This window comes from Strix uralensis, chromosome 15 (assembly GCF_047716275.1).
Source record: "Strix uralensis isolate ZFMK-TIS-50842 chromosome 15, bStrUra1, whole genome shotgun sequence".
Lineage (NCBI taxonomy): Eukaryota > Metazoa > Chordata > Aves > Strigiformes > Strigidae > Strix > Strix uralensis.
This window is the reverse complement of record NC_133986.1, coordinates 9587187-9648942: the sequence shown is the minus strand read 5'-3', so window position 1 is coordinate 9648942 and position 61756 is coordinate 9587187. Positions and strand designations below refer to the sequence as shown.

The 61756-nt window shown below is 42.6% G+C and overlaps 1 protein-coding gene across 3 annotated transcripts; it reads right to left on the bottom strand.

Moving 5' to 3' along the window:
- Positions 1-3820: 3820 nt before the first annotated feature.
- Positions 3821-23656, bottom strand: CCND1 (cyclin D1). Of its 3 annotated transcripts, none has more exons than XM_074885094.1 (7): positions 23145-23656; positions 22014-23040; positions 21199-21581; positions 19184-19399; positions 18362-18521; positions 12718-12866; positions 3821-7250 (listed from the first exon to the last, which is right to left on the bottom strand). In XM_074885094.1, exons 3-7 carry the CDS (start codon positions 21394-21396, stop codon positions 7095-7097), a joined length of 879 nt encoding a protein of 292 aa, XP_074741195.1. In that variant the 5' UTR covers positions 21397-21581; positions 22014-23040; positions 23145-23656; the 3' UTR covers positions 3821-7094. The 3 variants fall into 3 exon arrangements, with proteins under 3 accessions (XP_074741195.1, XP_074741196.1, XP_074741194.1); XM_074885095.1 differs by having other exon boundaries at positions 22928-23040; XM_074885093.1 differs by having other exon boundaries at positions 21199-23040.
- Between the last annotated feature and the right edge of the window lie 38100 nt (positions 23657-61756).

Genomic DNA, 61756 nt, shown 5'->3' with positions numbered 1-61756 from the left:
GACAAGTGTCACCGGGCAGTCAGGTGGGATGGATGAAATAACAAAACCACCCAACTCGGCAACATATAATCTAAAACTTATTTACTTAGCAGGTTGGGAATAGTGAGTGGATAGCAATTTCCATTCTGTTATGCACATGCTACATGCACAGATCAAAGGCCTAGACCTTTAGCACGTGAACCCTGGAGAAGAGGACTCTGCTTCAACCAGTCGACGCATCAGGTCCTGGCTTGGAGCTTGGCCTGTGCACGTAGCGATTCCTCCTTTGGTTCAGATCTCTTGATTATATTAGATAATCTGTACCTGGAGCTCTCTCCAACCCCCAGGGGTTACCCTCTTAACCAGTTACTGCTTTATGTATTTGCCAGCACAAGCACTCCCAGGCCATTCTCTCTGATTTTTTTTCCATGTCTAAGGCCAGTTACTGGTGGGGAGGAAGTTCTTACCGCCCTCTGGTTACCCACCCCAAATGTGTTACCAAGTGTGAATTTAGCAACAGTTGCCTAATGAAGTTCTGATTTTGCTTCTTTGTTTTCCAGTTCATGCCAGATTAGTCAGAGCTGAGCAGATGTAGTCAAGGTCTCATTTGACTGGGCAGTCTTTGGCTTTCAGGTAGGCTTCACCTCTCGACAGACATGTTAGCAGGGAGGATTGTACTGTGTATGTCCATTAGCATATATTTTTAATATAATGGGAAAATAATTTTCTACTGCAGTCTTCATGTCTGGACAGACTGGTATTCTTGTTTTGAGATGGATTGCTATGTAGGGTTTTTTTCATCTGAAATTTCATCAAGGATGTTTTTATAAATAATATAAGCCATAATTAAAATTGAGAGATGAAATCCACACAGATGGATTATTTTTTTCCCTTCTGTGTAAGAGGGAAGACCTCTAGCAGCCACTAAACACAGCCTCCCCTGTCCAGAGAGGCAACTTGAGACAAGTAAAAAGCTGTTGTTGCATTGGTCTGTGTATGGTAGTGACTGCTCCTTAAGCTTGGGGCTATTCTGTGAAGGAATTGATGCTCTGAAGGCCACATTAAAAACAGCTTCAGGAGTTCAGTAGAGGTGGTGGTGTGTACTCCAGGAGCAGATCTGTTGCCAGCACACTGCGGGTGGTGCTCCTGCATCAGCAGGGCCCACGCAGAGCGAAGATGCCGCCTGTGTGCCTTATTCCCAATTTGCTGTGAGCACAGAGTCTTTCTGCCAGTTCCCTCTTCAGGTAAAAGCCCTCAGGAAAATGATGGCTGTGAATACTTAGTGATCTCCCTGAAATAGGAGACTTTTCAATACATAGTCTTCACACAGGCAAAAAGTAGGACAGATCTAAGTAGTGTTCTGCAGATGCTAATAAGATCATCAATAAATTATTTCCGTCTTCGCTCTTAAATGTCTATTGCATTAAAGAAACAAAAGGGTAACTTCTGCCTTGATCCTAAGTTTCTACTCCTTGACTCTAAAGAACAAAATCAGAAGTCTGGCAAGCTTCACGTTTTCAGTGTAATCCAGTGGACTAATTTGCAATCCCTTTTTCATCATTTGATTGGAATACTGTGTGGAACTCGGTCAAAAGCCAGATGGGAATCTATGTTTGCCATGCCAGTGCAATTGCTATTATCAATTATATTTGTAGGATTGTAAAAATACCATGTTTGTCTGAGGAGATACATTTCCCATAAAATGATGCTGTCAGGAATTCATTAAAATGCCATCATTTATAGCTTTACTGCCTTTGTCCTGTTGTAGCTTTTCAGTGACGTTGCCAGGAATCTTTATTAGAGTATCTAGCCTACATGCCTGGGTCATTCCTATGACTCCTTTGAAATAATAGTTCCAAGCTTCACTTTCTCCTTTATCTTCTAGAATTTTCTATCACTTAAAATGCTAGATACACTTGAATGTAAGTGGATGCTGAGTTTTTACATTTAATAGATCTTGTTTATTCTTTAATAAAGAGTATGTGAATTTAAGTGTTCATAAAAGGTCCAAGCTTGTTAATCCATCTGAATTCAGTAATGGAACTGAGCAGGTTTTCTGGAGGTTTTTGGAGGTTTTTCTGTGTACACGTCTCAATCTGATGTAAGAAAATGCAGTATTTTTCCCTTTAATAAGCTACAGCATAGCCTAGCTGAACATGCATATTTTTTACAGCCTATAGTAAATTGTTTTTCTTGCTACATTCTTGTCTTTCTGCCCTTTGCAATGTGAGTAATACTGGCATAGTTCACCCAACATTCAAATTTAGTAGTCTGCATTTAGTGATGATGTTTGAGAGAAGGAAAATATAAATAACAGAGCTGACTCTGTGGGCTTAAACCTACTAGTTTATAGAACAGATAGGAAATGCAAAACCCACTTATCATGTTCAACAAAATGCATGTTTAAATTACTTGCTGAATCATTATTTTTTTATCAGCAAAAAGGTTTTTGTCCCAAATCAAGATTTCCTAAGTATGTCTTCACTCAATTTTCAAACATTTAAAATCAGAAGGGTTAGCCATCTGATACAAAAGTGAGCCTTTTTTCCCCCCTTTGTCTTCTTTAAAATATGCTGAAATTTTGCAGAAAACTGGTAAAAGATCTGTGTGGAAAAAATGAGTAGTTTTTGACTGAGTCCAGTTTAAGCTTTGGCTTGATCTGTATTTAAAGTCACTGTGAATCTAGTTCAGATCTCCTTTCACTGCTATACAAATCTTCCTCGGTGGCCTACCAGCGTAACTTGACCATGTTGAGGAGCTACTCATTTCTAATGGAAAACATTACAGATCACGCTATGTACTGATATTACTTTACCTGAGCTGCAATTTTACAGTAGGCCACACAGTTCAGGTTTCTGTCTGAAATGGCTGGGAAACTGTCAAGCTAATACAAGCTCATACTGGGATTCTTCTGATGCAGATGGTTACTCATCTATTGGTAACAAAGTAAGACAAACTTACTTTGCACTAGACTATGATTAACATGTTAGGGCTTATCTTAAGAGTTTCATGTTTCATTTCCTTTGCTGTACTTACTGCATAGAATCAGCTGTAATGTGATGTTTAGTCAATGGGAAACTCGGGAGGCAGACACTAGATTTCTAATTTGTGACAGGAGAGACAAGCACTTGACATTTTACGCGAATTTTTTTTTTTAAGGCAGAAATATTTTCATAGGGTAAACAGTCACATATATAGGTTAGAAGCTTAACCATCTCCACTAAAAATAAGCTGTTTCTGCTGTGTTCAGCTCTGGTAATTAATGGTGTGCATCCCCAGTTTGGAACACAGGTTATAATTTTTATCATTTTACTTTATAATCATATCTAATTTTTGTCCTAGGTTCATTCTTTTTTACGTATTTTTAGTAGGCTTTTACATTTTTCAGGTTTATTCCTTATCTTACTGATATAATAGTAAGATGCGAGAGCTGTGTATGAGGGGAAGGGATGGAAAAGGTGGCAGATTAACTATCTTCTTTAAAGGTATTGTAGGACACAAAACCTTGCACTGATAAATAAATACAAACAAGCTTTCTGTACCATCCAGCACCTACTTTATTTACCTTTTTTTGACAAGAACCACCAAACGGCATTTTACTGAGTATTACCTTAGATGTTTTGCTTCTTTAAAAATACACATTACTGTGACAGGCCCTCACCTACCATTGCTAAAAATACCTATGGTTTCCTAAAATAACAAAAGGTTTTCAGAATTGCAACCATTAAAAGCATGGAGAGTCAAAACCAGAAAATGTCATGTGGTTTACTTACTCCATCAGGTAGTTACCGCCATTCAGCATTCATGAAGGCAATTAAAAAACCAACACAACAAGCAGACATTGGGTTTTACCAATTTTATTTCTAGACTTTAGGTTTTTTTGCTGGAAACTTGTCTGTTACAGGTCTGTTGGTGAAAATGTGCATTTCAGACCAGTGATGCCAATAAGTACAATATAAAAATGTACAAATCTGAATTGCTTGCTTACTACAGATTGTTATAATAATGTGACAAATAAAGCATCTCTGTTGGCACATGAACCCACTTATCTGGATTTGGCCTTTTAGTACATACAATATTTTAAAGAAATTTGCAGTACACACTGCCACTCAGTGTAACACATAATATAACCAACAAGCACTAACTCAATAATCATGTTTGGTTCAGAGACACAGAGATGCCACAAACAGAAGTGTTTTATGAGGTAAGCAGTAAGAAATGTTCCTGAAATTTGGACAGAATGTATCCAGTCCTCCTGGGTCCTGCGACTGCTAGTAGCATTGCAATGCTTTATTTATGCACTATGTAGGATCTCAACTGCATTTGCCTCAAAATGAGTTCTAATTCTGTTTTGGTTTAGCAGCATACAGGCAACAGCTAGATTATTCTTCAGCATACAACTCTGTTAGCTGGCTTATTTATGAGATTTACAGGCTTTTTAAATTAGCATTATGCTATAATTAAAAAAAAAAAAAACACAAAACAAACAAAAAAACCCAAAACAAAAAACCTAGTATATCATAACAGATTAAACACACAAAATACTTAGAGTTCCAGAAGATAACCTATCATACCAAGTGATGTGTCCCAGCTGATGGGAAACCACATCAGGTGGCATACAAAAGTTATATTATAATGCACCTTTCATATATCAATGTGGCTAATAACACAGCTTAAAACTACTATGATAATAAACCCCAGATCAGACAAAGAATCCAGCTTTATAAAATGCATAACAAAAAAACTGACATTACTTGATCTTCTGAAATGTCTGCTGTTTTTAAATTAATGCAACCTAGTTGCAAATCGCGAGACCCATTCAGAATAACGTTCGATGCATTTCCATTTGCAGTAGAACTATGAGGCACTGTGTACGAACATTAAAACCTGGTCTAGACACGGTTAACTGAAGTATGAGGTATTGTGAAACAGGAACCTTTTTGGAATAGAGCAGTAATCACATTAAGTAAAAATTGATCACATAAAAATCTACAAAAAAATGATGTCAATAATATAATTTTCTATGAGAAAATTAAAACCTATAACATGGCAGTATATGACATTGTATAACAAAAAAAAAAAAACTGATCCACAAAATAGCAGCAAAACACAATGACAAAGATACAGAAAAGCAATGTTAATTTTTTTTTCAAACCATGCTGGGAATTTATCCATAGCAGCTCAATAAAAATGGAGCATCCACTCCTTTTCTTTACTCTTTTTCTTTTTTTTTTTTTAATTTTAAAATTTTTTTCTTTTTTCTTTTTTTTGTTGTTTTTTTGTTGTTTTGTTTTTTTACAATCAACACCTTAGCGGCAGTTTTCTCACATACATTTCACCATCACATTCTCCTCGAGCATCAACTTCAACAGCTATGTCCACGTCCCTTCAGCTACTTTCTAAAATAATAATAAAAAGATACATAGCCAAGATGTGCAAATTTTCTATTTGTAGCTAAATAAAAAAATGGGGCATATACTGGAATAAGAACTTCTTTCAAGTAATCCAATTTTCATATCTATTAACTATGGCGTTTTTTTCATGGTTAGACTGCTTTTGAAAATGTATAGGAAGGGGCCAAATAGACTGCTTTGTTTTGGGTTTGTTCTTTGAAGCGTGTCCTTTTTTCTGTAATAAGCTGTGTTAAAACTGCAACATCAAGGGTAGAAAGATTTTTTTTTTAAAAAGGGGCGATTGCATTATTTTACAAATCATACTGGCCTTACGAACATCCTCTGCAATAAATATTCTTTTTAGCCTTAACTATAAATTATATATTTTAGTGTTTAAAAACCTTCAGTTGTAAAACATCTAGCGACAATCCTTAAACTATGCATCCTATATGTGAACCTTTAAGGCCCCTAATTTATAAAGATGAGTTGGCACCAAAGGATTCTAAACTTCAACTTTTCTATAGAAAAGGATAGGAAGATATCCTGGCAATTTGTGAATGCAATTTCTCTCACTGGAACACAACCTTCGGAAAAAAAAAAAAATCACCTCTCCTCTAACACCATAGTTAAATGCACTTGCTTTGCAATTCCAAGTTTGCGAACAAGCACTTAATATATTTCCAAACCATTCCATTAAAAAAAAATTCCCACACAATAAAAGAATGTATTTCCTATATCTAATGGACTGAAAGTGCTTTGAATGGAATGGTTTTAGAATATTACAAACAAACAAAAAAAAAAAAAAAAAGACTGAACTGTGGATTGAACCTGACCATAATTAGGCTGAATATCTGTGGGGTCAGACCAGCATTTTTACACAGGTAACTACAAAAATATGAAGATTACAAAAATATAATATATTATGTCACTATTTCGGTTTCTCTTTATAATAGAGTATCGTATGAGTAGTACATTGGCCTTTCCCAACAATGCTAAGCTGAAACCCTACAAATGCCTTATGCACAGGCAATCCACAGGCACAAAAAAAGATTAACATATAATAATGCTGCATCCTAACATACACTAACTTATGGGTTACGTTAACCATTTATAAGGTGAAGAGGATAAAAAAAACCTAAGGAAATAAAATAAACATTTACAGATGAATTATAAAGTGACTAAATGCATAAGCAAGCAAGATACAGAAAAGCCTAGAACTGCGTTAAAGCTATGCTTTTTAAAGAAAAAAAAAGAATATTTCATTTACTATCTAAAAAAAAAAACCCTCTTCTACTTTAAAAATGGTTGGTTGGTTTGTTTTATATGTAAGAAATCAAATCTAATACCTCCCCTGGAGACATTTTGTGTGTTAATGCCTATTTTTACAACATACAGACAAGAACACTTTAATATAAAAACTAGTTGATTATTATTGTATAAAATCCTCTATTTTTGTAGCACAAACCCCTGGGGGTAATGCAAATACTATTTTTTTCTTTTTTTAAGACAGTTTTTGGGGTATTTTTTTGTTTATTTGTTTGTTTGAAGTCACAGATGGAAGGGAGACAGAGCAAGAAAAAATATAACAAGACTGGTTTTCCCTTCTGGTATAAAAATGTCCTGGAGAAAAGGGTTTCTGGGGGGGAGATCCTGATGCTGATTCCTTCTCAGATGCCCTTTCTTTGCTTTTCTCGCCAAGCAAACCCATTAGAAGAAGTCCTCTTAAATGTTCACATCTCGCACATCAGTAGGTGTGCAGGAAAGGTCTGCTTCATCCTCTACAGTCTTTGTTTCTGAAGATATGTTGTGCTGCTGTGCCTGACGTAGACTGGATTCAAGGAGGGATTCAATCTGTTCTTGGCAGGCTCGTAAACAATCCTAGAGAAGATTAAATGGAAGGAGAAAAAGACCCAGAGTCCTTTAGAAAACCAGTAAGATCACAGACCAAATACCATTTCTTGAAAAAGCAAGAGAAACATAATCAGGTTATTTGGGAGGGCAGCAGACTGAAAGGAGTGTGTGAAGAGCAGGAGAAACACTAAATGGTGAAAGGATTGGACAAGCTACCCCACTTCCTGCAGGATGCTAGTCTGGATCCAGACTTCAGCAGGTAACTCTTGCCATCTTCTATTTAATGGCCTAGGTGAGCATCTCCGTGCATGGTCCTCTGGACAAGCCGTGACTGACGTTTTATTACTAGTCTCAGCCCATAGGTCTACAACTGAATGTGATGGACACTCCACTACAATTTGGAGACATGTAGTAACTAATCTGGGCGGGAACTTGACACAGTAAGATGCTGTAGCTTGCACTACTACTTTTCTGCCTGTGCTGTTAACACTGTTAACTCAGCAGGTCTGTAAAAGTCCATTCATACTATCTTTTACCTCACTGTACTCTATACCTTTTGAAAAAAATAGGAACAGTCTGACTGGACAGCAGTGTGAATCAATCAAAAGTAAATGAGTGGAGGTGCAAAGACATGAAACTGGGCTGGAGTCAGAGCTGGTCCATGATTTACCACAGAAATGCTTCAGCAGTACAGCCTACTAGAAGTGATGGTCATAAACAGTGATTTTCCCAAGCTCAGTTCCAATAATATGAAGTTCTTACTTAGATCGAAGTGCCATGTATATATTTAGATATCCATGCCCAAAGTTGCCTGCCAACTGCTGCTATGTGCAGCAGTGGGCAGCTTAAGAGATAACTCATTTCTAACTCAGAAAACATCTGAACAGAAGAATGTACCCGGCTATGACCCCAAAATGGAGAGATCTTTCAGAACCACCACTACACACCTTCATAACCACGCATTACAAAGTGCTGCCAAGCTTTTAGTTTGCTACTGCATTCACCTTGAAATCTCAGTCAGGGTGAGATCTCTTTCCCTTGCTTCAGAAGCATTTTCTCAGAGCTGAATGCACACACAGTCCTAATGAGTGTTCAGGAGGGTGCAAGGGCCTCGCTGCTTGCACGGACTTTGGTGTGAATTAAAAGCATAAAGCACCAAGTAGGATCTTGTCTGTGGTGGGGGAAGGTAACTTCCCCCAGGCATTAAACCATACCATGACTAGATATATCCAATTCCACTTAATCAATCCACAGCAATTAGAATTGGAGAAGGCCTGTTAGCTCAACCTGTCCAACTTTCTGCAAGTTATGGTTGTGTTCTTCAGAGCCACATACATCCATTGCAGTGACACAGAAATGGTGCCTTAAATGGGCAAAACAATCACAGGACATTTCGCCAAAATTCTTCCAGTGTGCTGTTTACTCATATCTTTATAACAAACGTCGTAAGCTTTTTCCCCAACATATTTAACTCTGTGTATTAAGGACTTTGAAGTTTCCTTTCAGTATTGCCTTTTCTGATTTAACCTATGACATGTGTTAGCCCTTGCGGTGAACCCAGTCTTCCATGATAAATTGCCGTCAAAAGTGTTAGGATGTGCATGACTGAGAATGAATGTTGTTTTCCTGAGAGGGTGACCTGCCTGCTGTTTTCTTTATTTCCCAGTTTCAATTCTGCCTTCATTCAGAAGCTTCTTGTGTGATCTACCAGCTTTTCACTGATTCCACTACCACAAGAATCTCCTCTGCCACCAATAAGGGCACATGGCATTTGGGGTAAAATAAGATTAGAAACCCAAGCAAACAATTCTCTGCAAGTCCTTTCTGAGAGAGAGGGAGGTTAATCCTACCTCTAAGCAGATCAGACCATCAGTTACAGCTCACTGAAAACACATAACCTATGACCTTTTCTGGTTTAAACCCTAGTGTAATATTTCCTCTTGACAGAGACACACAGCGTTTTAAATGACAAAAAGAAACGCCTCATATCCTAAAGTCATCATGCCTTTGGCTCCTACATACCTCTGGCCTTCACAATAAGATCTCTATGAAGTCCTTTCACCCCTTCTCAAGCTATGACGGATCCATCCTGACTGAGAGGCTTCTATTTGTATGTCCTGTACCACGTACCTCAGTCACACTTGGAATTAGATGTATGAAAGAGTAGTACGTGAATACAGGTTTAGGTATTTTTGGTTTTACAAATCCAGGCACTTTTGAGGATAATTCTGTTTTAACAGGGTAGCATGTTCAGTGTTCTAAACTGAAAGCCAATTTATTTTCAGAGCAAAATGGCTTTTTGGTGGGGCTGGGGGAGTGGATTTTTTGGTGGGGGTTTAGTGTTGTTTTTTTAATCCTAACCATTTGCGTATAGCATGTTTGAGCTCTGAAAACTAAAACCATTCAAAAGAATTTCTATAAATACCTATTCTTCTCCCTCCAGAGTCCAGTCATGAATAATTACATAGGACTATATAATTTAAAGGTAATTTTTGATCACAGAATATTTTTTTTCCTGTGAGATTCTCCAAGTACAGCATGTTGTAACTATATTTTTTATAACATGATCTTTACAATGTATTACAAACAGACTGTGTCTTAAGCTACAGTTAATTAACATTTTTTTAATGTTTTAGGCATTTTTGTTCATTTCTTATTCAGATGATTATTAGATGAATAGTTTGTCTGCAGGAATGTATTAGAGCTAGCAAAAGTAACTGCAAAATATAAAATTCACTGAGAACAACCTCACCAAAGGTTTTTTCATTCTCAACACTGAAAAGCAAATACAAAACTTGTGCATTACTCCAGTAACTTCTCCCAACAACTTTTCTGCTTCACTACCCAAATTTTCAATGCCCACAGTTTGTTCAAGGTCATAAACCCTTCCTGGATTAATTAAGCTCCTCAGTGAAAAAAAAAAAAAAAAAAAAAAAGACTTGCTAGTTTAACTGATGTGGTCAAATACCTTTAACACACACAGTAGACATGATCAGACTCCAGGGTCAGATACTAAAGGAAACAAACAACAACAAAAAAGAAACTGCTTGGAAATCCTTTGTTACTGCCTGACCCGTTCTGGATAACAAGCACATGTCTGAAGGTGCCTCTGAGTAGGGGCAGGCAGGAGACGAATTCCAATGTACTAACAGACAGCATGGAAACCCAATCTAATCTAGTTTAGTGAATTTCTGGCCTGGAAATGAATGTCAGGTAAAATTCAATCTGTTTGGATGATGGGGTCAAGAATAGAATGATGGAAGACAGCCCAAGACTTCTAATTGTGATTATCTGACTTCTAATTACCCCTGATCAAAGGCAAAATGGGAAATTGGACTCCTACCAACGTAAACATGAACCATAAAGGAATTCCAATCAGGTGATATTCATTTTACTTTAGATTCAGCTTCCTTTGAGACTAAAGGTAAAAAAGTGTAATTATATAACCTGAAATCCAACAGACCAGTTGCTCTAGCTAATAGATAATCAGGGAGAATGTTAGCCATGTTATGATGCATGCTCTTAATATTTCAAGACAATCCAATATAAAGTGTATTCAATTGTGCAGTCTGACAGGGGGAACCATCACTGTGGAGTAACAAACTTCATATAAGATAACAGGAATAGCATTCGAAACCATGATTTACATAGGCACATCTTATGGGGAATTCTCTATGCAGGGGATTATGCTATCTATGAAACCAAGCAATTTTCTCTACTCAAAGCAACAGTAATGGACGATGCTGTTCCCTTATTCCATTACAAACACAACAGGATACGTATACATACATAGAATTTTATGATGCTTATTTTCTGTAGCAACCTATACCAAAACCTTACTTCTAACTCTAGCTGCTCTAACACATATATTTAGCAATGAAAGCTGGAGTGTTACTTCCTTTTAAAGCTGTTAATTTCAGTTTGGGTCATACAGAATGTGGCCTTTCAATGACTCTGCACAGTACAAAATAAACAACAATTCTCTTTCTTGCTAAAACTACTTTCTTTTCTTTTAAAAGAGCGCTGTCATCAATTAAGTCAAGTCACATAAGGACATACGGTTGTTCTCCAAGATGTGAGAGAATCTACTTTAATGTTCTGTATCAGGAATGATTAAATAATGTTTGAATCAGATACTGTCAGAACATATAGAGAGCCTAGTATTTTTCCTCAGTACCTGCTTCAAATATCTTGCACTGGATAGTGGCCAACCATACACCAAAATATCTACACTGTTTACAAACTGACTAAAAGCATTACACATACATACCAAACTGAGCAGCATTTTACTTCAGCATTTGAAGTTCTTACAGTATTTAACATTTCAGCCCTGGATGCATATTACTTTAGCTGCAGTAATATAAATGGCAAAAATAACGTGCGCAATACTGAGGCGTTGTTAAGGTGATCAAAATAATAAGCTATCATATTTGTCAGGAATTGTTTCACATGGTCTATCAAAAGTAAAATACTTTTGTGAATAATTAATTATGATGCATTCATCTTTCCAGACATCACTCAATCCTGTCAACAAAGTCCAATTATACAAACCTAGTTTTGCAGTGTCTGGACTAGTACAGTTCTCTATGTATTTAAATTATTTACATGTAAAATAATTTAACAGCATCTCAAAGATTATGCTGCTAACCACAGAGTTGTCTTTATTTGACTCATTGTCCAGAGCTTGGAGACCTCACAAGAACCTTTTTAAAGCATCTATTTATTGGTCTTCCACATTGTTACAAAACAAAGCTCAACTCTGCCCCAACTTCACACACCATTATGACATGGATCATTGACTTTAGGTCTTCCTTGTAGGCTCCCTTCCTGGCCCATTCACTCATGAAAGGTTTATTGCTCACTAGTTACTGATGTGCATCTCCTGGAAGCTGCAGGGCAAAATGGGAGTCCTGTGAGGACCATCTACCTTGTCAGAAAGTCGTGGGACGAGCATTTGTTCCGAAAAGGAATTCAATACCAGCTACTGTGCAGGTCTAGCACGTAATAAACCAAATTAGATCATTAGAACTCTTTTAAGAAGGGCTTTTTCACACCACTTGGCACAATAAAAGGCCTCAAGAATGGTCAAAGATAAGGTCAGAGATACCACTAGGTCTCAGTAACTATTTCCTCGTCTTATTTTCAAAGTTTTGTTTTACATAGACTCCCGGTTTAAATACCTACAACCAAACACAGCCTCTGCTATGTCCTAAATCGATGCAGTTTCCTTTGCTTTGTCAGATACGCCTCTCTAACAAACATTAGAGCTGAATGTGGCATTCCTATCAGTGAACTGCAGCAGCAGTAATCACAGATTATTAATGGATATAATGACAACTAAATAACTGGGACGGACACAAGAGAACACGTTCAAAAACCCCACTCTGAGGTTTGACTTTTATCAAGATTTACTGTCAGATTAGCTACTATGCAGTAAGCAGGCATTCATTCTTAAACTCTAAGGCAGGAGATCAACCGAGAGAGAGTCACTTACCGGATCACATTTGATAACTTGTGATAGGAAATGTGTGAGGCATTGATAGGAGAGGAAAGTGTTAGTGTTCCCCAGATGCAGGCCTTGCACAGCTGCTACCACACTGCCAGCTGCAATCATGGAAGGTGGGTTTGAAATAAATTTAATATCTGTATGAAGAAAGGAGAGAAAAAAAAAAAAAAAAAAAAGACTGAAACGATTGCTTTAGGAGAAGCCTGCCCATACACATACACTCTTCTACCAGCATGGATTCAGCTGCCAACTATTGCATCTGAAAAGGTAGGGAAAATCGTGAGCAGAAAGGTGCCTCCTGCTCCACACTGTTACAGGTCCAAACCTGTAAAGACTTATCCATGAGCAACTGTACTTCAGTGAGTAGCCCTTCCTAGCACTAAGCCTGGGAGACCATTCATCACTTTGAGGTATTTTTATCATAAGCAGGGCCCCCCATTCTTCAAATGTTAAAATACTTGCCACTGTGAATAATAAATAATAAAGTGAATAATGCCACTGGGGTCAATGGCACTATACATCTGAGAAAACCTGTTCGCATTCTTAAGCGTTTCGCATGGTCAGATCCTAGGTGCACTCTAATAAGGAGTCCTCAGGCCCTTTAAAGCAGAAACCTTTGCACTGACATTCAAAGGAATATAGCTTTAATGAACAACAACATCAACAAAAAGAAAGAAAGAGAAAGACTGCTTAACCCTGTCAGGAGGCAGATAAATCCATATTTAAATTAAGGTTTCATCTTAAAAATGCTTTGTCTCAACCTAGTCTCTTGTCAGTGGCTGCCATCCATCCTGGCAACAGGGATTTAATGTAAATGTGGCATAACTAAGTGACGGGGGTCCCAAGAATTGGCGGACAATCAGTTACATTCTGATGTGACACCATGCTGACAAGAGGCTGGGCCCCCTTCCAGACTGCATTGCTGTAGGTCTCTCCACAAAGCCACTCCCATGATTCCTTAAGGGGCTATCTCTGCCATTTAGCATGTTTTTGGTTTGTTTTTTGTTTTGTTTTGTTGGGGTTTTTTAATAAGAATAATCCACATTTTAATGCCAAGACTCTTTCTGCTGAACAGGAATGTGTTTGATCCGTGGCAGTGTACACCTTGGAGGAGAGTCAGAAACAAAGGAAGTAAGTGGCACAAGTAAATGTCTAATTTTGTGAGGAAGAAAGGGAAATGCCACATTATACACAAGAACCTGAGATACATTCCTTCAGCTTTTATCAGAATACAACTTCCTCTGGGTTGAAAAAATATAAACCATCTGTCAAACCCTTGAATGAAATCAAAGGAATGGACAGCTTAGAGGGCTCAGTGGAACAGTTTAAGTATTAAATCATGCATCTCCTTTATTATGATAAAATAACTTTTGTGTAAATGTTTTACCAGTGAAACTAAAGACTTTGGGACTCTATGAAAGTCCCCTCTCTGAATCTATTCATATACCTCTGACACTCCATTGTGGCCCTGACCAATACCCACCTTCAAAGGGGCATTTCGCCCAGCGTTCTATGAACCTTCAAAATTAAACTGATACGATGAATTGTGGCCAAACTTTTGTGATGCACTGCCAGTGAAAAGGCAAGCGTGATCTAAAGTCATCTCATTTATGTTACTGTGCTTAAAATAAATATAGTTTATCCCCTTTTCCTAATCCGCCCATTTCCAGGCGGATAGAAGTACACCCACCCTCTGGCAAGCTTCTGTCACTCCCCAAAATCAAAGTAGTCCAGACTGCTTACTGACACTATACACATGCCCAGGCCAGTCCCCTAACTGAAATACTGATACACAGTTGCAGGTAGACTTCAGAAACAAGGGATTTCAGTAGGCAAGCATGAATTCCACCAAGATTGGGTTGCTCAGAGGGGTACGGTGGCAGCACGTTCGCGCCACTATTTACTGAGCCCCACAAACAAAACATGACCAAAATGTGTCAGTGTAATGAGTCTGATCTGACAGGATCACGTTTGGGATTAATATTTGCGTTCTTCTTTTAAATGGCGCAGTAAACAAGAACATGAATTCATAGTCACACCCTCATTCTTTCCAAGGTGGAAAAGTGATAATGAAGTTTAAATGACCAGTTTGTGTCTGTCCCTATAACCACTCCAGACAAGCAGCATGGACTGCCTTTTTGTTGCAACTCAACAAGGAATTATTTGTGGCAGAGGCCACTAATTTCAGCATATTAATCAGGGGGCCCCTCTCGCCTGTAATTGGATGCCCCCAAGTGAAGAGTGTGGCATCATTGTCAGCCTCCATCGCCTCATCTTGCGCTATTGAGCGCTCAGGAACAAGGGGGCTTCGGTGAGATGAATTAGACCTGACACAGCCACAATGGGGTAGGGGGCCCCATCAATTGAAGCACACATCCCCAGTAGCCTATCTGAGACTTCATCCAAAAAGAATAAACAACTTCAGCGTTGTTAAAAAGAGAGAGAGAGAGAGAGAGAGGAGGGGGAGGAGAGAGAAGAATGCCAGCCACCCTGAAGGGAGGACAAAGCAGGCATATAGGCGCTGCAGTGCTTTAAAAAAAATTCCTAACAAGGCGAGTCACCCCTTTTCCTTTTTAAATGGAGCAGCAATTCCATCCGTCTGGAGAGCTGGGGGCTATGAATGAAAATCTTTTCATTGAGGCAAATCAAAACTGCGAACATAAATCACTTGCTGCAAGATGCAACAGGTTCCAACTGGTCACATACCTTGAGACTACCAATTTTATAAAGGCCAGAGAATAGGAGAATTGTAACACGCTTGTTTCAAAGGGGGATCTTTCTTTCTCCATCGGAGAGGAGGAAAGCAACAATAGTAATAACAATAATAATAATATAAAAGGAGCCTGGTATGTTTTGATAACCAGAGGAACATAATGAAATGCTGAAGCTCCAATATTTGTTGCTATTCATTGTTATGCTTGTATAGAGCTGCAGTTCTCCCTCAACACTGGTCTTAACTTGGGCCAAAAGAGGCCTGCTTCCTTTTGAGCTCTCCCTGCCTTGCTCGGCCATGCCAAAGCCCCATTCATTAAGCTCAATTATGTGTTAACTTCAAACAACCCCTGGTAATTTTTTTTTTTTTTTTGCTTTTTCTCCCCAACCTACCACAGCACAAAGACATCCTTTGGTGAAAATGGATTTTTCAAAACTAAACCAAATCAAACAAATCCACTGCTACTAGCCAGACAACTGAAGAGGGAGCTTAGAAGGAATTCCCCTCAACTTCACCTTGCAGCGTAACCCTCTCTTTCTGGAGCAAACACATACACACTCATCTACAAACACTTCCACAGCCTTCACCTTGTTAAGCCAACTGGCGGAGACTTTATTTTCTAAGCAAGCATTATTTTGCCATCTCTTCTTAGGAGACCCTCCTTTACAGTAGAGGACACGGGCTGTACTTCAAGCAAAAGATATACTGCACTTGCCCCTGAGGCCACTTAAGCGAGTGTCAGTGTTTCCAGTGGACTTTGGATTGGGCCCCACAGCATCCAGGCAGCACAACGCGTTTGCAGTCCATCTAGGTTCATTTTGGCAAGGGGAAGTACAACACAACCCAGCAACAGCAAAGCAAAGTCCAGATGCTGCTTAAGCCACATGTGATCTTCACTAGCCAACAAAGAAGTCATGAGGAAAGTGAGAGGTAGAGAAAATCCTGACATCCAAAAATAACAATAAAAATACAGAGCCTAGTGGCAGCCTTCCTGAGCACTCTTTCCCCAGGCAATATTCCCAACTTCAGTAGGGAGCTGAAGAGGGCCCCAATTCTGGTGAGCTCAGCACTGGTTTTTTTAAAAGCTACGTAAAACTCCCAGAACATGGTTCTCATTTACTGATCCATTCTCCAGCTGTGGTGTGTAGCAGCGTTAAAGGCTCTGGATGTGCTTCCTAAAAGAAACATAACAACACCGACAGTAGATCAAAGTACTGGACTCTTAGCAAGTCTCCAACCTTTGAACTACTCTTGTTTTCATCCCTCTCATTGCCAACACAACAACCTAGGTTAAACATCCCCATATCCAAAGGGGAGGCCGGGTAGCTGTTCTTTTTAGCTAACAGTGGAGGAAGCTTCAAAGTTAGCAAATCACGCATTCGGAGTCGCAGCAGCCTTATCTGGTAGAATCCGGCATGGAGAGTTATGTCTGATTTTCCCAAAATGTTGCTGCAGGTAGTTTGAAGGCTGTTTGAAGGTTGTAGCGCTCCGAACACCGAGCATTATTCCAGGCAATCTAACTTACGAACTGCCCATTATGCTGATGTTAGGCCCAAGATGAAGAGCAATGCCAGTGTTTATAAATTTTATGGCTTGGTCATTCTATCTTTAGGCCTTGCAGTAGGACTAATTCTGTGAAATAAGATTTTTCTTCTGAGTGCCTGCAATCTCTCTTCAATCTTTTTATACCAAATCCATCTCTGGAAGATAAACTACACAACATTAATTTGTGCCATTGACCACACACATCCCACCAAGGTTTTCAAGTGTGGATACCTCAAGTACAAATGCGGGCTAGATCTCTTTATTTAGCACAACTGCTACTGAATATTAACGTTTACTAAAGCACTGTATCTCCTTTACACTAAGTTTTTATCAGTGTGAACAGAATGTCTGGCATTCCTCTTTACGTGCTACTGCAAAAGAACATTTGCTTTGGCTGCTTTTTCTTCCTTATTCTTTTGCCATTCCTTATTCTTTTGCCATTCCTGGACTGATCTCGCCATACTAAAAGAAAACGCGCTGAACACGTTTTGTTTAAACACAGTATCTTCCCTCTAGAACTTCTGTCCCTGCTCCTCCACTCTGTCCTGCGGGAACAGTTAAGATTACTGGAGAACAGAGAGTCTTCTAAAACTTTTTTTCCTTCCCACGTGTTAGGGTTCAGTGGGTAAAGCCGGTACATGTACAAATGCATACACACAGTCCACACGCAAACATGGAACTTCAAAGAACCAGCGCGCACGCACGCACGGTGCCCTTGAAACCAAAGATCAGGCCTCTGCAAACCTGGCCTAGCGAACAGTCGGTGTCTTTGGAGGCTGGCCCTGCACATGGCTTCAGCACAGCACGTGGTCCGAAGGGTGCAGATGGCAGCAGCTCGGTCCTGTGCCAGGAAAGCCTCTGTGCCGCGTGGCCCTCCTTCAATCCACCAGCCACCAAGGAGGGGGGGAAGAGGCAACTTGAAGAGGGAAGTTTTAAAACCCCCACGCAGAGCTATTCACAAGCAAAATCTCCCTCCGCCTTTAAAAACAGTCTTAAGAATGAATCCACACGGGGAGGGATTCCCCGTACGGGCAGTAAGCCTTTTGCAGCCCCTGCATAAAACCAGACATACAGAGGTGAAGAAATCGTACCACGCTGAGCTGCGACTCCACGGCTAAGCTACAAAGAGGGGGGTGCTTCTCCCTCCCTGACAACACTGCCTTCTCGACTCGGAAGCAAAACATCTTCTGAAAAAAAACTTACCTCTGCAAAGTAATCCACCTTCTGCAAACAAGGGGCAATAATCGGGGCTTAAACTACCTCCCCACAGCTCTGCGAGCTCACTTTAGACCACAGCTACGGGAAGCTTTACAAGCCAGGGGGTAGGTGCGTGTTGGGGAGCAACACGCTTTGCTTAACGTGCAGGGCTCATACCTGTAGCGCACAGAGCCACAAAAGTCTGAGCATGTTTACGGATGATCTGCTTGGTGTCCTCTGCCAGAGGCATTTTAGTAAGGAAATGTTCAATGAAATCGTGGGGGGTCATTGCAGCCAGATTCCATTTCAGCTTATTCACCAGAAGCAGCTCCATTTGCTGCAAAGACAAGAGGGAGGGAAGGGGGAAGAAGAGAAGAGGAAGGAGAAGAGGGGAAAATGTGGTTAGCTCCGCTCACACGCGGTCGGACCAGCACTAGCCGCAGCTGGGCGAGTCTGTTCTCCGGCCGAGCCCGCTCCCTGGATTGGCGGAGGGGGGCTGGCGGTGCTCCCGCGGCGGGGCCCCGGCGCAGGCGGGGGGCGAGGACAGGGCCCGGGGGATGCGGGCAGGGCTCCGGGGGCGAGGGCAGGGCGCCGTGGGGAGCGGGCAGGGCCCGGGGGGCACCGGGGGGGCACCGGGCCGCCCCCCGCCGCGAAGCGCCCGCCGCCGCAGCCCCCCGCGGGGCCGCCAGGGGGCGCCCGCGCCGCGCCCAGCCACGCTGAGGCGGCGGGTCCGGCCGGGGCAGCCGCGGGCCGCGGCCGGGGGAGCGGGGACAGGCCCCGGGACAGGCCCCCCGCCGGCCACAGCTCCGCTGCCCGGGACACAGCTCCTGCGGCCGCGGGGAGCGGGTCCCGCCCGCCGCCGGCACCCCCGCTGGTGGGGAGGCAGCCCCCTCCCCGCCTGTCCCCCGGCTTCCCAATCGGCGTTTTAGTTTGGGGTTTTTTTTGTTTTGTTTGTGTTTGTTTTTTTTTTTTTCCTGAGGTGATTAAACGTGAAATTACCAGTAATTCGTCGGGTCTAATGGAGTTATCTGTATAAATGCACAGTTTTTCTGCGGTCAGAGGAATAGTTTCCTTCATTTTTGAAGCCACAAACATGCAGGTAGCTCCGAGCAATTGCAATCGGCTTTTCTTGAGGGGTTCAAACGACAAAAATCTGTCCAAATAATTCATAGCCAAGGGGAAAACTTCCTCTTCGCACTTCTGCTCCTCGCAAACCTGGAAGAAGGAGAGAGATCGTTGAACAATAATTTAATATAGGCGAAAGCTAGGCTTGTCCTGCCGCCCTCGCCTTCCCTCCCCCCTCACCCCCCAGGCTTTGCAGGGCAAGGTTGAAGGAGACGAGGGGGAAAATGCATTTGGGGGAAACGGATAAATAAGGGAAAAACAGACGCATCAAAGAAAATGAAAGAGAAAGTCACGAGTGACAAAGTGGGGAGAAATGTGGTGGTAGAAATCCGTAGGCGATTCATGGTAAAAGGGGGGGGGGGGGGGGGGGGAAGAATCGAAGAGGAGGTCTGTCCCCATCTTTCCAGCCCCTAGAAGAAATTTTTAAAAGGAAAGAAAAAAGCGGATGAAAATGCAAGCGCCCGTGTCTGGGAATGGGGTGCAGAGCCGGGCTTGCCCTGGGATTTATTTATTTCGCTTTTATTTTTTCATCTAATTCGCCGTTGTGCTGCCGATTCCCCTCTCTGGTCGAGACACAAAGGTGGCGTCCAGCCTCATTTCCCCAGACGTCATCTTTTCAAAAAATATTTAAAAATATTTAAAAAATTCTTGGAGCTCTCAAAAAAGGTTGAAAATGAAGCGGCGGGGGTCCTTTACCAAGCCCCGTGCCGATGGTCCTGCTGGGGGGCTCCGGGGAGACCCCCCGAAGTGAAATTCACCGCCTCCCTCTCTCGCCCTGAGCCCAGCCGGGCGCGACATTTCCCAGAGCAAGGCAGGGCGCTGCGCTTTCAAAAATTAATTAAAAATAGATCGCGGGCGCCCAGGGCTTCCGAAAAGGCATGAAAATGTAGCCCAGCTCCTGGGGCTCCCGCTGGGAGCCCCCCCAGACGTGTCCCGCCAGGGGACGAGGCCCTTTCCAACTCGCTTTTCCCAGGCGACCTTGCAGATCGCCGCCGCAGCACAAGCATGCCTTTGAGGGGTGACCACAGCTCCAGCCTCTCTTCGCGCTGAACAAAGAAACTTTCACCCTGCAACTCCCCCAAGAAATGCCGGAGCCCCTCCGGCCGGTCCCCCTGCCCGCAGCCCCAGCGGGGTCCCCCGGCCCCCGACTTTCTTCCCCCGGCCCCCTTCCCCCGCTTCCCCCCCGCAACACACACCCTTGGCTTGCTCCCCGGGACTTTCTTAATTTTTCTCCCGATTAATAAACACTTTTGCTTTGCAAATAAAAGAACAAAGATGGCGCATAATACTGGCACGGGCAGCTACTTGCATACGTGTACAAGGATATTAATTTAAAATAAAATCCTTAGGAAAAATTAACTGGCAGGGGTTCCCGGCGGCCCCGCACGGCGCTGCCGGGGGCTCGTCAGCCGGGGCCGCTCCTCGGCGGGGCGGCGGACCGGGGGTACGGCCGGGCGGCTCGTCCCCGCGCTCCCCGCGCCGGTACCGCCTTGCCCCGACGGCCGGAAAAGGTGCCGGGGCACCCCCCGACCCCGCGGGCCGGGGAAGGGGGGGGGGGGGGGGGGGGGGAAGAGGCGGCGTGGAGCGAGGAAAGGGGGGGGGGGGGGGGGGGGGTCGTCCGCCGCCCCTCCGCGGCGGGACCTGCCTGCTGCAGCGGGGATAAAGAAGCAGCAATAACGGCGGCGGCGACCGTAACCCCGTCCCGCGTCCCCTCGTTCCACGCGGGTGTCTGCGAAGCCAGAGCAACGTGTGCCGCGCCGGGGGACTTATTTCGGGGGGGGTTGGGGGGGGGGGGGGGCCGGGAGCTGCAGGAGATGGGGGTGCAGCTCTCCGGTTTAATTCATTTGGGTGCCGAAGCTTGCAAAGAAAATCCCCCGCATGATACAAACCTCCAACATCCAAGTGGCAACTATTTTCCTCATATATGGCAAGATTTCTTTCTGCACGCACTTGAAGTAGGAGACGGAGGGCGAGCAGGTCTCCTCCGCCTTCAGCATTGTCTGCAGCACCCTGTCATTGAGGAGGTTGGCATCTAGGTAGGCTCGTCGGATGGTCTCCACCTCGCAGCACAGCAGCTGATGTTCCATGTCTGCCTCCGTCGTCTCGAGTCAGTTTTCTGCAGCAGGACTGAGTCAGTCGCTCGCTCGCTCTCTCTCTTCCCCTTCCAGGAGTCCCTTGGATGCTGCTTCTGCTACTGCCGCTACAGCCCTCTGGAGGCTGCAAAACTTTCTAACTTCCAACAAAACTCTCCTGTATAGTCCCTGTGACGTTACTGTTGTTAAGCAGAGATCAAAGCACGAGAGAGAATGAGAAAGAGAGAGAGAGAGAGCCAAAAGCAAGGGGCAGAGCCCTAAAGCCATCCCATAGGCTTCAAGTCCTTCCCCTTTGCTTAGCTTATAGAGAGCAGGGTTTTAATGCAAATGCAAATGAGACAAGGGCTTGCTTTCTTCAAGGGCAAGGGAGAGGTGGGGGAAACCCAAATTGTCTCTTCAGTGTATCATGCATAATTTTAAAAATGGAGCGAGTTCTGCAGTGGGAGCCAAATGATGAATGGGGCTAGGCCACACACAGACACGCAGGGATATAAATACAAGGAGACTGGGTTGGTATTATTTTACTGGGGGCGCCGGGGAGGGGGAGCAGGGCAGTACCAGTGTGTCGGTGTTCGTTATCAATTATTATTATTGCCGTCACCAACGCGTACCTGCAATAGCTGTCGTTCAAAAAGGCGCGCTCCCAACCTGAACTCCCGGTCTTTGTAGTTGATCCCAAGGGAAAAGCTTTCTCCCATTTACTCAGCGCTATTTTTTCCCAGCCTAGATGGTTTTGCTGCACACCAGAATTTTAAATGATTTGGGGTCTCCCCCTCATCTACCAAGACGGTGCTTTTTCTTCTCTTCCTTTTTTTTTTTTTTTTTTTTCTTTTTTTAACGTCTTTCCTTTCACTTTAAAGGTTTTACCCTCCAAAGGGGCGCAGAGGTGGCAGGGGACAAGGCGATAGCTAATCCGAGCCGCAGTCAGCAGTCAGCGGCGGTGCACGCCGGGCAGGCCGCACTCGGCACCCCACCCCCACCGCGCACAGCCACCCAGAAAAAATATCCCAGCAGAGCAGCAAAATGGTGGCCAGAGCTTCCTCTAGCACCTACAGGGAGATGAACTGGGGGAGGGAGGGAGGGAGGTGCCGGCAGCTGCCAGAGCCTGCCGGGGCCTCATCCGACACGCCACGCCACCAGGACAGCCTGTCCACGCGTGACGTGCAACCGCGGGGCCCCACCGTAAATAACTCCCATTCCCCAGCTGAACTGCCTGTACCTGAAAACACTTCGCTTTGCTTTGTCTCTAATAAAAGAGTCTCTTTTCAACCCCTCACTTTTCGAGGGGCTGATAGGGGGGCTTGGGGCCTGGTGGAGAGTATTGAAGGTGAAGCCAATGCACTGTTGCATGGGAGACATGACTTGTCCTGCACCGACGTGGAGTGGGGGAGAAGTGTGAAGGCCATAAATTGGGGTTCACACTGCCTTCTGCCTGCCCGCCCCTCAAAACCTGAGCATTCCAATTAACCTCGGCCTCGGTGCTTTCGCATCACCCGGGTGCAGCGCCGAGAGCAGGAACACCTACCGGTGGCACGGCGCTGGCGGCAGCATCGCGGGGCAGCAGAAGGGTCTCCTGGCCGTGGAGGACACATTGTGGTGGACATGTCGTGGTGTCACAGAGCATCTCTCCTGCATGACCTGCGGGGAAAGCAGTGCCAAAGATCACAGGGCATGGTTGTTGCTCTGTTGTGTGTTTACGTAATCTCTTTGCATGGAATATCTGCCCATCTTCCCTAGTTTACCTATTTGCTTGACCGCTTGTCTCCATTTTGTCTTCGCCCATTAGGAGGATGTCGGAGGCCCCGAGGATCTCGGTTCCTCTCACGTGCCGCAGCCCGTGGGGCAAATCTGGACGGTTTCTCAGCGAGGAAGCTGTCCCCTGCCTACGTCACTCCACCGGGCTATTGTGCTTCATACGCGGGACACACACTTCTGTTTTCACAACTTCAGTTGGCCGGGGAGGTTTTAATTTTTAATGAAGAAACACGCCACGACCCTGCACTCCCAGACTGGAATTCGGCCTGCCTGTGATGCAGAACTGGGGGGGATCCTGTTTGACTTCCCTGCACCCCCGCACCTCGCCAGGGAGTGGATGGTTTGGGGGTGCAGGGAGAGCCCTTGGGGGAGCCGGGCCCAGCCTGTGCCGGCTCTTTGCCTCCAAACATTTGTTCCTGGCCACGTCGCCCGGGTCGCCCAGCCCTGCCCAGCAGCACCGACTCCTGCTCCCAGCCCCACGCCTCCGCCATCCTCGTTCTCCCGCTTGGGGTGGGCTTGGAGGTTTTTTGGGGGCGTTCGCCCCCCGCCCCCTTTCAGCACGAGGCCGGTGTTTCATTCATAAGAGCTCCCCGGCGGGGCGCGGGGCTCCCCGGCGGGCGGTGCCGGCGCTGGCCCGGGGCCCGGGGGAGCCCCCGCGGGGCGGCGCGGCCGCAGGAAGCGGCCATTAGCGCGAGCCAATGGGGGCGCCGGGCTGTTACCAGGCGGATCGGGCAGATCTCGGCGCGGGGCTCGCCCGGTCCCGCCGAGACAAAAGGGGACTGGTCACAACTGACAGAGCCGCCGCCACCGGGACAGGGCCCCCCCACACGCTCCCCTCTCGCCCCGGTGGCAGCTCCACCTCTGCCCGCCGCACCGGCCGGCCCCGCACCTGCCCGGGCCGCGGGGCGGTGCCGCCCGCCCCCTGCCGCTGGGGTCCCGCCCCCGCCGCTACCTGCCCGCTTGGCGCCGGCGGGACGGGGAGGGGGGGCTCCGGTAGCGCCCGGTCCCCGCCTCAGGCCTGACCCGCGTTACCGGCTCCCCCAGCGGTCCCAGGACCGGGGCAGCGGCACCGGCCGCCTCAGGCCCAGGGACGGCGCCGGTCGGAGCCCCGCGGGGTGCCCGCGCCTCGGCTGCGCTGCTCCCCGCCCGCCCCGGGGTGCGTGCTTAACGGGCGTGCCGCCTCCTGCCCCGCTGCCTAACGCGCCCAGCCCGCGGCGGCGCTCCCGGTGGAGGACGGGGGGGGGGGGGGGGGGGCTGTCCGCTGCACCCGCCGCCGCCGCTCTCGCCCCGGGGGCTTCCGACGACTCTTCCTTCCTGCCCGCCCCGCCCCTCCCCGCCCCGCGGCGCCCGCTGCCGGGGACGCCGCTCCCGGCCGGCACTTTCTCATGATGTCATCCCGCCTCGCGCCGCCGCCGCCGCCGGCCCCACCACCCCCGCCGGAGGCGCGCGTGTGCGCGTGTGTGCGTGTGCGCGCGGCCCTGCCGCGGGCGCGCGCATTCCTCGCGTGCCGCCGTAATCTCACGAAGAGACGCGCAGCGAAACTACCGGCGGGGAAAGGGCCCAGAGGGGATTAAACCGGCATGAGCGAGCCGGAGGGAGCGGGGGGACAGCGGCACTGGCTCTCCCGCCTGTCACCTCTCTTTCTTCGCCGCTGCTTCTCATTATGTCCTGTGACGAGGCGGGAGGGGCGATGGTGCCCCATGAGGGAGAGGGGATGAGGTCCCGGGGGCTCTGGTGAGGAGAGCAGCCTGGGGACAGCCCAGCCGCTGTGGCGGTCCAGCCTCCCGCCATGTTTTCCCCTTGGGTACGCGCACCCTCAGGGCCTGGCGCAAAGCCGCACGTCTTCTGGATGAATCTGAGGGGCCCCCGGGCCGTCCCCCTTGGGTGGACAAATGCTTCTGGGTGAGACGCTCCTCCAAGGCATTGCTGGAGAAGTGGGTCCTCAACTCCAGCATGCAGAGGAGTGGCGGGGCAGCTTTCCCTCATTTCCATCCGGCGCTGACCACCACAGCGGCCAAAATGGCCACCATACGGGGCCTGTGGAGGGAGGGATTTGAAGGAGCAAAGCTCAGGGAGGATTTCTGTGGGAGAACCATCACCCAGCTAGGGAGAGGCATGAGCCTGGGTGAGAGGAAGGGTGAGCCCGGCCCAGAGCAGGGGTTGGCTGGCCGGGGTGTCCTGAGGTGAGGAGGTGGGACTGGGCAGGCAGGGACAGGCTGCAGCCACCTTCCAGAGCTGGTGGAAATCAGCCCAAGTTTAACCTGGGCAGTGGAGGTAAGAGTGTGGAGAAGGGAGGCAAAAGGGCTAAGGACAGGGGAAGGAAAAGGAAGGAAACAAGGGCTGGTTTATTTCTTTCTTTATCAAGGGAAACCTCATGCTCAGCCATGCCAGAAAGGAGCTGATGGAAGGAGGCACCAAAGGAAGCCTGGAGACAGCATCAAGGTGAATAGACAATGTCTTTATGCACCAACATCCTCAAAGTGAAAGTGTTTCAGTGGAAAGTATTTTGATTTTAAAAACAGCAGCTACAGTTTCTGTTTTGCTATGCACTGTTAACCCAGAGACCTCAGTTGACAGTACATTTTGGTAATACATCAGCATGAAAATGACCAACATAGATGCAGGTGTTTGATACGGATTTGTGAGCTATGAAAAAGCACGTCTTAGCCACATAAAGCATTTAAACTCGATTTACAAGGTAGCAAAGGAACATTTTCTCCATTCCCCAAACTGACACTTCCTCTGTGTCGTATTGCAAGGCAATTTAAAGGCACATCATAAATACCGTTAGAAGTTTGTTGTTGAATTGGATATTGGTAGTGGTTTTTGAAGGACAGTCTTACTATTGTTCGTCCTCTTTTCACCAATATTGCAAACCAGGGAGATGTTTCATGGTGATTATAGGTTCAGTTCTGCTCCCACTAAGTCAGTAGCCGTTGGGTTGCTGTGATGGGGCAGATTGCTGATGTGATGATGTGCTTGGGGTGTGGGGACAGAGAGTTTACTGGAATGATCCCTGCACTGTGTTATTCATTAGTGGCAAAGCCCTAATCAAATTTTGCAGAGTACCTTTGCATAATTCCCGATAAGTGCCAGTAAATCAGTATGTATCACATACGCTGCAGAAAAGCTATTTCAGGAATGTCTTAGGTGTCGTCTTCCTACATTTTATTTGTCTCCCTCTGCCAAAAAAGATGCATTAGTAATTGTGATCCAGACTATCAGATAGGCTGGGCTGGTGGGGTAGCTCATGGAGGCAGGTTTGCTTCCTGGCTAAAGGCGTTGGCTCCAGAGAGAGGTAGCTGCAGAGATCAACACACATCCCTGTGCACTTTCCTGTGCAGTAAAAAGGTGTGATGATAGAATCTTATTTTGGAACTCTCTGGTCTAAATACAAATGAGATCTGGCACATTTTTGTCACCATCTCCACCACCTGTTCTTCAGTTCTCCCAGAGCCCAGAACCGAGTCTATCCAGCCACACACTGCACTTCTCATTTCAGTCCGCTGCTCTTTCTCCTCCTGCTTGAAAGTGGCAAATCTGCTCATTGCACCTTTGTGACACTTTCTGAGTAAAAGTGGTGCAAATAACCTCTGGGGCCAGATTTTTGGGGGTGCTCAGCACTTCTTAACTCCAGTTTAAGCCGGTGGCAGTTCTAGGGGTCATTTCTTCAGTAAATCAGGTGTCTGGCTCCCCTGTGATCTCCTCACCTTCTTTAAGGTCCCAGTTCTTGGTACATTAACTCGGGACAGAGGGAGAGGCTTTCAAAATCAAAGTCCTGTCGACATCTGACACCCACCTAAATTGTTTCCCTGTTCTCTTACCCTTTCTGTTGACTTAAAGTGAAGTCCCATTTTTGGGAAGCTTGTCTGCCTTGTTTCAGAACTGCTTGAGTATCACTGCTGAATACATTTGGTTGAACAACCGTGATGACCAGAAGAACTTACCTCTTACTACCTAACATTTCTCACCATACAATGTTCTCCACCAGGGGCTGAGAGAAGGTGAGGATGAGGAGAGAAAGAAACCTGCTTCACTTAAAAGCGGTGGACTGGATAATGTAAATGATTAGGATTTAGGATATTTCACTGAAAGAGCTGCAGTTCACTAGCGTGAACAATCCGGGAAAGTCTCCTTCGCTTCTGGAGTTCTGCAAATGACTTTCCCAACTCTTTCTAAGCAGGCAGGCACCGTCATGCCCCCAGCAAGAGGAGGGCCTTGCTGTTTGCTGCAGTGAGACCCTGGAAGCTGAGGTTGCTCTAGTCACCTGCAAGAGGTTTGCATCTCTCAGACCGTTTTGAAAACTTCATCTGTTTTACTCCTTGATTGTAAAGTGGATTGGCACCTCTCTGAAGGACAAGTATGCATTCTTTGAACCTTTAGTAAAAATCATTTGGCTCAAAACCAAGTCTAAAACACTGGATTATAATTTTGACCTGAAGCATAGATGACAAAATGATAAATTTGCAAAACTCAGGCATTTTTCAGAGCACATGAATTCAATGGGAGTATTACCATCAACTTCAAAGGGAGCAGGATTGAACCTGTAATGTATAGCACTAATGACTACAATCAAACAAATTTATATTGCCTGGGTTTTCTACCACTTTTTGCCTTGTGTGTGTGTGCACTTTTATGTGTGTGCCAAGTGAGTGGATCCAGAGTGCTACCATTTCGAATCTGGGGCACCTATACCAGGTTGGTAAAGATATACATAATGGTGCAGGGTGGCAAGCTTTGGGGAATCTGGTCTACTTGTTTCCATAAATCAGTAAAGGAAGTGAAGAACTGAAAACCTTGAAAGATGAGATTATAGTCTTAGTGAGGTCTTCAGAAATATTTATACTTAATTTCATCTGCTTGTGGCAACTGGTATTTTTTTACTTCCTTGCGGTGCAGCTCAATTTGATTAAAAATGAGTATGGAATAGCGTTTGGCGAAACACATAATCCTAGACTTACGTCTTTGTATACTATTTGTTTTATACTCTTTCTGCTGTGTCTAGAATAGTGCACAACTGTCACCAGTAGCTGTTTTGTCCCCTCTGGTTAGTTCTTACCTGGCTCACTCTCCACAGAGCTACAGATAGTGACAGAAGAGAATGTAAGGTATGATAATAGCCTCCTATTTAACTCAATTGAATTTCTTTTGTTGGCTAATTTTCATTTGTGTTTACATCGTTTTCTAAATTGCTCAGATTTACAACCTTAAACTGTGGATGCTTCTTCTTGGGGGAAAAAAAAAAAGGAGGAGGAATCATCTTTCTGAATGTGTATTACATTTCAGAGGGATTAAAGTAAAAATGTCAAAACGTGAATGTCAGTTTTGAGTAACAGCTACATCAGAAATGCTTTGTTTCCCAAGTATGACATTTTCTATGGTCTTAACATTACCTTGGCCTAGGAAAAGCCTAGAGTTTGTAGCAGCATTGATGTCTACTTTTAAAGTAAAGAACAATCAACATTAAAAATGTGATGTTATTCCATTCTAAATTACCTTTATCATTTATGTTTTCTTGATTCCTTGCTTGGGACTTAAGTGGATTTATCAAAGTGCTTAGTCTGTGCTGCCTGTTGATAGGATCCTCAGTAATTCAGAAAATGGTAAGGCTCAGTCAGCGCTTGTAAAACTTCCGTTCCCTTGACTACCTCAGGAAGGTCTTTTTCATGCAGCTACACAGTTTGGAGGATACTCTCACAGGATTCCCTAGTCATCATTGCATCAGGCTAAGAAGATGTCTGGATGAACACAGTGAAGTTAGATGAGATCATCTGACAGAGATATTCAACTGGAAAATGGTATGGCACGCAGATCCAACACTTCAAACACCTGAAGAGAAAACAAAATAAACCATAATACTTATTTCCAACCCAAAATACTCACAGAGGTGTCTGCCAGGCACAAGCTTGTGTCGCATGCATGGGTATCATGGCATGAGTACTAATTGCAGTGTGTTTTGAAACGTGCAGGTAATTTCCCAGAATATTGTGCTGGGAAAGGGAGGATCTGCAAAAGGAGAATGGCTACATTTTTGCCTGAAATGCATGATAAAGCTGTGCCCCTACCTTATCTCTCCGCTTTAAAATCTGTCTGTAGTTTGAGCATATTTTGTCCACAACCAAAGTATTTCATCAAATCCTAGCTTTGGCTTTGAATTCAGGCTGGGGCTGGAACCGGTTAAAGAAGCTGAATCTCAGCAAAATGTTAGTATAAAAGCAGGAAAACTTTCTCAAGAAATACTGAGAATATTTTTTTCCTACTTCTGGAGCAGTCAAATGATGTAGGACAATGATTTTCATTGATGGAAATGAGGCCAGATTGCAAATGATTTAGAAGCTAATTCAGGAAAAGACTTAAACATGTGCCTAAACTTAAATAAGTAGACCGGAATTACTCATATGCTTAAAAATTAAATATATGTTTAAATACATTAGTGAACTGGAGCCTAAGGGTACAGTTTGAAGTTAAAGCTAAACTAATCTAGACAGTAGTTGTTGCTGAAAGTCATTAGTCGTCTTCTGGTTTACTTCCCTGAAATGGCCCACGCTGGAGTAAAACAAATGCAGTTTGTTGACAGTAACTGCTACTTTCTCAATGACTTTGAAAAGTATTTGTTTCTCATAAGAATGCAAGTAAAAGTCTTAGTTAATACTAAAAATCAACAGAGATACACTGAAGTCAGTTTTTGTGCTAACATGCAATCCCTGTTTGATTTCACAAGCTACAGCCTGTTAGGGAAAGAAGTAAGGGTAGCAGTTCTCACGCTGACTAGGATGCATTTATTTCTTGTGCTTATGGGCTCCTGCATCCTCCTAGTGATAATAACTAAGGGTAGGGGAACAGGAAAGCAAATATGTCACTGAAATCAATCTGGCTGCAAAGCAAGCAAGAAGAGACAGGGCGTTTTGAGATGCTCGCCCTTCACGGTGGGATGGAGAAGGTATTGTAGGCACACCAGCATCGCTGGGGGCCTCTCAGCCTCGCTGAAACCAGCTGCAGAAAGACTAGGGCTTCACCGCTTCTGTTTGGCCCTCTGTGAAGGTTTTGCTACAAGCGAGAGGACCACACTGTGTCCTGGGAAACTGATTGATATTTTTCCAGAACAAAACCATAGAGATTGAAGACTGTTCAGAAGACCTGACACAAAGGCAGGTGACCCCTTGGGAAGGTCGAGGCTTCCTGGACATACCCCAGGAAGTCAGGGGCTGGGAGGGATGATGCCTGCAGAGTCGTCTGTTTTTTAAAGGTGGTGATAGCAGATCTCAGACTGTCAGCACAAACATTTAAAGGCAGTGGAGGTCTGAGGGCCCCAGGTATCCTTTCTGGCAAGCTTTCCGTGGAAGGAGGAAGACTGGAGTCTGTGGATTTCTGTCATGGTCATTTGTGCTGCAGCTGAGCACTTGGCTGCCTGCCTTTGTGATAAGACTCTGTGCAAAGATCCAGCATATTTTTAATCAAATGTTTCCATTAGTTTTAATATATTGTACCCATCAGATTACAGTCACTCAGCAAAAATCCAGCCTTCGACACAGTGTCCCATTTATCCTTGTTCCTACCATGCACCCAGCTCTGTTTTGCTGACGTTGGTTCTGGTTGTACAGTCCTGTTGTGGGTTTTCTTTGGGGGGTGGTGCAATTAGCCTGGTTGGAGCAACCAGGCCAAGGAACATCAAGCAGTAAAATAAAGTCTTGATGACATATTTGAACTCTTGTAGACCATGGGTTATCTGATCTGCAAGGTCACTGGTATTCTCTGGGAAAGTTTAAAAGAATCTGCTCCTGTTTCAAGCTTAAAGGGCCCTTCTTGACAATTTTAGCATGCAAATTCAGTTTTTCTTTAAGTATATGCAGTTTTGCATTGTTGAGTGTTTCAGAGTATTTACTACCTGTATTATTTCCGTTTCTTTTAACTCTCATCAAAGGCAAAGAGAGCAAAATTAGTTTCAATGAACAAAAGGAAAAAGTGACTCCAGTACTGCTCCTTCTGCTATCAAAACTGAATGAAATGCAGAAAGGAAAATAATAATAATGTGAAAACAAGAAACCTAAAAAGAACTTTAAAATTCCTTTTAATAATTTAAACTGTCATCAGTAGCAGAAATAAGGAATTATATTTCAGACATGACTTATACCAGGCATGTCTTAAAAAGAAGAGAAAGACAAATTGATAATGCCTGAAGAGGCTGTCCCTGGGAATAAAAAAGTGCAGAATCAGGCACTGGGAAGCCGATCTTTTCCACTGTTCAGTCTGTAGAAAAAAGAAATGATGGCCCTTGATCTTTAGCAGCTCTAACAGATGGACTTGGGGAAGCAGTAGGAAAATAACATCATTAAAAGTTTTGTCTTTCTGTATTTATGAAAAGTCAAGTTGTGCCTTGCTCAAAATGTTTGAAGCTATTATATTACAAAGATTTGGTATTAATATGATTAGCTTAACAGTATTCTTCTGTAATACACATCATAAAGTCCTGTCAGAATGAAATTGAATGCCGAAAACATCGCATAATAACTTTCACAGACCATTAAGGTTTAAGGCTACAGCGTGGGAGTTTATTACAAAGAGACCCTCTTACATCAGCATATACTTTAAGTTAGAGGTATTTCCCCCCCCAGGCTTTATGTTCCGCAAAGTATGATGTTTGTTTTATGTTCGTATACAGGCTGGCTTAGCTTTGTGGTGGGGTTGTTGCAATGGCGCAAGGAATCCTATAGGAAGGGCTTGAGAAGGCAATTATTTTCCTTTCACGGCAATCAGAAGATGTAGACTCTTGGCCATTTTATCCTTGCTGGCTGTGGCAAACTATCACCCCTCTGTTTCCCTGCTATTATAGTAACAGCGTTATCCAGCAGGATGCAGTATGACTTTCCCTCACCGGTGTCTTTCATGCCACTGTGTGTACTGTCAGGAACAAGGATAATGCATGTCCCTGCCTCAGGGATTATAAATTTAATGCCCTTAAAGAACACGTAGTTTATCTACAAAGCAATGCACTACTTGTGTCATAAAAAATTCTTATCACCCAGTAGGAATATGGGTTCAGATCCATTTATTTGACTCTGTGTGGGTATCAGTTTAAGGAAGGATCCTGTTGCCTTGCGATTATCTCCTCAGGCTGATTTTATCCTGGTATAATTCCACGGGCTCCCATGAAGCTATTTCAGAATCATGTTGAGCAAGTGGGGAAAGATTGAGTGATATCACTCAATGAAATTAGAGTGATAGCAAAATATGAGCTGGAGTCTTTGGCGGGAAACTCTATCATTCTCCATTGATAAAAAGTTTATGATTAATGACCGGCTTGATTACATTACCCTTTAATTAAGCTTGTAAGTGCTAAAGAACAGGGACTTTGGTGTGTTTTTTCTTTGTTATCTCTTGACCATGGCTCTGCTGGTGTGATTTTATAGAATCATAGAATTGTTTAGGTTGGAAAAGACCTTTAAGATCATCAAGTCCAACCATCATAAAAGGTCCTGCATTGATTTCCCCTTGCTACAACTGTTCCCACCCCGTAAGGGGGAATTAAGGTCATATTATTCCTTGCTGATGCTTCCACAGTTGGAACCGTTTCAGTGGAAAGCAAAAATGTAGGTGAAAATATGTGTTGGTTTCATTTATATCGCAGGGTTACCATCCTCTTCCTTGGATTCATTTCTCAGCTTTCCCCAGAGCTCTTGGGAACCCACACAGACATCCATGGGATTTTCTTCCACAGAAAACTGCTGATGCTAACCACGAATCTGCAGCACAGGCAGCTGTTAGCAGCAGTGTATACTAACCTTCCTCACACAGGATCCCACTGCACTTCACAAACTTGTCAAATACAGCACCACTGAAGTGCAACGAGCGCCGGGGCAGAGCGTAGCAGCTATTCAGCACAGAGTACCTGGATCAGGATGGTTTTATCCAAAGGCACGGGAGCCAATTCCATCTCTGGTGAGAAGTGTCCTGGGATGATGAAGGGCCAGAATGAAAAAGGAGAGTTTTAGTTCCAAACATAGTATCTTGGAGAAGAAAACATTACAAATCTCAGCATGGCTTTCCTGGAGAAATAAAGGGCATTGATGATGCTTGGCAGACTGAAGGATTTTCACCGGTGGGCTCACTGAGGTCTTGGATCTCCTTCTGACATTGAACCATTTTAACCCCTTTGCTTTTTTCTAGCATTTCTCATGCTTTTCACTGGATCATGCCTGACGCTTTAGTATTAAGCTGCCCTTTTGATAACTGTGCTGCAATAATGTAGTCCCTGAATATCTCCCCCATTCCAATAGTGCCGTCAGCACAGGGAGAAATAGCCTTGACAAAAATCCCAGCGGAACTCTTGAGTGCACAGTTCCTTCACCGAGAAATGAAAATTCAAGTGCAATGTGTGGAATTTGCAAGTGCAGCTTCCCTTGTTCCTAGCCCACCCTCTGTGCTATAAAAATAATTTTTGACTAGTGGTTGTTATCCTTACAGCAGAAATGTAACAGCAACAAAGTATTATTTGAAATATCAACAACCAAGGGAAAGGCCAGAGCACATTGCATCAGGAGGGCTGTCTTGCAGATCTGCAAGAAACCTCAGCTCCTTTTGTCCTGAGAATGATTCAGTGGCTAGGGCCACCCAACTGGGTGATGAAGGGGGACCAAACACCCTCAGGAGAGTGGCTGGCTGCTCTGGGTGCCATCATCAGCGCCGAACTCTCCCCACTTGAGTCCAGCAGGTTAGCCAATTTGGTCCAGATTGTCATCTCACTCCAGGGACCAGACATCATAGGACTAGATGTTGAGGCACCTATTCTTCAAATATCTGAGTCCTACATTGATCCAGTCCTTAGTAACTTTGAAGCTGCAGTAGTGAGTGCATCAGTGCCTAAACCCACCTAAAAATCCAAGTTTTAGCCACTTTCACAAGTCTAGGAAGAATCAGTCCCAAACCAGAACAGACTGAGACCTTTGATGGTATCAGTCTGAAGATAAGGAGGAGACTTGCCAAGCCAGATGTTGGCTTTCCTTGCATGCCCATAAGGCATCCATCCTTTCACAAGCAAAAATCACTCTTAAGATTTACCTTCTAGAACATGCAGGCCGGAGCTGGAAGGATAAGGATCAGGCCACAGGTCTGTTACACCACTTCAAGATGTCAAGTTCAGCATTTTGCTGCTGGCAGTGACCGCTGCTGGGCTGTTTCAGACAGCGCTGTCACACTTCTAGTCCTCAGTCCAGGGGGCTGGCTGGAAATGCCAGTCAGACACAGGTCCCTTGTGTCCCAGTGCATCCTCTTACTAGGAAAGCCAGATCCTTAACTCAGGCTGGATCTTATTTCCCACTCTTCTGACAAGGGAAGTTAAATTAGTTAATATGCTCTTATTCACAAACCTACCTCTTCTTTAGAAACCCTCCCTGCTGCCTTTGCTTCCAAGCTGACAGAGCCCAACCAGCTCGGGGCCCTGGCTTCACTCGTGGTGTAGTTATCTCATCTGTCTGGCTCAGCTGATCGAGAGAGAGATGGAATTGCACACAGGTATGCAATTTTGGACTAGTTTAAATGATATCACATAATAATAGTAATGATAATGATAATGATGATAATATATTATGCTATAGATGAGAAAAATAAACTATTGTCTCAAAACGTACCTGACAAGCAGTACAATGCAGTGTTACGTACTCAAGAGAGAGAACAGAAGTTACTTCACTCCTTTTCATCCCATCCTCTGAGTCTTGTCTAGCCTACGGGTTAAATCTGGGAGACAGAATCATCTGCATGAGAAATGTGGTATGAACCGTCAGCTCAGGCTGATAGGAACTACAGGCTCCCACACAGCCCATACCAAATGATACCACTATCAGATGGAAGGAGGTTATATACATAGTGTAGTGTATCAGTCTCAGCTAAGTATCTTTGCAATGGTTTCCAACATCACTTAGCAGCTTGTTTAACCTATCATGATTAACCAGTAGGCTCTGCAAGAATTTCTCACAATCAGTAGAAATACAAAAAAAGACCTAAAGGACCACAGTAGAAGGCAAACATAATGAATGATGGACAGTAATTGTGTGTTCGTGCCTCTCCTGAAAAATGTCCACAGCTGTCTGCGTTCCAAAGTATTGTAAATTCATTGCTAGTATTTTTGTTTCAGTCCTTACTGAATAATATTGTAGTCAGGTTTAGGAAAAGCAGCAGAAATCTTGATTATTGAAGTCCTGTTAAATGTATGATGGAACTTTGCAAAGCCACATTTTTTTTCTCAGTCTGCACAAAATAATCAGTTATCGCTCTCTGATTCTCAGAAAAAGACTTGATCATGAAGTGATTGTAGTGAGATCTTTTACTTGAGTCTGTAAAGACTTTCATAAAATGTGACAGTTGATAAATGCCTTATCTGGTATGGCAACTTACTTGGTATTAAATTCAAATAGAGAAAGATAGCATGTTTTATGAAGCTTTTCACCTCCTTTTTACCTTTTATACCTTTACCTATTTCAAAGTTTGGAAATTGATGATGGGTTTGCCAACCATGGAAGTTAGAAAGTTTCTCTCTTTATTATCAAGATCAATGGTTTCCTCTCCTTCTAATTGCAAAACACTGTCTTTATAATGAAAATTTTAAGTTTCCATAAATAGCCTTCCCAAAGACTAAGTGCTAAACAAAACTAAAAACAAAGTGAGAGGAAGTACAATGCAAAGAACTCACTCAAATGCAAAGCCTGAATTCTTTCAGGAGAACTTAGGAGGTGTTGAACACCCCTGAGAGCTGCTTGCGTTGATAAAGTTCAGCATGGAGGTGCAAAAGCATCCTACAAGGCCTCTTAAAACAGCCCCTGGCAGCCTTCTTTCTTAGGCCAAAGTCCAAAGCTGATTCAACGCAGTATCAAGCCACAAAACTTTAGTCATAGAAATGGAGGAAGGAACAGCTGGCAGATGAAGATGACAGATAGCAAAAATGTATCTTAGATGAGACTTCTAGTTGCTTAAATGCTGTTAAATATTGCCTTTCCATAACTTAACTCCTGAAAACACAAAATATTATTCTACATGTTATGACACTGAGAGCTGATGCACGCTACGTCAGCAGTGATGTAATATTGACAGACAAATACAGCTATTGTATTCATAAATGTTCGCTTTACAAAGCGAAGAGCATTGTAACAACATATACTTAATGCTAGCATGAGAGACTGCAATGTAATCAGTGTCTTGGATGAATTGAGAACACAACCAAAATAGATTAGCTAACAACTAAATTGTATTTATCTTGCTTGACAGGGCTAGTTCAATAATGAGTCATTTTCTGATCTAATATCGCTGCCATCTCTAGTATTGTGGGTAATTGTTACTGCTGAGAGAAAAAGTTCTAACAACCCAAAGGCTGAAGAGGCAAAGGAGTATTAGCATGTCTAGTGTAGGAGTATTAGCATTAGCCTGTCTGATCCCCAGTAGATGCAATATACCAATTAGCTGCATACTTCCTTGAGCTGTGAAACCAGGATCTCGGCCACCTGGGGTCATTGCAGATCTCACTGGGCTTTTGTGAAAGCGGAGTTATTTTTCCAGGGAGGGTCGTAGCTGAGGGCCTGACATATCCTTCATGTAAGTGGTGCTGTGCATGCTCTACTGGCTGCCACATCCCTCCCCTCCAGTGGCTAGGGCAAGAAGAGCAAAAGCCTTGCTCTGCTGACCCTGTCGGGCTCTTCCACGGGTGCTGAAAGCCCTGGGATGTAGCCGAAGGTTGGATTCAGCCGCCTTTATGAACCCTTTCTTTATCTGCCCTGCGGTGACGGCAGCTCACGTAGCCAGCTCGCCAGACCTGCCTCCCAGCTAGCTAGCACAAGTATCGATAGCGGCTGAGTAGAGCAGCCCGGTGCTCAGGACAGCCTAGTAGCCCAAGTATTTACCCAGGGGCCTGGGTGGTTTTGCTGGCCACGGAATGCTGCACGCTGCAGCCAGCAATATCCGAGCCAACGGGCTCGGGCATGTCTTCATGAGCTGCATTACTTGGGGACTGTAGCACTGACTGTAGCATTGACGTATCTATTTGTTGGTAATCAGTGGGGATGAGTAGGAAACTATCTCCAAGCATGCTTCTTTAAGGTTTAAAAGCATTCTACATTTATAATGGAGAGTAATTACCGTTTTTGAAAATAGTTGTCAATTTAATTTTAAATATTAAAACTTTTCGCTGAGGTCAGTCGGGTTCCAGGTGGAAACCTGCTATTGAAGACAAAAATTCAAAGCAAGAATGGGCATGAATGTGATTGGGCTTGATTCTGATCAAGTTTACATTTGTTTAAAGGCCCAGCCCGAAGCCTGTGAAAGTCATTTGACTGACAGAATAAATCAGCTAAAGTCAATGGGATTACCCTACTGTCAGCCCAGTATGGGTGAGATCAAAACCCAGATCATTATCTTTTTGTGGTTTTCCTTTTTGCATATTGAGAGGGAGTCAGTGTGAAGAGCCATTGATTGTTTTGTAAAACACCCTTTAAATTCAGTGGGAGTCTGCCTGCCTGCGGATCGTTGGCAGGATATGGCCCATAAAGCTACCGGGAGGCTGAAGATTCCTACCTCTAGATGTGCACTGCATCTGCTTGGTTTTGCTGCCAGAGGTAATCAGACAGTTAATAGCTTTTGCATAGAGAGCCGGTTGATGAGAGAGTCTAGCCAGGCGCGAAAATATAAAATGAAAGAATAAGTTAAACCACCACATTCTATGGGGAAATGCTAATGGGTGACAGTTATCACTTACCACCTTGGTCTCTGTTCTTTCATCAGAATCAATTACTTAATTTTTCTTTTTGTGCATGATGATGATGCTTTCATGAAAAACAAGTCTATGGAAATACTGAATACCAGTAAGTCAGAAGAAGCAAAGGATGCAAAACTGCACTTTTCCCATGGCCTGAAAATGACTCCCTCCCTGGCTTAGGGCAGCCACAGGTATGCTGTTAATTTTAAGTCCTCTTGCCAGAAGGCTATAAAATGTCTTTTCATCTTATGTTACATAAGTATCCAACAAATAAGAAGACTGTTATTACAAAGGCAACCACACCGAAAAAAGGTTTCATTTACTCTGAAAACCTGCATTAAAGACTTCTGATGTCTCTGTGTAACTTGTAGGTTGCTGAACACTGTTGGTGAGGAAAAATTATTGAATTCTTTTAAAAAAAAGAAAAAGTAAGTTTGATGCAACACCAAACTGGGATGCTACTAGGAACCAGGTGATGCATGTGCTGTTAAACATTACGGTAATTTGGCCTCAAAGATGAGCTTCTATATTCTTTCAGCATACCAGACAGCATTCTGGAAAACAGTGGTAATATTTAGCCCTCTAATTAAACATTTTGGTGATCCATCTGAACTAAACAGAAAAGATTCATATATGTCAGGAGTTAAAACTGTGAGGTGCTAAGTACATCTTAAGGTTTGAAATCACAGCTGAGTCTGAGGATGCTCAGGACTTGTGAGAAAGTGCTCAGCAGCCACAGGAGGGGTCTTCAAAATCCTTATGCTTCCTGTCATCAAAGAAATAATTCTGCTTGGCTTCACTGGGTGCTGAATTGTTGCTTTGCACTTTGACAAGATTTTCTCCAGGAAAATAAAATATGGTTTTGTGCCAGTAAGATAAAGACATTGTGACAGTGAGATAAGGCATAGGAGGATGCCTCTATGAAGGTGATTCAGCATGTGTTCAACATACCTCTTGGTAATTAAGGCATTCTTCCTGAAGTTGTTTAGTTGTATCCCTCTACATCTTCACAAATTGATAGGCATTGGGTATATTTAAAATATGTTCTAAGTCAGTTAACTTCCAGGCAATAAGGCATCCTCACCTGCTCATTTCACAGGAAAAAAAAAGCCCAAACAATAGTAATCACCATGTGCATGTTGACATCCTGCTTGTGAACCAATATTGTCACAAGCAAGAGGCTTAGAAAGAACAGACCAATCAATGAGTATGAACTGACTTACACCAAGCTAAAATTAGGTCCAATATCCTGATTGAAGTTAGTACAATTAACTAAATACACATTCTCAGTTAATTATTTTTGTAATACCATTGTGCCTAGAGGCCACATCTGAGACTGAGAGCCATCCATACTAAGCACTGCAAAAACATCCAGTTAAGATACAATCACGGTCTTGAACAGCTTGCTGTTCATATAGACAAAAGAAACAAAAGACTGGAGACAAAAATCATTCTTTATTATAGACTGGAGACAAAAATCATTCTTTATTATCTCCGTGTCCCAGAAACAGGCCCAGAGAAATTGAATTGTCTTGCCCAACACTGTATAAGTATTATTTGGCAGGACTGAGAGCAAATAGAGAACATCAGTATCCACTTCACAAGTCTGCCCACCCTTTCTCTAGCAAAAACTCCTCTTTTACCAGAAGACTTCTCATGCACGGGGCAGCTCTGGACTCTTGTTTCTTTACATTACATTCCTTCTTTTTCAAATGCAGCACAGTACGTACTGGCTAGAGCTTTTGGTTTCTCGTGGCTGTGGATACTCATCCACATTTCTGTTGATGGCTTTCACTTGGTTTAAGCACTCATACACATTCTTCAAATCTAGGGCCGAGCTTTGCCTCCTTTGTGTACATTTGGAAATCAGCTATGTAGAGAAAACTTTAAAAATCTCATTTCGAGGGGAGCAAATGTGTCTTGTAAATCCAGAAATAGCCTATTCTTTTAGGTCAAAGCAACTGACAGTTACAGCCTCATCTGTTGGAAGTAAGTCTCAAAAACTTACTTGTGTAGCAAATATTTTGGCTAAGCTATTTTTGTCACCGTTAGCTTTTCCTGATTAGTTTCTTCTGCATTATGTACTTGCACCTATAGAATACAAATTCGTTGAAGCAGAAATTTTTGTGCTGATTGCTGTGTCTTTCTATCTGCTGAAAAAAATACAAAAATAGAAATACAGAGTATCCAGTGCATGGTGATTGTACTCTGTTTTTAAAACACACCCTGCAGTGGCATCTTCAAGCATTATAGACCTAAACCCAAGATACTTGCTTTGGCCTTTCTCTCTTTATTTTTCTGTCAATGTTGGTTCTTTTAAAATGAATGATAAAATGGTGCTGTCTTTAACTTAATCTGGAATTTCATCTTCTATCTCCAGACAAGCAGTGCAGTGATGTAACTAGTGCATAGTTCCCAAAGCTTCTTTCCCCCTTTCTCTGCAGAAAACAAATCTCAGAAGAAAGCTGAAAATCATGAGGTTTCAAAAGTTCTATTCCTATGTCTTTACCAAACAACCTCAAATTTGTGTTTCAGGCTTTGATAGATTCATTTTGTAGTCAATCAACTTTACTTGTGGATTGAGGATGTTTGAAAAATTGTCTCAAAATAAGTAGTCTGTTCTTTTTGTAAACTTAACTGTGGAGTTACTTGTAATGATTTGGTAATGAAAATTTCCTTTTCCAGCAGTTTAGCTATAAAATATGACTTTATGTGGGTCCTTGAGTCCACCTGGAACTCTAACAAGTCAACGTCTGTGCCATCTTCCTGGCCGTAAAATTATTTTCTGCCTCTTTGACAGACTGAAACTTCTAGGAAAGGCCTAACTGACAAGTTACAGAACAGCATATCAAACAATAATTTTTCCCAGATAGCCACAGGTCTGAAACAAAACCTTCCCTTAAATAGCATGGATGTATAATTTGAATATACACTTATTTTCTAGTTCTGCAATATTTATTTACCTGAAACTCTGCAGCTTTGAGAACCGTATCGTGAACTGAAGAAAAAGACTAGCAGCATAATAGATGGCCTAGACATCTCCCTTTTTGAAGTCTCCTGCCTGAGAAATTGAAAAAAAAGAGTCCTCTGTGTTTGATGAGTGCAAGAACCAGGTTTCCAAGCATGGAAGGAGTCTTTAGAAACACAAGTGAGGTTTTGATCCCTGGCCCCAGTGTCATCCATCTTGGAAAGCTTTCTGTTTTTATTATTTTAAAAAGGTCAGCAACAGTGAGATGGGAAACTGTAGATTCCAAAACAGATGTCTCTACAGCGTTTCAGCAAAACATCACACGATTTCAAATGGAAATCTAATATTGGTCCTGGATCACTTGCAAATTATCTAGCCTTTCGCCAGTGGGAGCCCCAAGTGTCTGACGCAGCAGCACCTCCTGCGTTACAGCCGTGAGTACGCAGCATGGAGGAGACCAGAGCCCTGGTTCCCAGGGGGTCTTTTTGGCTCTTAGGCCTGGGTCCTGAGTGCAGGGTTGGGGTTAGGGGCATTCACTTTGCTGCTCCTCTCCCACATTCCCTGAGCTCCCACTGGAAGGTGGCTCTCGGGTGCCAACAACTCCACCTGTCCCAGCTCCCCTCTGGACATTTGGAACTCAGACCTGGAGCGTGCAGCTGCCCCATGGGTTGCACGTGGCCGTGGTGTCCCCGAATCCAGATCACCGCCGTGAAGAGAAGTCCTCAGCAATGAATGAAAATTATTTTCTCTTTTCAGCTCCATGTCAGATTAATGGAAATTTTGCAACTAGCTCAGACTGTGTATTTGCTCAAGCAAACAGGAACACGGTAGCTGTTTTTCTGTTTCCTGCATTTGAACATGGTGAAAATATGATCCGGGCCTTCAGTAATGCTATTTGCTGACACTCTTTCTTTAGGAAAGTAATTCGGGAAGAACAACAAAGAATTCTTCGGCGAACTTCCTTGCAGAAAAGGTTGTGGTTGTCTTGCCAGCTCTCAAAATTAAAACTATGCTCCAGTCAAATATGCCTATTCAGACTGACATCAAAGAGAAAAATGTGAGCAGGTCAAGGAGTTTAATTTCCATGGCACTTGCATTTGTGATTCACATGTAGGGCGCAGTAATGACTTACATGCCCATTGGCAATAATGTAATAGAAGGCTAGTGTGAATAAAAAGAAAAATGAATTGGAGGTAACAGTAATGGGCCAAATTCTGTATTCAGTTGGATGCTTGGAGCTCACTGAAGTTGGGCAGTGTCACACAGAGCATGATCTGGCGGTCTTTCTCACAGCAGCATTCTCATGAATACATACCTTATGGAGCACCCTCGCAGTTGTTGGTAGCCTGGCCTGAGGTTTTCAGAAATGAGCAGCAGTGCCGCCGTTTGGGGATATCAATCCAAGATGCTCATGGCAGGCCTGATGCCAGAGGGCTCTTTTTCTCTGTCTAGAGACCAGATCCCTTTAATATATCTTGGACTGAACATACTAGATGACTCCCGAAAATCTGGGTCTCAGGACACGTTTCCTGAATCATTTGAGGCGTGTTTTCATACCAGATATTTCAGTTCTCAAAATCTCTAGTTAAGGTGAAGGAGTATATCTTGAGGTATGAAAGCAGGAGGTATGTAAACTTTTTAACAGTGTCTGTATATTCTCCTACTACTCCTTATTTGCTTTTCTCATGGTACGATCCAACTAGGCATTACAGACTGTTGATAAATAGATTTTCAGCCCCTTTCATTTAACCATTACTGCATTTCCATATCAAAGATTTTACACTTGGCATGCCCGAGCCCATTTTATTTGTAATCTTTTCTCAAATTAGAAGTTTGGAATGTTTTTTCATTATGTGTTTCATCTGCAATGTACTGCCTTCATGTTATTTTTTAAGATGAGATCTTATACGCTACCTCAAGTCATTCTACAACTCATTGGCTCTTATTTATTCTGGCCTCCTAATCTAACACAATTTCTATGTTGAAACTTGTTGCTATTTTTTTTCCAAGGATACACCATACGATGTTAAGCATGTGCTGTATATCAAAGTGCAAATATAAACTAGTTGATAGTCTCTAGTCACACCCTGGATAGGTGTGGCTGTTGGGAATTTTTTGCTTTCTGGCTGGGGACCAGAATGTGCTTAACATGGCTCCACATACAGGATCTTGGTTGGGAGAGAACTGGTTGGGGTTTTTTGGTTGTTTTTTTTTTTTTTTTCATGTATGTTGTTTGAAGGGTTGGGAGCTGAATAGTTGTACTGTTTCCAGAAACGACTTTTTACTTGTTTGGCTATATTTAGAGCTGCAATCGGGAGATTTGAGGGTATGATAATCCACTGCCTTACTGTCTTTCCTTCATTCTCTCTTTCTCTATCACTTTGCGGATAAGAGGATGGATGAGCTTAACTCTGATGTCAGCCTAAGGCATGGTGCAGAACTGCACTACTCCAAGAGAAACTCCACGGAGGAAGTATGACTCAGAGAGCTGCAATTCCTTCCACGGTTCCTCCTTGTTCCAGCCAGGGAAGTAAGTTACTTCGGTATTTGTGCTGCTAGACGAAAGCTTACTTCTCCCCTTGTGCTTACAAGCCTCAGCCTGCAGAATAGAAAGAAGAGGAATAAGGGTCTGTGCCAGAAGCAAGGTGTCACTAAGCTGGGAAGGGGCATTTTGCTGCCTTTGACACCTCAGTTGCCCAAGTGAGACAGGGACCACTCTAGCCCCGTGTGGGGTTTCACTGCAAACAGTCACCTCATAGTCACCCCTAACACTGGCTTGCCAGTCATTTTGCAGAGATATATATGGCTGCCTGTCTTGTCAGGCATCTTTTATGTTAATACCAAGAGCAATGCACAAACTATTGGACAGCTTTATACTGTTTTTTCTACACAGATTGCTACATCATGCTGATTTTCTTGCTTAATTTTCGTAGTCTTTCAGTCAATAAAATGTAGTCACTATCAGGCTAATGTACAGCTCACCAGACACTTCTGAATTGCCTTTCAGACAATCAGTTTCCCATTGACTTTTATTTTCCATAGTAATAGATTGTTATTATACTCAGAGGCTGGCAAAGGATTTGTAGGCAATAATTCTTTTGCCAAAACAGGAACACTAATGAGGGTGTTCATGGTGAAATGCTCAACATCAGTATTTCTTCAATGGTAGTGCAACTCTAAGGCCTGAGAACACTCACTGATGTATGATCTATTTGCAAATGATACACGTGACTATTCACCTGCCTGACATTCTGCTCAGCATCAACATGCTTTGGGGAAAATATAAAATTCACAGCCTTTTTTTTAATATGCTTTTTCATGGATGGACAGTAGAGCAGAAATACTGTACTACAGAGGGACCTTCAATTGAGCACAATTTTAAAAGAATTTATAATATGACAGTAAAATACTATGTTAACTGAGACAATGTCAAATGAGAGCACATACTAAATTGATGCACTCGCCTGAAAGATAGAAGGGGTCAGGAAAACAAGAGAGGAATTCATCCATATGCCCATCAGCTAGATGATCCAGGTAGGAATAAAACCTCAGTACTTGTTACTATACCCTCTAGGATTAGCAGGGAGAAGTTTTCAGGAAGTATCTTGCAATAAAAAAAACCAAAACCAGGAGTAAGAATCGACTTCGGAAAATAGATCTGGCCCTCATATGGTGTTCAGCAGCACAGACACACACACACACACACACACACACACACACACACTCACTCACTCACTCACACTTCCTGCCTCAGTTATATTGGTTTCAAAAATAGCCTGTGAAAGAAGATTCAGGCTATTGGACCAACTTCTGCTTTCAGTAAAGTGGACTGAACACAGAGCTGAATTTATACCTCCATGTGTGATTTGTGTATCGATGTGTATACAGCTCATCCTTACACTGTGAGCTTTGAATGGCATCGGTACTAACTCACCTGAGCGTACCTGACAGAGATCTACAGAGAGATATAGAAAGAGAAACACTGTTCATTTGAGCTGGTCTTTATTCCTACACCGGAAATAAGTGATGTAAAGGAAGCATGCAGTTCAAACATGCAAAAGTTGCTTTTAATTTGCATCAGTTTATTCAGGTATTTTAAATAGGCTTAGTTAATCAGTTGAGCCTTTTTGACAACTTTGTAAGAAAGCCTTATGTGGCTAATTCTTAAATATCATCAGACAGCAGGCTAATTGTGTCCCAGTGCACATTGTTGCCCCAGGTAGCAGATAACTTCCTGTGTTGAAACGATGACTTGAGAGCGATATACTTGTAGACAAGGAAATATCATCTTCCAGTCTTGCTGTGTCTTAAAGTAATCTATGAGAACTCTCTTTAGCTGAATGCCTGTGCTTAGCCAAGGTATTAGACATGTTCAGGATGTATTAAACTCATACACCTTCTAAATTACTTGATGGTTTTGAGTTCACATAGCTAGCTAATTTAGCTAGATTTCTAGTCCTAACAATAACTGAATATGCTGAACTGCCAGGAATGTTACTTGTATAGGTATGTAATAAATGTGCTTAGCTGTGTTTAATTATACAGATATGCAATGGATACCTTTACCACTTTCTGTAGTTACTATCCTGCACCCAATGCTTAGTAATATGGAACACTTCTTTTGAAATGGGATAATACTTTGGAATAGCAAACGCTTGCTCTGAACACATAATCAAAAATATGGCAAAAGAACATTTAGTGGATCAAATTATGTACCCTTTTGAATAGAAGTAAACTCAAAATAATTCCGTGAAGTCAAGTCAGAGGAGAACTTTTACTCTCCCTGGTAGATACTGCTTTAATTGGCTGGATGATTCGCTGTGAACAATTCAGTGAAAATGTTATCTGTCTTTTGTATAGCCTTCCTTTTTCTTTTCTCCATATTCCTCTTTCTCTTCCGCATCCTCTTTTTAACCTTTTCCACCTTCTGGTGCTATGCACAGAAGACCTAAGAACCTAAATGAAAGCATGCATGAGAAACAGATGATAGAGTTAGCAGTTTGCGCAGGATAAAAACAAGCCTTTGCTGGAAGTGCAGAAGATGGTAAAATACCAATAATCCGTATTGATATCTGACATGACTAACAGAGGAAAGGTTCGTTCCTTGTATTCTTTCAGTTCCTGAGAGTGCCCCTTGCCTTCTACATTGTATAATATAGCCTGAATAAAATGCGGCTACAAAAGGAAAAAGGTAACACTGATCCTACTCTCAGTAGGATTTAATACTGTGCTCATCACTGCAGTGTCTGAGAGCAAGATATACTATTGCTGTTGCAGTACAAAGTTCATGGAATATCAAGTGTTGATAATCTGTGCTCAGAGTCTGTAAATGTATGTACAAATGGATCAGATCCACAGCTGGCATCTGTCTGGCTCCAGATCTGGTCCAGTAAGTTTCTAAAGAGTAGTTCACGACAGACCATTGAAAACTTCCAAAGAAAGTCCCAGGGCACATGACAGAAATGGCCAAGTGGGACAGCAGAGTAGAAGAAAGAAATCCTGTGGGTTCATTTCTTTAAAGCATAGAAGTCATTAATCATTTCTATTCCTTTCCATTTGAAACAGCTGCCTGCCTGCGTTTGCTAAGTAACTGCTTTCCTAACCACACAGAAACTAAACTGTGGGCCCCAGAATGCTCATGCTTCCAGATATTAATAAACAATTTCCCTCTTTCACTGTGTCAATGAGAGCACATTAACATTCTTAGCATCTGGTTTTGGTAGTGAAAAAAAATGCTAATGTTTCCACACTTTATGAATTCCTTCCAAAAACTTTCTTATTGCTTATCTTCTCAGCTGAGCCTTCAGAAGTTCAAAAGCTTGACTTGAAAAATCTCAGTGGCCTTCTACCTGTCACCTGCAATGTAGGATGTTGCTCTTTATCAAGTTAGAAAATAATCTCTCGCGTCGTGCGTAGTTGCTCATCTTCTTGTGAAACTGCGTTACATTTTCCAGGTAAGCTCATTACTTCGAGAAGTACACCGTCATCTCTCGGGCTATTGCAATTACCGACATGCCAGCCAGCAGGTGGAGACGCATGAAAGCGATCTCAGCTCATAGACAGGCTGCTTTGACATCGCATTCCCATAGCCCTGGCCAAGCACTCCAGCGGGCCGGAGCCAGAAAATATAGCTATTGGTTTAATGGAAAAGTTCAGAATTAAAATCTTGGATTGCTGACAAGCATGTGACGGAGCAGCTTCTACTGTACGACAGCTCTGCACAAAGCCGCACTACAGAGCCATCCAGTCAGTACCTTTCACGTATCAGTGAATCGTGGAGGGAGGGAAGCTTGCTGCTGACTCTGGCCTGACCTTGATTCATTCAGTTTGTTCAACAGTTTAGAGCTGCCTGTCAGCGTCAGCTGTGCTGAGTGATGCAAGGAGCCACACACGCTCCGGTTTATGCATATTCACTTTTGGCCTTGTGCTGTACAGCGATGGGGCTCTGATGGCTCAATAGCGTACTTCACCCAGATGCGTTTCCACCTATTTGCTGTAAAAGTGCAGCTTGAGATGGTATGAAAACAGCTTTGCTTCCTCTGTTCCTTTCATAACTCCTCCCACCCAGTGTTTCCTCTTTCAGAGTGGAAACACCATTGTAATAGCTATTTCTGAAATATCCCTGCCAAGATCAGGAAGTGCAGAGGAATACATAAGTATGAGGAGGGGGAAAGGTAGTTTGCAAGTTATTTTAGGAGTGGAGAAGTTGTTTACATGAGTTTGGGAGAAAAGCTGAGGATAATTCTGTGTTGTCTTCAAACCGGTTGTTATGTTTTTTGCTCTGGTCTCTCTGCTCTCCAGAAATGATAAGAAACTGCAGTACTGGGTCTGCAGAATACCTAATGTGAACCAATGGTCCTCAGTGGAAATATGCACACAATGGGAGCCAAGCCTAAATGCCATGCTAAAATACAGTATGCTTGCAAACTCCTCCCTTATACCAAAAATCATTGCTGAGACTGTGAAAGACAGATTTTAACTGACAACAGTGACAGTGTACATCAACATGAAAGAGGGAAGGAGATGGTGTAAAATTAGTAGATCTTTGAAAAATCTACAAAAATAATCTGCAAATATTTTGAGAGATTTCAGTGTTTGAACACGATGTACTGGCATATTAGATTCATTGTGGAGATCTTGGAAAACACGGTGTCTTGTTTTGCAACTCCAGACCACTCAACATTTAATAATTTGTAGTGAGTTTGGATGAATTATTGGATTTTACTATTCTTCCATTAAATGAGAGAGGCTCTTCAAACCTTGCAAATTCAATTTCAGTGCTTCTAAAGAAATGTATTTTGCAGCTTTTCCATCCTTTTCAGTTCTTCTCCTCCCTCTCCATTACTTTGCCTCTCGCACTCTTCTCTTTGGAGAGCAGAGTTTAACATGCCATTTCAGGAGATAGCCTGCATGCAAAGTCCCTCAAATATAAACACACTTAAAGAGCAGATTCATCACAGTGTATTTCCACATGTGGAAACTGCATTCCATCTGCACCCTTATCCAATGGTCATTAGCTTAGACGTTGAATGGACATTCCTTAAAGTGAAGATTATGAAAACATACATACCGCTCAACAGTGATTCATCAGCTTCCAAGCTCTCTCTGCTCAAGAGTGGTTGAGCTCAGTGACTCAGGCTGGGGACTTTGAGAATTCCATGCAGGAATTTGCTACACTGAGCCTGCAAAACTGTCGTCAGATGACTTCTCTGGTGATTAGAAAGCCATGTGTTCATTTGACTCAGGTATTTTTCTGCATCTATTGTCCTTTTAAAAACTTGTTATATCTTAACTTATAAATTATGCATAATTATAAGAGGTTTTTTAGACCCTGGCCTCGATTTTCCACTCAGGTTTACAGCACTGTAACATCAATGACTTCTGTGCTGTCACCCCAACAGAAGAATCAGAGCCCATGTGAGTGCGATTGTCAATAGTTTACAGATGACAACGGTCACACACACCGCTTGATGATAAGGCAAGTTATCACCATTATTCCTTGACCTATTTTTTAGCTTGTAAATGACTGGGTCTAAATTCCCAGGCACAAACTGAAGATATTGTTTATTGATCTATTGTATAGGATTGCCTTGAAAGAGTTAGCATTTATCTTAGATGACTCATAGATTGTTCTGATGATGGATGAGTCCTCCAGTTTGTTCTGTGTGTGAATGTGTGTATCTCTTGTTCTCCATGTGTGTGTGTTTCTATGTGCATATATGTATATATATATTTTAAAATGGTTTGCTTTCATGACATACCCTTTAGAGTCTTTATTTCTTTTGAGGATTGTTTTTTTAAGAATCACTGTTAGTCAAGCAAAAGTTATTGAGGCAGAGAAGAAAAAAATTGGATTACACAGTGAGCTACTAAAGATATTTGAAATGAAAGACAGCTTATTATTTAGGGCAATAGAGTAAGGGTGCAGAAGGAGAATTGAATTCAAGTGCTGAATTATATGACATGCTCAGTATGTTCTTGGTAAATTGCTTAATCTACATGGTGATTCAGTTCCCTGTTTATAACATAGGGACAATGCTTGACAGTCTTGTTAATAAAAAAAAAAAACTATGAATGAATATGGACTGTGGACATGATGGTGATGACAGCTTGCTCAGAACTTACACAGTTTATCCCTCCCGGCCAGACCTTGCTGTTGGATACAATTTTGGATCCTGCCTTAAACAATATTCTGTTGCAGATCTCTTAAAATGTTGGTCTCTGTGGCACCTATTCAAACTGGAATTAGGTCCTCATTGGGTTGTGACAGAAGACAATGAAATTAAACTAAGGACATAATCCCAGTGTACAGTTTTAGGGCAAAACACCAAAATAGTTGTCCCAGGACAAAGTAGGTCTCTAAAATAGGTCTCTAACAGAGATTTTGTATTTGCACCAATCAAATGTATTAACAAAGTAATAAATTTTTTTTGAAGTATCACTTTGAAAGATACTTTGCAAGCACCTAACTTGGCTGTTCAACTGCAGGCTATGAATCTTTGCCAACTACTTCCACAGAGTGTCAAGTTGGTGCTATTTAATGCAAAATAAGGTTGCTATAAATTTCTTTTAATCTGAAGTGCAATTGCATGTATTTTCAGATCTCTCCATTCCACCGTTAGTTTTATGGGTCACATGGATGTATCTTGTACCTGTATATTAATGACAACATTTGGTTTATGTTATAAACTTTTCTTCCCGCAAGTATGTGGTGGTGTTGTATAGAACGCACATTCCCATAATAATTTCATATGTTTTCAGTCTTAAAAATAAAGTTTATATAATGAAAATACAATATAATTATACACATGGGAGTTCTGGTTTGGAAGAGGTTCAGCAGAATTCTTTGATAAAACAAGACCCCAGCCACAAAAGCTACATACAGTGATTTGACAGTCAAACATATATAATCACTTACGCTAAATTAAAGGCAGTGTCACCACGTTAAAAGCAGCGCATTGAAATCCCTTATGTCACTTTTGGCCAACGAGTGACAAATACTGTAAATCTAACCAAATGCATCCTTGAATAAACTTTGAGCAACTTTTTTAAAAGGTGCTTGGGGTGGTGAGTTATATGAGGAAATGGGAGCGCAAAGGATACATTTATATAGGGTTAGTTTATTGTACTAACTGAGCTCTCTTATGCAGTCAGCAGCCTGGTCCTTTTTTGCTCTGCACCAATTTCTACTACCCAGAAATGGACAATATGAGGATTGTCAGAGCACAAAAATAATCCAGAATTATCTCATTAGGCAGAGCAGAGATGTTAAATATCTGCGAAGTTAAACACCTCACTGTTTAGGTGGGATTTTCCATGTGCTGTTCCTGCTAACATCTCTTCCCAAAACACATGAACCCTTTTTCACTCCACCAAAACCGCCTCTTTGTGTAGAAAGTTCATGGGCAAGATCCTCCATGGATACAAAATTTTGTAGCTCCACTGAGAGTAGCAGGATGATGCTGATTTACACCAGATATGGATCTGGTTCACAGCATGTTTCAGTCTGAATTCACAAAGCATGGAGTAATGTGAAACAAGGAAGTGACTTTTGTGAAAAGCATTTTGGAAAGGAAAACCAAAAATGATGGATGTACCACTGGGGCAGAGGGAGTGGAGCCCGCCTCAAAGAAGACCTTGTAGAGCTGCCAACCTTGCCACAAAATGTGCTGCTGCTCTCAGAGAGGAGGGGGAGGTTTCCCCAGGACAAATGCAGCCACACCAAGCACCCTAATAACTACTTTGTAGATATTTTTATGTACCATCACATCAAAACCAGACAGAAGTTCCAAAACATTTGAATTCAGCCCATCACTGATTAATGGAAGGAGGAGAAGGAGAATGGGTGGGAAGAATAGTCATTGTGAACTGCCATAACACTGGGCAGTAAGCCATGCTATTCAACAAATGAGACAATACATTAAAAAATAAAACTTTGTTTTCAGGGGCCTTCTATATATATCAAGAGCTTGATTCACAGACCACTAAAGTTAATGGGAATCTTTCCTTTGACTTTAACCAGCTACTGGTCCAGCTACTACAAAAGAAGAGTTAACACAGTTTTGCACTTACTCAGTGTTTTAAAATTAGAAAATTGCAAGGTTGAATTACACATCAACAGTTAGTTACTAACCGCACCTATTTCCTCCAAATGCAGAGTAATTTTGCCCACCTGTATGTACTGCATTTTACTGTGGAAGCTATTAGCATGAACTGATGTAGGGAAAAAAGATTTAACAAAAGACATAAAATGTGCATGATTACCAGAAAGAATAGGTAATAATTTATGTTCCACCTGACATTTAAAACTCTGCAAACAGTATTATTTGGGGGAAAAAAATCTGATTTTCAAATATTGCATACCTTTTTATAGCTTCTTTCTGTTTCTTTCCCTCTGGAAGCAATTAGCTCAATCATATTATAATTCTTACATCTTCAGCTATGCCACTGACCATATTACCATTCCAGTTAAATATGCAGCAGAGCCACTAGTCCTTTGTGAGGAACGGGATTGTGCATTTCAATAGGAGTTTGGGGTGGGGATAGTAAATCATCCTATTCCTGATCCAGATGTGCTAATGGAAGAGGTGACCCTCCTCCTTTTACCATTACTCTGTTGGAGGTCCTGCCTCCACCAGTCTGCTGACAGAGAAGGCAGTATGAGCACTTCCAAATTACATGGGACAAATTAGCTATGCTAAGTTAAATTCTCAATTTAATTCTCTATCAAGGATTAATTTCTCCTGAGGCCCATAATAAATTTTACCAAAGTTAGCTCATCAAGAAAGACTGAACTGTGAGGATACCTAAGACAACTTGCTGCTTTCACAGGTAAAGAAATGTGGCAGCTCACCTGAGCTATGCTCAGTGGGTGACAAACAACCTAGAGGGATCCAGAAGGAAACATCTATCAGTAGCCTTAATGTTAGTCACCAGAGAAACAGAAAACAATTCCTCTTTTTCTCTTAAACATATTTCCTCTGGGATGTTTTTTGACCTAACATTTTAACTGCACAAGATGCACCACAGTTACAAGCTCTGGATCAGATTCCTCTCTTATAACCATCAAAAAAGGGTAGTGAGAAAATAAGTTCCACAGGACAATATCAGGTGAAAGCTGATGGCATTGTCCCATCCTCAGAATCTGGGATGGTTAGATCCTTAGACCTATTCAGCAAGGCTCTCTTTATCAAGCTCAAAGAGTACATAACACTTGTTTTCCAAATAAGCTTAGCTACATTAGGCTTCCCTGCTATAGCTGAAATATATCCCACAGTACTCACTCTCTGCCTTTGGGAATTTGAAACGGCAGCTACACTGATTCCACCAGGTCTGCAGATATACTTGTGTTTTCATTCACTGTTCACTTTTTTTCCTCATATGTTTGGGACTCATTAATAGAAAATCGATATTTAGTGTCATTAAGGATCAGGACTAAAGACTTCTGGAGCAGAGTTTTGTCAATGAGTCAGTCACAATTCAACTGAAACAATATTCAGGTGTTTCTACAGTACAGGAAATGCTCGGATGACTTTTCCCCTTCCTCTTACATGTAAATGCAAGCATAATTAATATCTTGGACACTTCTACCTGCTAATGTTGACAGAAAGTGATGCTGCTGACATTAACTGATCAGTTGACACTGGGAAGTCAAATAGCAGGAGCAAATTAAGGTGGCACAAAAGTTACCATAGATATTTTTGTGCCTTCAGTGACAGTATATGCCACTAAACAAAAAAGAATTCTCCTGGTCTATACTTAATGTAAATATCACAAAGATTATGACTGTTTTCTAACCAAGAATTGTCAGGTTCAGAAATGTCATTGTAGAAAACAGGAATGGTTCACATCTCATTCAGTTCTACACTTTGCTCTACCTGAAACGTCAGAGATGTGGATGGTGTCACATTTACTCTTCACAGCTGGAAAGACTTTTTCTTTTAATCTGAGTTTTCTCATTTTTTAAAAGGTTTTTTTTCCTCTCTTATAGGAGAAGAAATGTTTAATCTGAAAGCCTGACCTTGTTTGAAGCTGGCTGTAGCTCCTCATCCAAAAACCAGCGCATAGGTACTCACTATGTCCAGCTGACTCTTTTTCTTTCACTCAGGTAATGATCTCAGCATGTACTGAACTTTACAAACTTTTGCCTAAACTGGGGTGCTTTCCAAAGCAGAATCCTTAATTATTCATGTTAAAAGTGTAAAAAAGTGTAAAAAAAAAAAAGGAAAGGCACAGAAAATACTGAAGAAAAGAAGATTGCTGGAGAAAGGCAAAACAGCCTGGCTCCCTCTTGACTTTGCCTAGGTCAAAGGGAAAAGTTGAGGCACCGCTTCTGCTTACATTTTTTTCTTTCATCTTATTGATAGCAGGAAGACGAGTCCAGCTTTCCAAGACTTTCTGTCCAAGTTCCTCCCTTTGCTTGCCTCTTTTCCCAAGACCAGTCCCTTTCCTCTTTTATCCTTACACAGCAATATTCATCTTTGCATTTTGAAAAGGCTTGAACTGACTCTGTGCAGAGGTAATGTCTAGTTGAAGGAAGAGCGAAATGTTCATTTTAAAAAGCATTTTGGCATACCAGTAGGTAAAAGGGTTCTAGCCAGATTGCAGGAAAGAAGGCATGTTCTTTCTTCCTGTTTTTTGCTAAGTCGCTGAACCAAACAGTTTGAAATTTGTGTACCTAAAGAGGTGCCTACATCTCTATTTCAAGAAATTGCCTGAATGGTTGCTGCTGGTTAACTTCTCTGGAAATGGAGTCAATTGAAGTTTCGTGATTGTCTTATACAAGGCCTCATAATTGTAAATAATGATCAGGATTTCCATACAGGAAGAAATCTTTAAGGCATTAGCAAGAATATGGCTGAACAAATATACCTAGTGACAAAGTCAGGGCCTTCAAAACTAACACAGTTCCACTGTGGTGCTCCAGCAAGATCTCTGTAACATTTCACAGTCTTGGGAAACACATGGGGCTGTTGAATGTATAATCACTCGTCAAGGTGAGGTGAACTAGTAATTCTGACTAACCGCACACATGTCCATTGCGTCCTCAGCCAAACTGAACTTCCAGTCTTCAGCCTTGTCCATCTGTTCTGTCGATTTCTTTTGACTTACGTTTTTTTTAAAGGCACCAATTATGCGCAAATCAAATGAGTCTGTTTCTTTAGGTCCATTAATTATTACATTCCATTTACATTTTCTGTTTACTTTTTCCCTTCTCTATGGAAGCTATTGAAGGTCTGATGATTCAGAATGCTCTGGGAACACTATGTGGCTTTCCTTCTTGTTTGCCCATTGTAACAGAGCTCATTTTTCAGTGGAGGTTTCCCATTATTTCCAGGAAAAATGTGGTCAAACCCATGTACTCCCAAACCTTTTGATCTCCTGAATCCTCTTCATATCCCAGATAAAAAAGTCAGTGATTAAGACAGAGTTCCTAAAAGGACACATAGTCAGGTTTCCCTTTGACCAAAATGGTTTCCCAGTGAATCAAACCTTTCTCAGCTCAGGGGGGGATCGACAATAGACCCTGAAAAGATGGATAGAGCAATTGTCCTGTTTAGTGATCCACGAAAGGAAAGGGGTCCTTAGTGAAGGGAGACCTACACTAAGTCTGACCTGACACTGCAGGAGTAAGACAATAAAAGGTCAAGAAGACTAACGAGAGGAAAAATGCAGACAATAGGTGCCACAGCTAGCACACAGCTCCTGCCATGCAGACTATGGGGCAGCAACGTTAACTGCCTCAGACATGTGAAGGGGAAGTGAAGCGGAAAGAACTTGAAGTTTCCTTCTTAAGAATTGTGGCCCAGCATCTTCAGGATTTACCCAGGCCTCACAGAGAGGTCAAAGTGATGCAGCTAGACCTGAGGTAAATGAAAAATAAAAATAAAGACTGGGGAGGAGAAAAATATAGATGTATTTTAGACCAAATGAAAAAGGCAGCAACTTGACAGTTGGGATCTGCAGCAAGTTCCCAAGACATTTTGTGGGAGGAAACAGAGAAAGCTTTTGCCTAATTGTGTTTAAAAAACCCAACAACTTGATAAAGATGTATGTGAAGACTTCTGATGGGCATATTTTTCTTCTGTATGAACAAAAATATTCTTCGTTTATGCTACCTGGGACTGAAATGAATTTCCTTCAAATGCCCAGCAATTGTTTCTTTCTGTGTGTGAAAAATCCTGGTCCTTGTGATCAGTCTGGAGACAAAAGGAGGAATTTCTGTAGCTTCTGCGTGCATCCCTGTCATCAGTGGCATCTCCATTATCACTTCTTTGTAGCTGGGCCTGGCCCTCTTAAACAGAACACCTCTTCCTACTTAGGTCAGACAAGTACCCTGAATACTACTTTTGCATGTGTACACCAACAGGCCACTCTTTAGTTAACAACTGTTAAAAAACCCTCATCAGAGGACTCAAGAAGAAAATCTCCCTTGGTTATATTTCTCATATAAATAGCTAAACGTTTTTTCCATTTTCAACCACATTTTTCATCTTTTCAATGAGGAGATCTTTCGACAGCAGACATCATGAGCACTGAAATTTATCAGATTATTATTTCTATGATAGGAATTGACAGGTGGAATAAACATTTTATCATCTGTAAAAGGAAAATAATACAGCATTTTAAAATTCAATAGGTTCAGGTAAGACAACTTGCTTTGCTTTGGTACCTTGCACAAAAACTGACTTTCCAACACTGCTAGAAATCAGATATAGCTGTAGAGAGAAGGAATTGGGATGGCAGTGTTGGTTAGAGGACTGCATGTGGAAATTAAACCGCCCACCTGGATTTTATTCCCAGGTCAATTGTTGGCTTGCTCTGTGATCCCAGGCAAAGCTCTAGATCTCCCTCTGCCTCAGTTTCCCTGTCTGGAAATTAAATCCAGCTTCTTAAGGAACTTTTTGGATCTTGGGTTAGAAGTACAGCAGATAATTATTTTCACCTATTTATTTTATTAGACGTATATCAAAGAGAGAGAAAATTTAAGGACCATATGTTAGTTGAGGAACAGTGTGAATTTCACCTGGCATTAGACAACTAATGAAAGTTACAACTTAAGAGCAAAGTACTTTTCCTTATTCTGAGATGATGACTGAATCAAACCCAAATTCTTTTAAAAGCCATCTCCATTGGAAACTATTAGGTAATTTCTTTGGAGAGTGGAGAAGGGGGTAGACAATATTCCTCCTACATTTACTGTACATCTACAAATGAAATGATCTCTTTGCATTCCAGTGATGACCCCAGACATTGATGAAAGCTGTGTTTCTCATCTGACCTCTTGTTTTAAGTTTCCACCTGTGTAACTCCACATTATTATTATTAACTCTATAGACCCTGTAGATGAGCACAACACTTACAAAAGAAATGAAAGATGGACCTCTTCATTTAAGGAACTAGCAGTTTAAAGAACTTTATTCCCAGAGTTATCTTCAGTAGTGCTGGAAGAACTTCTGCTAAAGATCAAACTGTAAAGTGACAAATGCTTTTAAAGCCTGTAGAGTTACCAAAGCCCAAGCAGAGAGGGAGGTAGGTATTTCTGCTGTGCTGAAGCGTAGAATTTGTTTGAAAAAAGAGAAAGGACTGCAGTGCCTAGATTTGCTGAACATCTGGTTTCAACCAAGCCAATCTGATCTGTAAGCTTCATCAAGGATTCAGGTTAGAGTGAAACTTAGGCAATTAAATGCTAGCTCAGAATGCAGTATCTAAACCATAGTTTGAAAGCCAGGCAGATCCCTCACTAGCAAGTGCCGGGTGTTAGACTAGCTCCCTAGGCACTTTTATCCAAAGCCAGTGAGCAGTGTAGATCTGAACTTACTAGCTGTATTTGACAGGAGTCAGCAACCACACATCCCAAGATAGAAAACAGCAGACTACTTGCTTTGCTCTGGGAACATACAAATGAATGTCTAGAGCAGTTTATGGACTAGGATGGAGAAGATAATGACCACTAACAGAGATCTAGCCTCAAGTGTTGAGCACAGACCCACATACCTTACTGTCACAAAGGAAAAACACTTGGGCTGTCTCTACACTAACACTGTAGCACAGACCTGGAGTTTGTTTCGGAAGTGAATCTCCCTGTTGTTCCCCTTGCTGTGCTTTGGTTCACATCACAGAGCGCACGGACTCGATTCTTTTTAGATTCATCCAAACCATAAGGTCCCTTCCAGCTCCAGGAGTGAACCTGACTTACATGCAGCCAGTGGGACTAGACTACATCTGGCCCAGAGTAAAATCCCTACACTGCTGGAAGCATGGACCTCAGCTCCAACAGTTTTTCTGGACAAATCTGCTCCTTTCAGGAGTCAGCATTTACTAGTGGTGACACAGCTTTAGGGTATTTCTCTGCAGATTGCAGGGGAACACCATGGAGATGAGCTGAAGATTGAGGCCCTCCACCCTGTTGTCTTGTAGATCATTTTCCATCAGGTACAACTGTTTCATCTGGCCTTTTCTTGGTTGCTCAGAATTAGGGCCGTGGCTCAGATTTTCTTAACTGTCACACATACTACAAGTATGATTCATCCGTCTAAATGTAACGTAGGTGTATGCCTAAGATCAAATGAATCATGTTGTAGAAGTGCCTGTGATTTTCCATTGACAGTAGCTCAGGTAGAGTAACGAAGACGAGCTGAAGTGTGGTGGAACTATTCCCACGGCACACGCCTGTTATCTCAATTTTTCAGGCTATGTCTAATAGGTTTAATAAACACCTCACAAGACCTGCAAGGAGATAATAACTCTTCTAATCATTCTGCTGGCCAGATTTTTACAGTCAGTGTGTTTTTGTATTCCAGTCAGTGCTTAAAAAAATACCATGTCACACAGGAGCAATTCACATATAAAAATAGTAAATCTGGGTTTATTCTCTGTAGCTGATAAGGACCCCTGTGAAGCTCTCTTCTGATCATCAAGATTTTTAATTGAGTTTAATTAGCCATTGAAATAATTTCCCAAACTTACCAAAGTTTCCCTCACTGGAACATTTTAAATCAAGATGATATCTTTTTCCAAAAGATATGCTTCGATTCCAACAGGAATGAATTCCAGGGGACTCAGGAGGTCAACGTGCTGCAGCAGCTCACAGGGGCTTGTCACACCCGTCCCTCACATCACAACCTCCTCGTTTGCAATCTGTTGATAGGAATCTGTGTGGCTTCTCCTGCTGGCCTGAAGGAGCAGAGCAGCACTGAAGGTGGGCCCGATGAAGCAGGAGGCTCCTCTGCCCCAGACTCACAGGATGACAATCACTTTTAGAGGTATGCATCAAGGCATATTTTCAAACATTTGCCTGAAGCTCAGAAAAACTTAAACTTAATGTACCAGAATTTTCTTCGTTCATTCTATGTTTGCTTTTGATTCTGATTTGCAAATCCTCCGAAGGAATATCACATGTGAAATAAAGACTCATCAAATTGTTTTGCAGAGGTGAAGAGATACAATCTTTAATATATTTTCAAAAGCTTTCCTTCATTTCTCATGAGGAAAGAGTTCGTTAACCAAAATAGAAATTTGCTATGTGGGGCCCAAGATGTAACATTTTATCCCAGTTGTCTCTGAAGATACTGAACATTTTGCTGTATTAAGTCATAAATTTGGGCCAGATACCACAGCCCGTCTACTCTAGACTCCTAATGCTGTCAGTGTAAGTGCCATATACAGGTCAGCTGCAAAATTAGGTAATTTTTAAAAGGAGATGTATTCTCTCAGAATATGTCATGATTTATAGGGCTCCCACGAGGTCATATCCCAAACATTTAGCGATGTGATGTGCAGGTCTAGCTGCATTTTATTCAAAAAGAAGGCGGCAGCCACAGCAACAGAATTGACCTTACAGTTCGGTTCTGCTGTATAAGGAGACAAAGAGGGCATGTCTTCCTATAAGTGAACACAGCCATAGCAATTGCTTCAATAACACAATGTTCTCCACCAGCTTTTGGCCAGTACCTGGCATGAATATCACTGTCAGGATTATCCTTGATTAATGAAGAATAGTTCATGCCGATCAGACAGACTGCGGGGTGGTCAGTGCCGTATTAACCAGCTCAGTTCTTCTCAAACGTCTTCTGACACTGTGGCCCTTTGTAAAAGGACAAGACCAAGTAGGACAGTAAAAATTGCAGTATAAAGTTTAATTACTCACATGCCTGCTCATGCTCACCATTACTGTTTGGTTCTTATTCATCTCCCTGCTTGAATTTGTTTGCCTTTTTCTTTGCTCAGTTCTCAATGGCCATGTTTGCCTCTTTACTTAATGTTTTACGACCGAGTACAGATCATCTATCGTGTTTGTTACTGTGGCTATATATAATACCATTACTAATAGCTTATACTTCTCTAGTACCTTCCACTTACTTGTTTCGATGTTTTTCATGTGCACTAACAAACAAAACGTCTCAATAACCTTGCGAAGTAAGGATGGCTCTGCTTTACATGTAGGTCAGCTACACGGAGATAGGTTACAGTTCACGACTCGCCCAAGGTTACACAGGAAATGTGTGGCAGAACTCAGAATGGAAACCAGATTTCGCGCTCTCCTGCCTTAACAACAAGGTTATCCTTTCTCTTTGTGACGCTTTTGGGCAGTTCATATGGATCCACACATATGTTTCAAATGAGTTAAATTTCCATGAACTTAGTGTTTTGAACAAAAGTGGACGTATAAATGACAAAGGGCTAAATTATTGAAAAATAGCAAAAGCTGCTTGGAGATTTGCATACCTGGTCACAGTAGTTGTGTACATAAATAAGTAATTGATTACATGCATAATTGTAGGAACTGTGCATGCAATTTTCTGAAAATTTAGACCAAAATGCACAGAAGGGTAACTGGAGAAAAGGAGGAGGAAGAAGTTTAATGTAATACACATGCATACTGAGCATGGGCTTAAGCCATAAAGGATGCTGTACGTGGGCCTAGTTCTGGTGTGTGCAGTTCACAGATCTGGTTGTGCACACAGTCACCCTGATAAACTACCTTAAAACGAGTTACAGCTTGCACTTCCCTTCACTGATTAAATAGAGGTTTTCCTCTTATGCCAGTTAAGATAACAAGTAGGTATGTTCAATACTCTCTTTTGTGTAATTTGTTCATCTCTTTTTAAAACAAAGATGATTAGGAAGTCTTGGGATTTTTAAGACTGTTTTCTGCTTGCCAGTGGCTTGCAATTTGAACCCCATGACAATTAGAACTTTATTAAATAACGGTGCTAAGAGTTGCTGAGCACAGTGGCACACGGAGGCACAAAGAGACGTCCTCAGTGGGAGCATCCCCTGAAGAACTCAGTACAGACCTCGATATACTGGTTGCCAAAATAAAAAGGTATGGAAATCTTGCATTTAGAAATACATAGTCACAGAAACCCCCAGCAATTCCTCTTTGAGGGGCAGTTTTACAGACAGCTGTTCCTTTAGCTAGAGAGTAGGCAGCATAGTGCCAAATATTTAGCTGGTGTAAATCAGGACATCTTGCTTGCATCTCAAAACAGAACTATGGCGCTTTACACCAAGAGAGGATCCAGCCTGTAGCTTTCAAGGTGGCAGAAGACTGTGTTTTCATTTGCAGCGTGTCTGGAGCAGACAGAAAGGCCTTTAAGTCTGAAGGTCCTCAGTGCCAGGTTTATGTTTTTTGCTTCATTGAGTCCATTCCTCGCTGATTTGATGATGAGAGAAAAGTGTGCTGTTAGCAGCTTCTGAGCAATGCGCTGCAAATTTAGGAAAATGAAAAATCTTTAACAAGAATTGAAAGGGAATCATTGATTTATGGCAGGAACTTCAGCTAACCGTAGCTTAATTAAAAAACAATACAAAGATGAACATGGGTCGAGAGATGAGTAAAGATTGAATTTTGCCAGGAGCAGGATTGTTACTGGACTCAGGCATGTGGGTGGAGTGATAATAACACCTGGCCATCTGCATACAGTGCAGAAAATCTTGTCGGCAAATGCTGAAATGTAACAAATAAAATGCAACTAGTGAAGTATCAGCAGCTGTGCTGGAGATGCTGTTCAGAATAAACCACACACGCATCATTCTCTTACATCATCTATATAGGTGGTTTTTTGTCCTATTTATAGAGCTAATGCAATGTGAAGGTAATCAGGCAATGCTGTATAGCCAACATATTTTAGGAGTTATAATAGATATCTCTTGGCGTATGGTAAGGAAACACAGAGGCAAGGATCTGTCTTCAGCTATGGCAGTGGGAGTGACGATGCTGCTGAGAGGAAGGGGCAGCTAATGGCCATCCTCAGGCACCCTGACCACTGCTGACTGCAGGGCACGTTCATGAACTAAGATCTGGGACAGTCTGGGCAGAAAAGAGAGGAGACTGGCAACAGACAGATGATGGAAGGCTTGGAAGAGTGGATGGGAAAAAGAATGTGCTCTCT

Bases quoted from the DNA above. Each gene is read 5' to 3' on its own strand.
- CCND1 (XM_074885093.1), bottom strand. From the start codon at position 21,396: ATGGAACATCAGCTGCTGTGCTGCGAGGTGGAGACCATCCGACGAGCC. The intron at 19,400-21,198 runs GTTTGTATCATG...TCCTTCTTCCAG, and splicing joins TTGCCACTTGGATGTTGGAG to GTTTGCGAGGAGCAGAAGTG. The intron at 12,867-18,361 runs GTATGAGCCCTG...TTCTTCATACAG, and splicing joins TGTGGCTCTGTGCGCTACAG to ATATTAAATTTATTTCAAAC.